Raw genomic sequence first — 72,089 nt, 5'->3', positions numbered from 1 at the left:
TCATCCCATTGTCAACTTCACTGCTGAGACAGAGTTCTCAGGTAAGAAGGAGGAGTTCCTGTCAAGAGATCTGAATAAACAGAAACTGATCCACATGATAAGTGATGAACTGAAAGAACGGGATTGCACTGTGGTCAATTCACTTGGAGATGCTGATGTAGACATAGTAAGGACCGCAGTGGGATCATCTCTTCTTCACACCACGACGCTGATTGGAGAAGATACTGATCTCCTCGTCTTACTTCTTTACTATGCACAGAGAGATGAATGAATGAATGAATAAAAACTTTATTTAACAGATTGCAGAATGGGTACAATACAGTACGGCTCAATACATACAATTGTTAAGGGGATGCAGACCTGAGAAAGACGTTTGTCTTGTTTCCATCAGGGTCCCCCATTTTCAATTCATATAGACATTTATGACATACACAACATACATGACATTTATGGCATAGGGACATATAGGTATTTAGTACTGATACATTTGTGACATAACGGTATTCAAATATACAGTACTGTTACCCTTAGATCCTGACAGAGTATATACATATGATGGGGAGGGGACTGTACATTAGGAGGGGGTGGGTGGGTGGGAGGGAAATATACATACGGCGGGGAGGGAATATATACATGCGGTGGTGAGGAGACTGTCTATTAGGAGGTGGTGGGGGTTTTGGGCATTTACGGTGGCCAGTTTCGAATTGCAGCCTCCCGTAGGTGCTCTTTAAGAGCGGTTTTGAATGTGGGCAGGGATTCACATTCCTTTACAGCTTTGGGTAGGGCGTTCCACATTGTTGTGGCATAATTGCGAAACGTGTTTAGTCCCTTGTTTGAGCCGAATCTGGGTTTAACATGATTTGTTGAGCTTCCTCTGGTGTAGTGGTTGTGGTATTCACTGACCTTTGGGAAGTATTTTGACATGTACATGGGCACCCCGGTCGTATAGTGTATCTTGTAGACCAGGCCCATTGCAAGTTGCTGTACTCTGTCGTCTACTCTAAGCCATCCTAGGTTGGCAAAGTGGGCAGGGGTGAGGTGGGTTCTGGGGTTCAGGTCAAGTAGTAGTCTGACCAGTTTGTTTTGTGATGTTTGTAATTTTGTTTTAAGCGCCTTTGAGGTGCTTTGGTACCATGAGGTGCACGCATAGTCATAGTACCCTTGAATGAGTGCTCCTGCCAGAGTCTTCAGGGTATTCTTGTTTACCAGAGAGGAGATCCGGTACAAGAATCTAGTTCGTTGGTTGACTTTTTTTATTACATTGGATGCCATTTTGTCACAGGAAAGATTTGCCTCTAGGATGGAACCCAGGTAGGTAATTTCGTCTTTCCTTGTGACAATATTGTCACCCACTGTAACTGAGAATCCGTCGGTCTTGCTGAGTTTGTTATTTGAACCGAAGAGAATGGACGCTGTTTTGCCCATGTGTAATGATAGTTTGTTATCAGCAAGCCATATGCAGATTTTGCCTAGTTCCGTGCTGAGGGTTTTTTCAACCTGCAATTTGTTCTTGTCAGAGACCAGCAGGGCTGAGTCGTCCGCAAACAGGAACAAGTTGCAGTCACAGGCTGACGACATGTCATTTGCATAAATTAGGAAGAGTAGCGGTCCTAGTATGCTTCCTTGTGGAACACCACAGCTCACTGTGAGGGGGGGGGATAGAGTACCGTTTACCTCTACCATCTGTTCTCTCCCCTCCAGGTAGGATTGCATCCAGCTCACTGATAAGCTATCAAAACCAATTGCTTTTAGCTTGTCCATTAGAATGGAGTGATTGACAGTGTCGAAGGCCTTTTGTAGGTCCAGCATGACCATGCCGCAGTATTTGCCTGCGTCCACCTCTTGTTTGATGTGGTCGTTCAAATAGAGGAGGCATGTGTCAGTGGAGTGGGACGTTCTGAAGCCAGATTGGAATTCGTAGATTAGATTTTTTTCCGCCAAGTACTTTTCGACCTGTTCATAGACTATTTTCTCCATGACTTTCGAGATGGAGGTAAGAATAGAAACAGGGCAGTAGTTGCCTGGGTCTAATTTGCTGCCCTTTTTGTGTAGAGGGGTCACTCTCGCAATTTTGAAGTCCTTGGGGACGTGCCCCTGTTTTATAGAGAGGTTTATTATGTGTGTGATGACTGGGGTGATGGCGGCTGCTGCGTCTCTGAGGAATTTGGAGGGGATGTTGTCATGGCCAGTGGCCTTGTTAGGTTGGAGGGCGCTCAATTTTTTGAGTACCTCATCGGTTGTTACCATTTCAAGTTTGAAGTCGTCTTTGTGGACCCCTAGGTTTTTGTAGTATGCTACTATGTGTTCTACCCCATAATGCCCTGAGTGGGAGGGTAGTTTGTTTACCAGTGTTGTGGCTATGTTTGTGAAGAAGATGTTTAAGTAATTGGCTACATCCAGCTTGTCTGTGATGAGCGTGTTGTCCGTCTTTATGTTTATGTTTGAGAATCTGGTTTCAAGTTTTTTACTGCAGCCTAGTTGATTATTGAGTAATTTTCAAAGTTCGCGATAGCAAGGGCCTTTATTTCAGATCAGACAAGTCGAAAGCTGATGGCAGTTTTAAAGTGTACGCCATAAACCATTTGAAAGAAGTACTCGGACAGGATGTGTGTTCTCAGTTGCTGTTCATCCATGCTGTGACTGGCTGTGACACAACTTCCCGGATCTTCGGAGTTGGCAAAAAGACAGCATTCCAAAAACTTGTAAAAGGGGATCCTGTCCTTCAGGCTTGTGCCAATGCATTCACTGTACCAAACCAGACAACAGATGTGATCGATGACCTTGGGTGCCAAGCAATGGCTGTCTTTTTTGGTGGAAAGTGCACAGATTTGCTTGCAAAAATGAGATATAGCATTTTCAGCAAGAAGGTTGTCTCAGCTTCATCAACGGTAACGCCTGAACGTCTACCACCAACTGAATCTGCTACCAAATTCCACTGTCGTAGAGCATACTACCAGGTCATGGTCTGGATGGGAACAGATGATGGTATAGATGCTCTAGACTGGGGCTGGAAACTGCAGGACAATAGATTTGTCCCACTCATGTCAACAATGAATGCTGCTCCAGACAGTCTCTTGAAGGTCATTCATTGTAACTGTACCACTGCCTGCAAGACACTTCGCTGCTCATGCAGAAAATATGGACTACCTTGTACTACTGTCTGTGGACCATGTCAACTTCATGAATGTGACAATCCACATAACAAGTTTCTCCCAGAGGATCCTGAAGATGATGATGAGTAGGCCTAAAGACCACAATAAGTGGGTCATTTATTTTGTGTTCAACACCAAAGCCAGCTTTCTAGGTTGAATATAATAACCAATTTTAATTTTAGCCAAAATAAGCTACAGGCAGCCATTTTGATGATGCAAATGATGCATTCCTAGCAGATATATTTAGCTAGATATTTTGCTCGTTATTAATGTATTGAGGTGCCAGAATCAGTTTATAAATCCTTTAGAAATGTTTTCCCATTTGAGATACAGGCATTCTAAGCTCCCAGTCGTCATTTTGGACACCATTTTGAAAATTAAGCCTCTTCGGAAGGTGTATTTCCCTAAAACTTTACTATGTTCCTAAGTATGTCTAGCCCTTGTGCTGTCCTAAGAAAGAGGGAGCTCACTGGGCTTAAGAGAGGAAAAGATACATCATGTTCAAAGCCAAATAACTTTAACTGTTTACTATTTTTAAAACATTTTTTTACCCATGTTTAACATTCATAGCCTATTCTCAAGATATCTGTAAAAAATTACACATATTTTCGAATTTTAACCACTTAAATTAGTGTTTGTTTGATACCACGTCAGTTTTTATTTATAAACCGCCATATTCACCATATATCTATTATTTTTTTCCAATACTTTACAGCATATCAAAACGGGACAAAATACCTGTGAATAAGAAGCTGCCATTATAAAAAAGAAAGGTAGACTATTTCGGTCAGAAATAGCAGTCAGAAATAGCCGAGAGTCTAACGTTAGAGAGGACCGGTTATAACTAATATGTCTAGCGGGGGTACAGTAGACTTATTTGCCGCTATATTTCTCAACACAGAGCCCCTCCCATGGTAGAGCGAGCCCTCTCTCGTCTCACCAGTGAGCAGCTGGGAGTGGGGGGGGCGTGACCAATCACAGTGATCTAGCTGGCTGGTGACACAACTCACCAGCTCTGTGAGCAAAGTATATTCGACCTGCATACAAATATTAATTTCTACATTTTATACATAATATCCCAGCGTTTCAACCAGCTGCACATTATACTCACATTATGTGCTCATTAGAAAAAAGAATTTACGCATATTGGTCTGGACATGGCGAAACGCACGTTTATGAACATACTGAAGAAAAAAGACAAATAGATTTCTTTATAATTCATTTTATTTTACATGTGTTACACACTGAATCACTGTGTTCTTTGCACACAGATTTTGTGCACAGGTGACAGTGCCTCTCCATTCTGGATTTCTTCCCACGGCAGAGATAGCACTGCCGCTTGGGTGGTGGTGGTGGTATCGCGGCTGCTGCGGCCGCTGCTGGTGCTGCTTGTTGCCGGGCGGCGGTGTGCCTGGCATCCTGTACAATGCCAGCAGCGCTTAGCGCGCGGGGCAACCTCTCTCGGATTGCCACCAGCGGCATGACGAGCTTGGTTGCCATTTCGTCTATGAAGAGCCTCCTCCGGTACTTGACCCCGACGTTCCAGCCTGGCTCTATGGCCAGCCACAACACCAAGGCGTTGTAGAGGGACACGTCCAGCATGTTCGCAAAGAACTTCATCGGCCAGCGACGCGTCCCCCTACGGCAGCTGTAGGTCCCCACAAGCTGAAATAAAAAATAGAAACCAAATAAGATACAAACGCAATAAAAACGCAAGTCTAAAAAAAAAAAAAAAAAGATCTCCTCCCTAATTTTCACATCATATATCGATAAATAAAGAGAATAATAAGAACAAGCTGAAATAAAAAATAGAAACCAAATAAGATACAAACGCAATAAAAACGCAAGTCTAAAAAAAAAAAAAAAAAAAAGATCTCCCTAATTTTCACATCATATATCGATAAATAAAGAGAATAATAATAACAAAATACCTGTGAATAAGAAGCTGCCATTATAAAAAAGAAAGGTAGACTATTTCGGTCAGAAATAGCAGTCAGAAATAGCCGAGAGTCTAACGTTAGAGAGGACCGGTTATAACTATTATGTCTAGCGGGGGTACAGTAGACTTATTTGCCGCTATATTTCTCAACACAGAGCCCCTCCCATGGTAGAGCGGTAGAAAAAATAGAAACCAAATAAGATACAAACGCAATAGAAACGCAAGTCTAAAAAAAAAAAAAAAAAATATCTCCTCCCTAATTTTCACATCATATATCGATAAATAAAGAGAATAATAAGAACAAGCTGAAATAAAAAATAGAAACCAAATAAGATACAAACGCAATAAAAACGCAAGTCTAAAAAAAAAAAAAAAAAAGATCTCCTCCCTAATTTTCACATCATATATCGATAAATAAAGAGAATAATTACACCAGGCATGCACTATAAAACAATACATACCTTGTCCAGGTTGTCCACCGCCCCCTTGCAGTGGTTATAATCTAGTATGACCTGGGGCTTCTTGTGCTCCTCCTGCGACACCTGTTTAGAAAGGACTTATTAGTTTTTATGCATCATGTTGTTCTGCTGTGTTCTTTTTTTATATACATCTATTTATATTGTATTATTCTGTGGCACTCTGAGATTATCAGGAATGTAGGGTGCGTTACAAATTCAATATATTATTACCTCCTCCTCCCGGTGCTTTGTGCTCAACATGAGCACATTCCTCCCCTTCTTCGCCACATAGCTCACGGCCGTGGTGTTGGCCGTAAAACAGAAGCGGGAGTCCAGCACTGGCCTGTTCTTGATCGTGCGCAGCTTGGGTGGCATCTCGGTCCTGTTACTTTTTACGGTGCCCACCAATGCCATCTTGCGCTTTAGGAGCTCCATGGCCAGCTCATGAGTGGTAAAAAAGTTGTCTGTGGTGATGGTGTGGCCTGGACCCAGGCCAACCGTGAGGTCATTGACCACACGTTTCCCCTGCTTCTTTTCTGGTGGAGCATCAGGGCGCGGTTTCCCCAGGTATGGCTGCATGCACCAGGCATATGTGGTGTCAACATCACATAGCACCCAGAACTGGGGAAGGTGCAGAAAGACATTTCATTAGCGACTCAGTGTGTGTGTGTGTGTGTGTGTGTGTGTGTGTGTGTGTGTGTGCGTGCGTGCGTGCGTGGCCATCTCGCGTGTGTGCATGCATGACAAATAAAATACTTCTAGTCAAACCAATTATTATTATTACCTTCAGCCCATACTTGGCCGGCTTGTTGGGCATGAACTGCCTGAATGGGCAGCGTCCCTTGAAGGCAACCAGCTGCTCGTCCACACAGACGTCCTGCCCCGGGTTGTAAGCCAGGGGGAGCCGTTCCACCCACTTATCCCACACCTCGCGAATAGGTGCCATCTATATAGTCAAACAAGATAAAAATTAGATGAGGCCAATACAATTGTCTCACATCATATATCATACATAAATAAATAAATAAAATAAATAAATAAATAAATGCACAGATTAGCAACACGAGGCATGAAATAATAAATACCTTATCGGGATCACCCGTAGGTCCTTGACGACGCACCGATTCCCTGGTCGTCCGGTCGTCGTAACGGATGGCACGAGTGAGTTGGCCGAACCTCTTCTCGGACATGGTGGCCCGGAATATGGGCCGGCCGATGCGCTCGCTCCACAGACTCCGTGTGGCTTCGCCCCGGGAGCGGAACACACCGGCCAGCAACAGTAGTCCAATGAAGGCCTTGACCTCCACCAGATCAGTGTCCCTCCACTGGCCATACGCACGGCGCCCTACAAAATATATGCAAGAGATTTATTTATTTATTATCACATATACAGGTGACATGATTATTTACAATAAAAGTAATTACAAATTACTAAAATGAAATAACTAACCGTGGAGGTTGGTCGCTTCCACGACCATCAGACATATTTCATCAGTGATGAAAAAGGTGAACGAGTCCAACATCTCATGGATACGAGCGATGGCGTACCTAAAATGAAAATAAAATAAAAATAGAATTACTTACTTGTCCTATTTACCTATTATCATATACACTGTATAGCACTCAACACTTTCGTACAGCTAAATGACCAAATTTATACCTCGTAATCCCGGGCCGAACTACGGCTGTCGGCAGGTAGCGGAGTGTCAGGTCACTGACAGGCGACCACACCAAGCCGCTGCGGGCAATCCAGCCCGGATCACCGGCACCAACCACGGCGGCATCACCGCTGTCCTCGGCCTCCTCGTCCTCCTCCTCCTCCTCCTCGACCTCGTCCAAACCAGGGACCCAGTCGGCATCATCCACTTCCGAATCACAGTCACTGCTAGAAGCGGGACCTTCCTCTCCGAGTCCGAGCGAATCGAACAAAGCGAGGGCTTGGGTCGCGTTCATAGTCAATAACTGGTCAGGGAGTACACTACTGACTATGTGAATGAATTACGTGAATGAACGAATGTGTGAAATATGAATGAATGAATGAATGAATGAATGTGTGAATGTGAATGTGAATGCGCTAAATCAATGCTAAATGCTACAGGTAAATGGCTAAAGGTAATCTAAGGTAATCTATGACTTGTCTGGACTTGGATGAATGAGTAGTGACCCCGTTATTCTGACAGAGTAGACCTTTTTACGTGATTATTCCCTTCATCAGGCCGATCAGGTGCACCTGCGGTAAACAACGGGCACCCTCCCCGAACAATTGCTTTCAACAGTCGCACCTGCGTAAACAACCACTGCCTCCCGCGAATATTGTTTTGGCCCACTTTGTCGTACATGATTGAAGCTTCTGTGCATGACCTGGAGCTCACACACACGACCCCCCCCCCCCCCCAATATTGTTTTGGCCCACTTCAGGGGAACGTGTTTGAAAGTGACCCCTCTCTGTCCCCATGCTGCTCTTTCATCTGCACACACACACACACACACACACACACACACACACACACACACACACACACACACACACACACACACACACACACCGGAGCAGTAGACTGTGGCTCAGCAGCCACTTTCCCCGGCCTCTTGCATGGTTAGTGGCCGGTAGTCTGCAGTGTTATTACGCCACCAGCTCACACACACGACCCAATATTTACCCAATTTCATGAAATAATAATAAACACAGACACCGCTGTGCTCACACACACACTCAAAATATTTCAAAAAAGTAGAAAAAGCGACTAGGGGTGCACAAGGGCTAGGGGTACTTGGGGTACCAGAATCAAATGACAAAATCATTTATATAATTTTTATATTGACATATATATAGCCATTTTAAGCTTGGCCAGCCGCAATTTTGGACGCCATCTTGAAAATGAAGCGTTTCTGGAAGGTGTATTTTCCTAGATTTTTAGTATGTTAGTGAGCATGCCCAGAGGTACCAGAATCAGTTGAGAAATCCTTTGCACCATTTTCTTAATTTGAGATATAGCCATTTTAATCGCCCCGGCGCCATCTGGGACGCCATCTTGGAAATGACGGCTTTCGGAGGGGTCGATTTTGGTCGACTTTTAGTATGTTATTTAGCACGCCCAATACTACCAGAATCCATTGAAAAACCTTTTGTATCAATTATTTTGGGGTTAAACCATATATTGACTCGCCTATACTGCTAGATACCCTCCGTGTATTGGCTTACTCTAACCCGTTTCTCTCCTGTGCCCCAAAGGACCGCCTTCCCTGTCTGGACGTCACCTGTTCCCAAAGAGGAACATCTATTCTCCCGCTGCCACCCAGCAGCTCCAGCGTCCCTGTCTGGACGTCACCTGTTCCCGAAGAGGAACATCTATTCTCCCGCTGCCACCCAGCAGCTCCAGCGTCCCTGTCTGGACGTCACCTGTTCCCGAAGAGGAACACCTGTTCACCCGCTGCCACCCAGCAGCTCCCCCGACAAGCACCAGGACCGCTTGCTCGCTCACTGCCGCCGTGGCAGCCACAGGACAGAACACTAACCCCGTTCTATTTCCCCCCAATTCCTGTGTTGCTCAATTTCCATTAAACACCCTTGAAACCGCTCCTTTCTCTTCTCATGTATTCAGCAATTGGGCTGTGCTCCAGACTCCAGTTCTCACAAGATCAGATGGTATCCAAATGGATTATTCCAATTCCTGATCGCCATTCCAAAAATCGATCCTTTTATTGATCCCACGCAATACTGTAAAACACATATTACACGCTGTGCTGAGGGTCCAGAATGAATCTGATCGGCTCCGGTTACATGCGTGAGAAGTAAAATGTTGATTCCGGAGTTTTTTTTTCTCATCCATTTTCATTGAGTCCAATCCAAAATGGTGCATTACCATCTGGGAGACGATAGGGGGCGCTTTTTTCCACATCTGAGCGCCTGGCGGGGCAGGTTTCCCAACGGTAGACTCGGTTGATGAAATATGAATTCAGATCGCTAATAAATAAAAATTCACGATCATTCTCGTGATGGGCATTCAACCCGCGGGCTGATAACCCGAGATATCTCGTGATGGGCATTCAAAGTGTTAAGGCGTCTCTCATTGACCTGAATCCCAGTCTATAATCTATATATATATAGCCCTAATATATATATGCTGTCAGTTTATCGCATTAATTAGATTAATTAATTACGCAACAAATTATCGCGTTATGAAAATAAGCAAAAATAAAATTTAAACGTTTACATTTTTTTTAAATATTTTTTTATCTCATTCATTCAATAAGAACGTAGAATACACATTTACAGAATTTTTTTAATATGGTCTATTTGCTTGTTCTTGGTTCTTGTTTATAGGCTTGAGTAAATTGTAATGAACCAAATGATAATATCAATACATTTTTTGTATCTTTGACTGTGAATAACACCATGCTAAAATTGACCAGACCTGACAAATCTAATCAAATGAATAAATGGAAGATGATTAAACAGAAGGTTTTGTAGATACAGTACTGAATTCTGCCATCCGGTCAAATGCCATTTGAAATATGATTATAGAATATAGAATAGCAGGCCTAAAATGGTTATGCTATTAAAATGCGATTAATTAGATTAATTAATTACAAATCCTGTAATTAATTAGATGAATTGTTTTAATCGCCTGACAGCACTAATATATATATCAAAAGCATAGCAGACACTCACACCTCAAAATGAATGGAAAACCCTGTGAATTCCTGTCAACCACTGTAATAAAAATGTCCAACAGTCTGCCTTTGGAGGCCTGTGGCAGTATGTTTCCAGATACATGCCAGGTGACAGCTGAATAAATACTCTTTTCATTTTCTGACACACACACACACACACACACACACACACACACACACACACACACACACACACACACACACACACACACACACACACACACACACACACACACACACACACACACACACACACACACACACACACACACACACACACACACACACACACACACACACACACACACACACACAAGCACACCACCCACTCTGATTCGAGCCTGTGAGAGTAACTGGGGCCCACAGCTGCCTAAAGAGCAAATATAAAATGGTGGGTGCCTTGATAAAGGCCTGATAGCAGCAGAAGGTAATGAGAGTTTCATTAAATCAGAAACCATTTTCCACCCGAATGGGAAAACCAGGAGCTCAGTTCTTATCGTCGAACGACATCAAAAGAGGGAGATTTATTTTGCCCGCGATTCTGCTGCTGTGGGCCTTTCCTCCGCCGCCCTAACCACCGCTGACACGTCGGTGCTCCTTAGTCAACAAGCCTGACAGACCGTTTACTCACCAGCCATGTCTCTATTCCAACTACTTTTCTGCAAATTGTTAAGGATCGAAGTGGACAAACTGGACGGAATCTGCAGAATTCAATAAAAACATACTCAATATGAAAAATAAAAAAAGCACACATGACCTTATCAGCTGTTTTTTCCAATTTCATTCAAAAAAAAAGACCACACTACAGAAGGTTAACCTTTCACTACCACACTACAGAAGGTTAACCCTTTCACTACCACACTACAGAAGGTTAACCGTTCACTACCACACTATAGAAGGTTAACCTTTCACTACCACACTACAGAAGGTTAACCTTTCACTATCACACTACATAATGTTAACCTTTCACTACCACACTACAGAAGGTTAACCTTTCACTACCACACTATAGAAGGTTAACCTTTCACTACCACACTACAGAAGGTTAACCTTTCACTATCACACTACAGAATGTTAACCTTTCACTACCACACTACAGAAGGTTAACCTTTCACTACCACACTACAGAAGGTTAACCTTTCACTGCCACACTACAGAAGGTTAACCTTTCACTACCACACTACAGAAGGTTAACCTTTCACTACCACACTACAGACGGTTAACCTTTCACTACCACACTACAGAAGGTTAACCGTTCACAACCACACTACAGAAGGTTAACCTTTCACTACCACACTACAGAAGGTTAACCTTTCACTACCACACTACAGAAGGTTAACCGTTCACTACCACCCTACAGAAGGTTAACCGTTCACTACCACACTACAGAAGGTTAACCCTTCACTACCACACTACAGAAGGTTAACCCGTTCACTACCACACTACACAGTGTTAACCCTTTCACTACCACACTCCAACCATTTTTCTCTTACAAATATTGACGTGATTTTTGTGATTATATCTCACGGGTCAAACAAACCTCAATGTTATTGCCATAAAATACAACGTATATTGTTTCTTTACCTTTCTGTGAACGCCTTGAGAAAAGACGCATCACAATGCGGTACAAAATGCCAGAGATATGGACATTATAAAAAAGTAACTGTACTTACAGTAGATTTCATTTACGGTTTTTGCTGCCCTGTAACGGCCATCTGGTGGTACTAAATCCAGATGTTGCCCAATCCATAGATGTATGACTTGGCCATAATATATATTTATTTATAGGCCTGCTATTCTAGATTCATAATTGAAATAGCATGTGTCCGGATGGCAAAATTCTGTACTGTATCAACAAATGTGAGGCTCCTTAACACTTTCCCCGCCAATCACGTTGTACGACGCGTTTCAAGTTCATGCGAATTCTGCCAATCCACGGCGTACGACGTTATTGAGATCATATTTCATATTTTCGCCATGTTATTCATATTTCTCTCACGGAGCCTTGTCTGATGCAGTGGGACTCGGCACAACTCTGCAATGCTTCAATACTGCCCCCTGGTGGATGATCGGCGAGTTGCCAATCCGGAAATGGCCGGTTGGGTCTTGGTGCGTCTCCTAAATGCGTCCGGCCACTCGCATATCGTCGCGGGACTCTAGCCACACACCGTGGATATGGATTGCTGCCATAACTCAATAATCAACATGATTTGGGCGTGTATTAGTATTATACAAACCGGAAATGGATCGACTCGATCCCCATCAAATAACTGGGATCTGTTTGCTCCAGTATCATCGCCCAACGGTAAGAGGAGGCTGCCGTGACTTTCAGCCTGTTTGTTTATTATTATCCATGCAAACTGCTCTGATCTATATATCACCCATACTACATAAAGCATTTAACGACGATCACGGAATTATAAACGACTTGTAATGAACCAAAGGAGAATATCAAAAAAAGTATTGGATTGTGAATAACACCAGGCTAAAATTGTCCAGACCTGAACAATCTAAGCAAATTAATAAAGGGAAGATGATTAAAAAGAAGGTTTTGTAGATACAGACACATGCAATTTGAAATATGATTATAGAATATAGAATATCAGGCCTATAAATGACCTTATTATGGCCAAGTCGCACATCTATGGATCAGGCCAAATCTCCCCTTTCCAATGGCAGAGTTCAATCTGGATTTAGTACCAGCAGGCGTGATTCACAAACCGTGAATGAAATCTACTATAAGTGCAGTTACTTTTTTATAATGTAAATTTCTCTGCCATTTTTCACCAGATTGCAACGCCGTTTTTTGCTAGACGTTCACAGAAAGGTTGAGAAACTAACTGTGTTCTGTTTTATGGCAATAACGTTTAGGTATGTGGGAGATAATCCCGAAAAATAAGAGAAATAAAAAAGTTAATCCAGAAGTCAGATGATTGACAGGGCCTGGCGTAAGCTGGGTAGTGTAGTTTTTTTTTATTTGAAAGCCCATCGAAAGCCCTGGGTCTCTTCCTTCAAAAGACTAGACTCACTTTTGGCTGTGCCACTTCCTCCCGTCAATATGCGCCGGTTTCCGACTCAATGCCCTGAGATTTCTATAATCTTATATTTCACTAATAACAGTAAAAATCATTGGTAAACAAACGTAATCCTGAAAATATACACTTTGACTGCTGTTTTGACTGAATTGATTGATTGATTGATTGATTGATTGATTGATTGAAAACTTTATTAACAGATTGCAGAATGGGTACAGTACAGTACAGCTCAATACATACAATTGTTAAGGGGATGCAGACCAGAGAAAGACTTTTGTCTTGTTTACATCAGGGTCCCCCATTTTCAATTCATCGTAACATATATGACATACATGACATACAGATAGACAGTAGGCCTACTGCTACATCTATACATTTATGACATACCAGATTTGCAAATACAAAAAGAGTCCAGAAAAAAGAGTATATACATTTGACGTAGAAACTGTACATTGGATTGGGTAGGTGGGGGGGTGGGGGTGGGGGGGACTGTACATTGGAGGTGGTTGGGTGGGTGGGGGGGGGGGGGTTGGGTAGGAGTGGGGGGGAGGTTGGGTAGGAGGGGTGGGTGGGGGACACTGTACAACTGTACAAACAAAACTGTACATTGGAATATTGACAAGACCATTCTTGGTAATTTACTGTACATTGGAGGGGGTTGTGTTCGGACATTTACAGGGGCCAGTTTCGAGTTGCAGTCTCCCTTAGGTGTTTTTTGAGAGTGTTTTTGAAAGTGGGTAGTGATTCACATTCCTTTACAGCTTTGGGTAGGGTGTTCCACATTGATGTGGCATAATTGCGAAACGTGTTTAGTCCCTTGTTTGAGCCGAATCTGGGTTTAACATGATTTGTGGAGCTCCCTCTGGTGTTGTGATCGTGGTATTCACTGACCCTTGGGAAGTATTTTGACATGTACATTGGTACCTTGGTCGTGTAGTGTATCTTGTAGACCAGGCCCATTGCAAGTTGCTGTACTCTGTCGTCTACTCTAAGCCATCCTAGGTTGTCAAAGTGGGCAGGGGTGAGGTGGGTTCTAGGAGTAAGGTCAAGCAGTAGTCTGACCAGTTTGTTTTGAGATGTTTGTAATTTTGTTTTTAGCGCCTTTGAGGTGCTTTGGTACCATGAGGTGCAAGCATAGTCATAGTACCCTTGAATGAGTGCTCCTGCCAGAGTCTTCAGGGTATTCTTGTTTACCAGTGAGGAGATCCGGTACAAGAATCGAGTTCGTTGGTTGACTTTTTTTTATTACATTGGATGCCATTTTGTCACAGGAAAGATTTGCCTCTAGGATGGAACCCAGGTAGGTAATATCTTCTTTCCTTGTGACAATATTGTCACCCACTGTAACTGAGAAGCCGTCGGTCTTGCTGAGTTTGTTATTTGAACCGAAGAGAATGGACTCTGTTTTGCCCATGTGTAATGATAGTTTGTTATCAGCGAGCCATATGCAGATTTTGCCTAGTTCTGAGCTGAGGGTTTTTTCAACCTGTAACTTGTTCTTGTCAGAGACCAGCAGGGCTGAGTCGTCCGCAAACAGGAACAAGTTGCAGTCACAAGCTGACGCCATGTAATTTGCATAAATTAGGAACAGTAGCGGACCTAGTATGCTTCCTTTTGGAACACCACAGCTTACTGTGAGGGGGGGGGGATAGGGTACCGTTTACCTCCACCATCTGCTCTCTCCCCTCCAGGTAGGATTGCATCCAGCTCACTGATAGACTATCAAAACCAATTGCTTTTAGCTTGTCAATCAGAATGGTGTGATTGACAGTGTCGAAGGCCTTTTGTAGGTCCAGCATGACCATGCCGCAGTATTTGCCCGCGTCCACCTCTTGTTTGATGTGGTCGTTTAAATAGAGAAGGCATGTGTCAGTGGAGTGGGATGTTCTGAAGCCAGATTGGAATTCGTAGATTAGATTTTTTTCCGCAAGGTATTTTTCGACCTGTTCGTATACAATTTTTTCCATGACTTTCGAGATGGAGGTAAGGATAGAAACAGGGCGGTAGTTGCCTGGGTCTAATTTACTGCCTTTTTTGTGCAGAGGGGTCACTCTCGCAATTTTGAAGTCCTTGGGGACGTGTCCCTGTTTTATGGAGAGGTTTATTATGTGTGTGATGACTGGGGTGATGGCGGCTGCTGAGTCTCTGAGGAATTTGGAGGGGATGTTGTCATGGCCAGTGGCAGAGTTACAGTCTTTACTATTGGCTACATTTGAAAAGAAAACGCAACGCAACATTAATTCATACATTCTGTAGAGATAGATTTATGGCGTGATGTCATTTGCGGTTCAGTACCGGACCACTCGGGCTTAAGAGGTTAACCCTGTGAGGCCCAAATAAAAAAGACATTAGCAACTACAGAGGCCAGAGGGTGGGACCTATAAACACATGAAGGGTGCAGTGACTGACATTTTTTTTGAGAAACACTGGTATGGTGTGGCTCTTTGTGGTACCACAGTAATTTTTGTGGCTCTTAATCACTGACTGGTTGGCCACCCCTGGTCTAGTGCCTCCGGTCAAAATAACTGTGAGAAGGTGGTTGGAGGAGGCCCAAGAGGCACTACAGGGCTGTGTAGAGGTCACAGACTGGCAGGTACTCTGTGAGCCCCATGGAGAGGACATTGATGGGCTCACAGAGTGCATCACAGAATACATACATTTTTGTGTGGACTCCAATGTCCCGTCAAGGACTGTTACCTGCTACCCTAACAACAAACCATGGGTCACTAAGGACATCAAAGCCCTACTGCAGACCAGGTGAATAAACAGCTGAGCATGTTACATGCAGGCAAGGCGGCGGGCCCCCACAGCGTTAGCCCAAGAGTACTCAAATAGTAGTCTTGTGTACATCAGGGTCCCCCATTTTCAATTCATAATGAATTGTAAGTAAGGATGCAATTAGCACCATGCAATCCATTTTTTTGTGGATCCCGCCCTAAGACTCCCGAGATGTAGCACTGAACGGGACAGGAAGTCCTTCATTCCGACAGCCATCATACTTTACAACGCATCACTGTGCCTCACTGCATCACTGAGCACAGGGTGACAGTACTATCTTCCTGGACTTTTACTTTTAAAACGAACATAGCACAATTTTACACTTCTGTATATTTTTACTGTATATTTTTACTGTATATTTTATATTAGAATGTAACATAGAAAATGTATATCCCGGACCGTATTTTATTCTTAGGCTTATTTGAACTCTTATTCTTGATTTTTGGTTTTGTCTACCTAAATGTTTACTGTTTACTGTGAGCGATTTGTAGTGCCAGTATTTCTATTCTAATCTATTACAATTTACTAAAGCATAGTAACAGCCACAATATTTCTGACACTGGAAATGTATTCCACGACGTCCATAGATGTCCCTAGATACCAAGAACATGCAAATGGACCTTGTAGAAGTGGAGCAATCCTCCATTTACTTGGGTATGTATTTTTAGGTTAATTTTTGGAAAATATGGCTAGGGCTTAAGAGGTTAACCTTTTCACTGCCACAGTACAGAATGTTAACCCTTTCACTACCACACTACAGAAGGTTAACCTTTGCACAACCACTGTAGTGAAACCGTCTGTAGTGTGGTAGTAAAGGTTAACCTGAGTAGGCGAAAAATACGGCTTACAGCTTATCAGGTTAAGAGGGGTTGTAAACGGGGCCTCCTTAGAGTAATGCTTTCTGATGCTTTATTGGTATTCTAAAGCAGCAGTAGCCGCGCTAACCTGACCTGGGGTCTGGTCTCAGCGACAGGTCTGCCAGTGCCCATGTCCTCTGACTGGGTGTCTGATAGAGAGACACACAGTCAGTGAGAGGGATAGGGGGGGGGGGGGGGAGAAAGATGGAGTGTGTGCTTGATCGTTTCTAAGAGGGAGAGAAAGGGGGGATAGAGGTGGGGAGGGAGGGAGAGAGAGGGATAGAGGGGGTGGAGAGAGAGTGGAAGAGAGAGAGAGAGATGGATTGTGTGCTTGATAGTTTCTAATGGTGGCTGTCAAAGACAACTGGTGGTGAACCAGTGTGTAGTTTAATAGTGTAGTTTAATAGTCTTAGCTACGGGAGACAGAGTGTATTTTTCTTCCCTGAACAGTGAAGTCAGGCATCGCTGCAATATCAAAAAGGATGGGAGCACTTTGTCCCTCTGCGATGACCAATTAAAACAAGATCTACAGTATGTGTGTGTGTGAGGTCAGTGTGCACTGTTGTACACTTCTAGCCGTTTGCAAGGACATTCTGTGTGGTCCCCACTAGGAAATAGGCCATTTTAGTGAAGGGTTAGAATTAGGGTTAGGTTAACGTTAGGCTTAGGGTTTATTACATTACATTTACAATTTAGTTATTGTACGAGGAGCTAGCCAGAATGAAGAGCATGTTCAGCCTAAGACTCATCCCCCCCCCACGACACACCACAAACCGCCTCGGCCGGTCCTTTATACCGGCAGCCATCAGGCTCTACAACAAAGGGCTCGGACGGCCGGATCTGCTGCCAGAACTATCACTGTCGGAACTCGGGACTTGAGAACTAAAGACTTGTATCTTGTATTTTGCACTAGAGACTAATATCACTGGACTCTCATCACTGGACTATCTTGTGTTTGTACTTTTTTTGATATTATATTGTATTTGTATCTATACTTTAAGTGTACCTATAGTGGGGGCGGCTGAGTGGCGCAGTGGGCAAGGCGCTCACCACTAACGCAAGATATACTGGTATCGAGCCCAGCTCTCTGCATTGCTACCGGCTTGGCCGGTCGTTCATACTAACACAATTGGCAGTGTTAGAGGGTGGGAAAGCCGGTGGGTGGGGATTGGACGTTGTGGACAGCGACTCCTACAGGTCGGTTGGGTGACGCCTGTACAGCAGAAACAGGAAGTATCGGGGGCAGCGTGAGCCTCCCACGCGTTACTCCTCGCAACTGAGAGTTCGAACTGCTGCTGTGAAAAGATGCGACAGGCTGCCTCCTCGTGTACCGGAGGGGACACGTGATGTAAGGCTTCTATCCTCACTACAGCCGACCAGTGGGAGGCATAGTCTAGCACCGTACAAGACAGGGGAGGGAAGAATTGGATAATACGAAATTGGGATGGGAGAAAAACAGAAAAAAAGAAGGAGAGAAAGTGAAAAAATAAAAATGTGTACCTATAGTGTACAGTATATAGGCCTGTGAAGCTATGCATCCCCCACCCTGTACCCCCCCCGCCCCATGCTGCTTTGACACCCGAATTTCCCCAAGGGGATCAATAAAGGATCATCTTATCTTATCTTATTTAACTGACGCTTTTATCCAAAGGGACCTACAGATTGTAAACATGTCACCAGGAGGGGTACATCTCTGGCAGCTAAGGCCTAAGGGTCAGTGGTGTTGTTAGTAGTATTAGTTAGTAGTAGTAGTATACATAGTAGTATAAGAATAGTAGCGTAGTATTAGGGTACATATTCTTCAGATAGTATTTCAGATATTGTTTGAAGAGGTGTGTTTTTAGTCGACAACGTAAAATTGGCCAGGTTTCTGCTGTCCTGTCTGTGGTAGGGAGTTAAGGTTAGACATGTAGTATAGAGGATTATGGTTAGGGTCAGCAGGGGCTAGGAATATAGTCAATAGTCCTCGCAAGTATAGTAATACAAGAATGTGTGTTTTGGCATTCATTGCATTATGTGAGTATGAGAGCAGTGAAGGCTGGTCCACACCCTGCCTATGAAATCATCATAATGTTTGATCAGACGAGCAGTTTGCAACCACTTCCTCAATTGAACATATGAAGAGTAGTGCTATGAGCTTCCCATTTTGGAAAAGGGACATGTGTTGTGGTTTCTGAAGTACGTTTGCCTCCTCTTTGAATTGTATTGGAGCCTGGTGAGAAGTTCCTCAATACTTAAGGCCATCAGTGAAATGTCATGGTCTCTGCTAGCATAGCAGCAACACGTGGACCAGTACACCATGTACACACATGCATACTAGTACATGCACACGCACATGCACGCACCCACACATACAAACACACTCATACAAGCTCATACAGCTCATACAATGAAAGATATACATGTATAAGAATCAAATGTTTTTAATTAAAGGTTCCATATTATGGAAAATGGGCTTCACTACATCCTTGCCAGGTATGTTACCTTTTTAATAATGATTTTTTTTAGATTTCACCTTTATTTGAACAGGATAGTCTCTTAAGATCTAAATAAATTTACCATTTTATGGTGGTGTTTTATAAATTATATATTTTGTTAATAACTCATGATAGAGACAATATAAAAATGAAAACTTAGTGGTGATGTAGCCTAGATCCGTATACAACACACACACCTGTCCCAACAGTGTGTGTTCACACAGGGGTTCAACACATTCACATTCCACACCTGAAACATGACTTTTCTTTTTTGGTGGGAATTGGCAGCATGTTCTCAAGACAGTGCTGTTGTTATCAGTGATGTTTGACATAACGGTAAAAGGACAGACTGTACATTGAGAGTATAAAAGGGTCTCCCTGTCCGCATACAGTTACACAGTTCTTCGAACCTGTCCGCCTACACTTTGTTGACATGGCCGCCTTGAAGTTCGCCGTGGGTCTGCTGGCCCTGCTCATCGTCTCTGCCTGGGCTGAGGAGGACCAGGTGAGTCGTGTCATTTGGGGTTTGATTATGCAGTGACTATACTACATGTGTTTTTAGACCTTATAGCAGAGGCCTAACTCTGTCCATGTCTCTTCCCTTGTCCCCTCCTTCCATTTTGGCTGCATGACTTCCGACACATTGCGTGAGTACAAACACATTTTGTTGGCATCACACATGAATAAAAATGAACATGGCGAACATGCTCGCCTCCTGCTCCTGCAGTACTTTGTCAAACCCATATTACTGTCTGAATGAAGCAGTATTATTATTATTGTGATTCTAGACTAATATTTGGCTGCCTGCTAGGTTGGTGCTATACTGTTAAGACTACTGTCAGGGGCGGGGCTAGGGGGTGGCTACTTGGGCTCAAGCCCTGAATGTTTTCTGAAAAGCCCAGAATCTATTTCCAAAAAAATTTAAAATAATTTTTTTTTTTTTTTGACAATTAATCATTGTTACGTGAAAATATGTTTGCACCAGATTTAGCAGAAGCTAATTTCCATCTGTAGTCTATCCAGCTGCTACAAAAACATAATTCTTCCACCTTATAAACATAGCTAAAGTACGGCCATTTATAAATCAAAAGGACGCTGAAAACCAGATCCATGCCTTTATCTCAAGCCGACTCGACTACTGTAATGCACTCCTTACCGGCCTCCCGAAAAAATACGATGATAACTATTTTATTGCAATGCACTATTGCATTATTTTATTCTATTTTACTAACTATTTTATCGATCATATTAGATCCTAATATGAAAAACGATGTGATTTAATGTTCTATGTCTTACCTTGACTTTGTTTATTTCACTGCTATCTATTTTATGCTTTATGTCTGCACTTTATGCATTGCTCTTGATCTGCCAATGTTGTGCTCATTTTATCCCTGTCTTTTTGTACTGCTGTGAAGCACTTTGAGCTGCAATTCTTGTATGAAAGGTGCTATACAAACACAGTGTATTATTATTCTTATTATTATAAATTATTATAGTTTGCTTCATTAATTAAAGGGTGTGAATTTAAGTGTTCTCTAGTGCCTGTTGTCCGCTTTAAAGTGGTGGTATAAATTAAAGGTTGTGGTGTCGAAGAAAAAAAAATCCCGGCCCGCTCACGCGGGCACCTATCTGGGCTAAGCCCCGGATCTCCTACAATCCTAAATCCGCCCCTGACTACTGTTGCTCTGGATAAATAACAGCATTTACTAAATGGAAATGAATGATCTGATTTCCTCCCCACAGGCCACCTGACCAGGACCTGTCCGTCTCTGAACTGCTGTGGAAGGCCAACAAGGACGTCGGTAAGAGACGGCACTTTCTCCTTGATTAGTGGGGAAAAGCTCAAATCGTGGGGGTCGGTGTGTGAATGTGTGAGTGAACGGCTGACCGTGAGGCACAAGTTGTAAAGCGCCTTGGATGCAGAGTCCATTTACCATTTTCTGATGCATTTCTGAGAGGATGTTACCGGATATTCACATTCTCATCCTACTCCTCCCCCCCTGACACAGTGCACACCGCAGACGAGCCCTACATCGAGGACGACATCGCTTACGACAGCGAGAGCGAGAGGAACGCCGACCCCTGCACATCCCGCGGCTGCATGTGGGGCAAGTCCAGTGACGGAAAGGTCTACGTGCCCTACACCATCTCCAACCAGTACTGTAAGTGTCCTCTACACCATCTCCAACCAGTACTGTAAGTGTCTTCTACACCATCTCCAACCAGTACTGTAAGTGTCTTCTACACCATCTCCAACCAGTACTGTAAGTGTCTTCTACATCTACACCATCTATAACCAGTACTGTAAGTGTCTTCTACACCATCTCCAACCAGTACTGTAAGTGTCTTCTACACCATCTATAACCAGTACTGTAAGTGTCTTCTACACCATCTATAACCAGTACTGTAAGTGTCCTCTACACCATCTATAACCAATACTGTAAGTGTCTTCTACACCATCTATAACCAGTACTGTAAGTGTCTTATACATTATCTCCAACCAGTACAATCAAGTATTACACGGTTGCAAGTTCCAGTTGTAATATGTTGTTTATCATTTACAGCTGCTTAATTAAATATGTATCTTTACTTAAAAGGGCAGTTCAGCCAAAACACACAAAGAAAACATAGTTTTATGGGTTGCTATCTATTCATCCAGATAGTTTGGGTGTGATTTGCCCAGGTTTGGAGATATCAGCCGTGCGGATGTCTGTCCGTCAGTCCCACTATAATGGAGCTCCATGAGTCTTTCTTTTGTGGCCCAGATAATTATCATGACACAGTTACAATATATCAAAATATCAAAATAATCCAGAGACCTCGTTGTAAACAGTCGCGTTGACAATTACGCACCTCGATAGAAAGCACAGGGTCTGTGGATTACAGTCCGTCATGACTTCTGGTAATGTGATTATTTTGGGGTGCTTTGAGCGCCACAAAATAAGGCCCACTGAGCCCCATCACATTGTGAATCTTTTACGGGCGATTCTCCTCTTGCGGTTTCTGATCTGAGCTGTGGACACTTTAGCAAAGGTGGGAGACAAGAATCAAACAAAACAAAACAAGAAAAGTACAAATACAATAAGGTTTAAGCAGCTTCTTTTTCTGGATGAGACCGTTTTTTTGTTTTGTTTTTGCTTCATGAATCAGAAACACTTTCATCAAATACAATTAAATACCTTTGCCTTGGTGATATCAGTGCAGAGACATGACAATAACTTCACAGTATACACTCAGGTGGGCACATGTACAGTAGCCTATATTATTATTATTATTATTATTATTATTATTATTATTATTATTATTATTATTATTATTATTATTATTATTATTATTATTATTATTATTATTATTATTATTATTATTATTATTATTATTATTATTATTATTATTATTATTATTATTATTATTATTATTATTATTATTATAGCTTTTTCTGTTTTTCTGTCTATTCTATTATTCTATTATTAGCTCCGCACACAGTAAATTCCAATGGTATGTATTTTAGGCGGTTAGGAGGTTAAGAGGTTAACCAAATGTTCTCTGTGTGCTTCCAGCTTCCAGAGAGCGCAGCATCATCGAGCGCGGTCTGGAGTCCTTCTCCTCCTTCTCCTGCATCCGTCTGGTGAGACGCTCCAACCAGAGAGACTACATCAATATCCAGTCCCTCAAGGGGTAAGAACTGGAGTGTGTGTGTGTGTGTGTGTGTGTGTGTGTGTGTGTGTGTGTGTGTGCGTGCGTGTGTGTGTGTGTGTGTGTGTGTGTGTGTGTGTGTGTGTGTGTGTGTGTGTGTGTGTGTGTGTGTGTGTGTGTGTGTGTGTGTGTGTGTGTGTTGAAGTCGACACGTCTATAAAGTCACTAGTCCTAGTTACACATACAGTACACACAGTCCTCATATCCCTCCTAGTGACACATACACACAGTCCTCATATCCCTCATAGCTACACATACACACAGTCCTCATATCCCTCCTAGTTACACACACAGTCCTCATATCCCTCCTAGTTACACATACACAGTCCTCATATCCCTCCTAGTTACACATACACAGTCCTCATATCCCTCCTAGTTACACATACACAGTCCTCATATCCCTCCTAGTTACACATACACAGTCCTCATATCCCTCCTAGTTACACATACACAGTCCTCATATCCCTCTTAGTTACACATACACAGTCCTCATATCCCTCCTAGTTACACATACACACAGTCCTCATATCCCTCTTAGTTACACATACACAGTCCTCATATCCCTCCTAGTTACACATACACACAGTCCTCATATCCCTCCTAGTGACACATACACACAGTCCTCATATCCCTCCTAGTGACACATACACACAGTCCTCAAAAACATTATAACGTATCTGGTCGTGAGAAAGGCCTGTATCGTGGTTCTGTTGGACCTTGTTGGCTACTCTGCGTTGCTCTCAGCCTATATACAGATAGGCTATCTGGTCGCCTGCTGCAGAGGTGCGGTGCCGCAGAGAGTTGAAATGAAATCCAGTCGACAAGTTGCTCAGGGTATAATACCTCAAAGGCGTTTTATTGACTCAAAACGCACACTATACTAGAGTTGGAACCTACTGGAGTTCACTATGACACGATACTCCGTAGGATTCCGCTAGATCAACAAGTTTTAGAATTATTTCTAGAGTAATTCAGTTCAGTAATTCTTGGAAGCAGGAAACAGGGCATCCTCTGATGACGGTGAATGTGTGGTCTCGTCTCGATGTCCGTTTTTTCGTGTTCTCCTGGCCTGTAGAGAGGGATTATAACACTCACAGGACACACCTCTTACCGACGTCACTTCCGCGGGGTAGTCAAATTCATTTCTTTAATACACTTTGTGATAGATCAGTTTTAACCAATTCTAAACCTCTAGACTCTGTTATTTTAACTTAACGTTTAGATATTCTTTTGTATCTGTTATAGACACACAACCTGGTTATTTTCTTAATATCTGTAGTATAAATATAACTGAGATAACACAATTTGTGCATTTAGCAATCATTGTCTTACTGTGTATCATTCCAAAATGTGATCTAATTAATCAGACACTTGCCTGTTCCATTTTAAGCACAATACCAGAGTTAGCTTTAACTTAAAAGTAGGGTTTTCACAGAATTCCGTGTTACCAAGGTACTAGAAAACTGCAGTTTGATATCCCTTGGTTCGTCTATTAAATTACTAAACAGTGATATGGCTTTCACTGTCTTTTCTTGGCTGGTTATCACTTTTTACTTTACTTTGGGTATTTTGTATTTTCTAACAAAGGAGGCGGTCTTGGGACGAATCAATTGATCTATTTGCAACTAGGGCGCTGCCCCTTGACCATTTGGGGGGTTGTGTATACGTAAATTTCCTACTGTATTTAAATTGCGACAGCTGCAAGAGGAGGGTTGTCCTTGCTTTAGCAAGTGAATGATACCTCCTGACTCCCTGTGGTTATCCCGCACCTCTGTGACTGACTTGGCCATCTGGCCAAACCACTATGTCTGGCTTCCCAGCACACAAATATTTACACATCTCCAAAGGCTAATTCCCTTTGGCTTTAAGATTAATTTAGTAAGATTTACGACAATTACATTTCAAACATCACCGCAATAATCACCTTTTCCCCGTCATCATCGCCAGATGCTACTCCTACGTGGGTCGCCGTGGCAACTCCCAGACCGTGTCCCTGAGTAGCAGGGGCTGCCTGTACCACAAGACCATACAGCACGAGCTGCTCCACGCCCTGGGCTTCAACCACGAGCAGACCCGCTCCGACCGGGACCAGCACATCCGGGTCCTGCTGCAGAACGTCCAGAGCGGTCAGTCCCCCTCGTCTTCTTCACACTTCGTGCACAAGACGACCTCGTCTTCACGCTTCATGCTAAACAGTGGGGTGGCTTAGCTGAAGAATTGTGCACTTTGTGATAAAAGCGTCAAACTTGGTACACATGTAGCTTCATATGTTTAGAATAAATCTGGATATTGGGCAACTCCAAATCCGCCCCCCTACTGGCCATGGCAGGCATCAACGTTATTAGATCACTTTTCATATCAGCCATTACGGACAGAGGAGAATGTTACCTTTCCAGATATACCAATCTTATTATTCTAGTCCAAATAGAACCAGAGATATGCCATTTTACATATTGAATGTCACCATGTTGAAAAAACGAAGACTATTTTAAGAGATACAATATGTAAAATGGCATATCTCATACAATAACAATAACATTGGTATCACTGGAAAGGTAACATTCTCCTCTGTCTTCGTTCATAATGGTTGATATGAGATTTAGGGGTGCTACAGCCCCACTAAAAGACAACCGCGATCACAACAATCAGGTGACGCAATATACCTGGGTTTGAAAACCATATAAACGATCCATAATCAATTGGCGATCGTATCGGCCCTGCACATAAGCATTTTACATATCTGTAGATACTATATCTATATATGGTCATATCCCTTACCTACTCTACTAGTTCTGCTGCTGACCAGTGTGATTACTACCATACTGTCTTTATACCTGTATCTGTATCACTGTGCATATTATACTACAACTCTGTACATATCTCTGATCAGCACTATTTAATCACCTGTACTTTGTATATTTCTATTGCACTTTACTGCTACATTTGCACTCTCTTTTAGTTGTACTGTACTGTGCTGTATAATAACAATACATTTTAATCAACTCTAATCTAAACCCTAGGTGTGATATGAAACAGCACACCTTTCAGTTGACATGCTCAAACATGTCAGTAATAATTATGTGGAAATTACTTAACCCATTCTCTGCCACCACTTTGATCATCCTAAACCATTCCCTGCCAGCGCTATTTGTCTATGGAGATGTTCACTTTCTTTGCAGGGCTATAACTTTTTTAATTGTATTGCTAAATTGACATTACTATGGCCCATTCAACATCAATTATCTATCGTTCAGGATGTAGGAACGTTTTACTTTTTCATTCACACATTCATACGAAAATACCGTCTAGAGTATAAATATGTTTTTATCGTTTTCTGCAGTATTTCATAGAACGTGAGATATAGGCATAAATGCATATATTAGATTATCAAATACAGTTTGATACCGATCCATGCTATATAAAAAATTTCAACTGTACATGGTCGTAAACGTTATGACTTATCATCTGCGGGTGAACGGAGGGGGTGGGGGGTCGTTTATAATTCCGTGACCGACGTTAAATGATTTATGTAGTATGGGTGATATATTGATCAGAGCAGTTTGTATCGAAAATACTAAAGAAAAACGCTGAAACTCACGTCAGTCTCCTTGTACCGTTGGGCGATGAGAGTGGAACAAACAGATCCCAGTTATGTGGTGGGGATCGAGGCGATCCAGTTCCAGTTTGTATAATACTAATATACGCCCAAATCATGTTGTTTATTGAGTTATGGCAACGATCCATGTCCACGGTGTGTGGATTGAGTCCCGGGACGATAAACGAGTGGCCGGACGGAATTAGGGGACGGACCGAGCTGAAACGGGCATTTCCGGTTTGGCAACTCGCCGATCGGCCACCAGGTGGCGGTATTGAAGCGTTGCAGAGTTGTGATGGCTCCCGCAGCATAGGACAAGGCTCCATGGGTGAAATATGAATTCCATGACGAAAATATGAAATATGAACTTGAAACACGCTGTACAGCGATATTGTCAGACAACGCATGGCGGGCAATAACGCTGAACAGCGATTTTGGCGGGCAATGGGTTAATATTAGCTTTTTCCTGTATGTTTTTGTCTAATAATCTTTCCTCATGCAGGCATGCAGCACAACTTCAATAAGATCAACACCCTGAACCAGGGAACCCCCTACGACTACAACTCAGTCATGCAGTACCACAGGTAACCACACGCCTGTAACCCACTACACTACAACTCAGTCATGCAGTACCACAGGTAACCACACGTCTGTAACCCCCTCCTCACCTCTCTCTCCACTGAGCAGCCAATTCATAATTAAGTTGATTATAAATTAATGGTGAATAAATTGATATTACATCCCCCCAAATGAATGGCATCCGGTGAATAAAGAGTTTTTGATTCTGACGGACACAACGTCGAATCAAAACCGTAAATAATTCTATAATGGAATATACCCATAATATTATGATACAATAGTATAATACTCCATGATTGTTTACTGTTACTTCAACGTCACAAACAGAAACACTTCATTCACAAATTAAATGAATGTAATGTAATTGGTCCTGCTGACCGTGAGCCCAGAGACATCCTGTATAGACAGAGTGACAGGGTTCTACGGTCGGCTACGACAGACACACTCGGTGCACGACACAACAGGACGTCCCATAGAGTCCCCCGGGACATTAACACAGACCAGAGACAGGAATGCGTTTAGTTCCATGTGCGTCACTATTAGCCGCGTGGCATAATCCCCCTGGCCGCTTCTCCTGCTGATGACAAAGCGTTCCACAGCGCCCCTAATAGCTCGTCTGAATAAACACACATATCTTGCCTCCATTCATTCCAATTCAATCAGGAGAGACTGGGTTACTAATTTGAAATTGATTGAACGCTTTATTTAATTTAGTCTCAAATGGTTCTACCGCTCATTCGCAATAGCTTCGAGATTATGAAGTAAATTCAAACAGTTCAGAAGATAATTAATTAATAAACCGCACTAATTGGAGCAGAGATTATTTTTTTTATGAAAAAATGTATCTAAGTTATCCTTCCCAGTTGAACTCCTGGTATCAATGGCTTGCAATGCTTCTAATACAACACAGGGGGGGGGGGGGGGGGTGATTAAAGGGACATTTGGGGGCATGATCCACTGAACAAATACTATTATAGTTCTAATCTTAGAACAAAAACAAGACAATTTAACCTTTGCACTGAAGAACCATATAAGTCCCCTTTGAATTCTTTGGACAGCCTTTGTATCTGCAGTTGTGAAGTTAATCCAAATCACTTGGAATGTGAATGTGTTATATCACAAGGTACTATTCAACCTCTACTGTCTTTAACTATAAATTAACACAACATTCTAACTTACCATCTTTAGATAATAAAGTACTCAAGCTCTACTGTCCTTAACTATGAATGAACACAACACTCTCACTCTTACACTTACCGTCTTTGGATAATATAGTTTGAAAACATTGTTCCTCTGAAAACTTAAAATGGACTTATAAGGTTTTTAGTCTGAGGTGCTCAATTCATATCGGCACAAATAAATATAAAGACAGCAGCTATCTGCGATGAGTGAGTGACATTGTGTCAACCAGTGGCGGTTGGAATGCCCCACGGGCCCCGAGGCGAGATTGACAGCTCGGGCCCCCCCCCCCCCCCCGATATTTATTGTATTATTAAAAAAAAAAAAAAAAAAAATTCCAACATGAAACAAAACATATCACAATACAATAATAATACGTCAAATGTATATACTCTCTTTTCTGGACTCTTTTCGTATCACAAACAGTACTGTATTTGCAAATCTGGTATGTCATGTATAGATGTAGCACTACTGTCTATCTGTATGTCATTATGTTATAATGAATTGAAAATGGGGGACCCTGATATAAACAAGACGAAAGTGTTTCTCTGGTCTGCATCCCCTTAACAATTGTATGTATTGAGCTGTACTGTATTGTACCCATTCTGCAATCTGTTAAATAAAGTTTTCATTCATTCACCATGACATGTTTAGGTATTTGGCCAGATCCAGCTTGTCTGTGATGAGAGTGTTTTCTGTCTTTATGATTGACTATCATCATTAGATATTTCAGTTTCGTTATTACAGTAGCTGGCTAACAGTACTAACTGGCTAACAGTACTAACTGGCTAACAGTACGTTAGTTGACTAATACCAGAGTCAGAATTGGGTAATAGGCAGACTACTGGCAGTGATGCGACCTATGTTACCACATAACTTTTGTCATCTCTGGTACTATGCAGTGCACTATGCAAAACGGCAAAGAGATAGGTAATGTTCGTTAAGTGCCAAATTACCATCATCATGATACACCCTCACATAATTCACAAAGTGTTCACGTGCGCCACCCATGTGGTAACCTAGAAATACCATAGATTGTGGCTAGGTGGTAACGTATATGTTTTCTATGATCACTATGAATTGAAAATGGGGGACCCTGATGTAAACAAGACAAACGTCTTTCTCTGGTCTGCATCCGCTTAACAATTGTGTGTATTGAGCCGTACTGTATTGTACCCATTCTGCAATCTGTTAAATAAAGTTTTCATTCATTCATTCATTCACATTACGTTAGTTAGCATCCAAGCTGGCGTGATAACGTTAGTAGTTAGCTTACCTGCAATAATGTTGTCATCGTCCCGGACAGATAAGACTTGTTAAATCATAATATATCCACACTTTGTGCTGGTCCTCGGTAAATGTCCCCTTTAGCTGCTCGGCGTCGTCGGATTTTAATACACCATGGTAGCGGTGGTGATGTTTCAGGTGACTTATTATGTTGGACATAGCTTGTTGCCCCTATAGCAACATTAGCAAGCGATATTTTTCTCTGATGTCGCGTTCACGTTACGTGGGAAGAAGCGGAAGAACCAGAGGTAATCTCGTTGCTACAACTAGGAAGCCTTCACGCATTGACTCGATCAAAACGCCCACATCCATACTTCCGCAATTCGTGACGCGAAGTGGGAGATATCGGGGTCTATAAAAAATCCCATATGTCCTAGTAGGAATTACAACTAGGAGGCTGACGTGAATGGTTTTTCCCAGTCGGAAGCTGGTTCTTCCGATTCTTCCCACGTAACGTGAACGTGGCACCTCCGCGCTGCTTGTGAGACTTACGTGGCTACGTCACAGCCAAGGAAAGGGAGCGCTGGATTTGTGCAAAACGCCCTGTTCCTAAACCACACGCTATCAGTCGTACTCGTACCACAGTACTGGCAAAACGGGAGGAGCCTAGAATCAAAACAAACGCACCAGTCCCAGTTGCCGTTACCAGTTGCCGTTCGATCCAGTCCCACACGCGAACGGCAACTCCATTCAGTCCCGGGCCTGGGCCCGGGCCCCCCTCCCGCCAGACGGTGGGCGGGCCCTAAGGCAGCTGCCTCTGCAGCCTCGCCTATAGCTCCGCCCCTGGTGTCAACGCTTCGGCTAAACTGAACCTCCCCGAAGTTTAAACTGACTGGATGATTGTTGTGAGCAAAGTCTTCCAGATTGAACTGATTGTTGGTCCGTGTGATATCCAGGATGGCCTTCTCCAAGAACAACCAGCCCACCATGGTGCCCATCCCCAACCAGAACGTGGAGATCGGCAAGGCCACACAGATGAGTCAGAATGACATCAGCAGACTCAACAGACTGTACAAGTGCTAAACGCTCAAGTAAGTTCAGCGGCTAGTGGTCCTTCAATTTAAACACTACAATCTGGAACTTTTCATCTCTAATGGTCTTACCCCTCATTTGCAATGCCGTCGAGATTATGAAGTAAGTTCAAACAGTTCAGAATTACATATACAAGGGAAAATATATTAGCATAAATGGGACAAAACAAAGAGAAGGGTGAAATATTTCTAATTGAGTTAGTTGTCAATTGCTGATTGACTTGATTGTTAAACACTACAATCTGGAACTGTTCACCCTCTAAAACATGAATTTGGAAGCAATAACCGAGCACACTGGTATTTTGGCTACTTCACTTTATGAAGGAATACTTTTAACCAACGTTTGGGTCGACAGACCAGCAGTGGTGTTTGGCATCCTATGTATAGCTCTCAGTCCCAGGACTTCATACAGTTGTGCACCGTTGTGCTAATGGGGAGGCTACTCCCTTTCACTTGTCAACGTCCATCACAGTAGATAACATTAACATCTAAAATGTGGACATTCACATGTGTATCTCGAATGGTTTGAACAGGATATAGGCTTTTTAGAACTTCCATAGCCAGTTATAACTGAAAACAGGTGTTTTACTACCATGTTAACTAAATGTGCTCATTGGCCTCTACTATCCTGTACATCCAGTTTTCAGAAGACCGTTTAAAATGCGTCACAGAGACACACGTATATCTTGCTCAGTATAAACCGTCAATCCATCATGAACAATAATTATGTGTATTTATTTTGGGGGAAATGTATTTTGAAAAGATTGTTTCCAGTCTAGTTCCAGATTAGGGTGTTCCACTGTCACCTGTAAATAATAACATACAGTAAAAAGTGAAAATAGTCCTTATTAAACACAATATTTTCTTCCCACAATAAAGTCATTATCGCTTTGTCTCCCAGTTTCAAAAAACTCCTATAACACTGAGCCAGTCTGAACTGCATTGGATGGTTTGATAAAGAATAAACAAGTTACACCAGAGTTGTCCTTTCAAACAACTTTGAAAGAGTTTCACTCAAGTTTAAAAACAACACTGCGTTGGCTTCCATACCTTACAAGTACTCTAAAGGAAACCATTTGAGCACGGCAAGCCAAATATGTAATTTATAATGTGTTCTTTAGCCTGAGAGGTTTTAGCTGTAACCATTTCTATCTCTGTCTCCAAACAGGTGGCCAACACAGCAGCTTGGAATACGGAGCTCATTCAGAATGAATAACAGCCCTATTGGTGAAGATTCCCACTACCTCACTTTTCATTTAGTTTAAGAACTTGTCATCAATAAACTCATCTCTATGCATTCAAGTCGTGTTCCTTGCTTGTTCACACTCACGCGCACACATTTACATTGGGTTTACCTGTTTAGGTCCATCAGCTCATACAATGAAAACGGATATACCTGTATAAGGATGTGATTATATATTTGTATTATTAATTATTATTATAATTATTGTTATTATTATTTTTATAATTATTTCTTTTAATATTATGGGCATTATTATACAATGGGCTCCATGAGCTAAACCGGTATGATACAACAGTCCGAGTTGGCTCTGGCCAGGTTGTAAAGACAATGGAGACGTTCACTATGTGCCAGACAGGCCACAGCACGGCTAAACGCTGGCAGGGCATTCTTAGTCAGGTGCATTATTAGTCAGGTGCATTCTTAGTCAGGTGCATTATCAGTAATGTGCTTGGTGGGGGTGTGGGGGGGGGGGGGGGGGGCATAGATACCCCATGCCATTTGGCCAGGGATGTTACCTGAAAATCATCTTCAGATTAAACAAGCCAATCACAAGTATTACCCTTTGTGATGTCATACCAAGAAAATGTATTATAAAAATACTAACCCTCTAGCCTTTTTACTAGTACCCTACAACTAGTGCTACTATTATTATACTACTACCTATCTTGCTAATATGTCTATACTACTATGCACTCAATATTATTTGACATGCAACGCCACTGACCCTTAGCTGCCGGAGATGTACCCCTCCTGGTGACATGTTGTTCACAATCTGTAAGTCACTTTGGATAAAAGCCTCAGATAAATAACTAAATTGTAATTGTAATACCAACGACACACACAAAGGCCTGTGTGAATACGCAATTGTGATTGGTGTGCATTATTAATGTTCTCCAAATCAGGGGTCGGCAACCTGTGGCTCCGGAGCCACATGCAGCTCTTTAGCCAATCAGCTGCGGCTCCCTGGAAAAAAATAATAACAATCTTTTTAAACTTTTTTTTGTATCTCTTATTTTGGAGATCGATGTCATACTGTGACACTGAAATGAACAAATATTTCATCAACTAAAATATTTCATCAACTAAAATATACAGTAGGTCACACCCCGCGCCTCTCCCTGACGTCTGCAAATGGCTAATATTGAGTTTCCGACCCCCCAGTAAGCTCACCATGGATACATCCAAAAGAAGGAAAATTTGAGGAAAATAGAGGGTTTAATTCAGCGTCGACAGATTAATTTGCTTTCACGACTAACGATGCAGGCTTACCTGTAGGCATATGCCTGATATGTGGTGAGAAATTTGCGAACAACCAAAAATTACTTGTATGCTTTACCCCTTGGTATGGCTTTCCATTGTCAAATCATAACATTAGTGAATTCAATAGAGTAGTAAGGCTAGGATATTAGTTTGGTCTAGAGTAGACAAGTGACGTTAGATTTTAGTGCAGGCACTATCAAATGTAGTGGTTGCTAGGTCGTTACTAGGGACTTGACTACTTGCTGGAGTAGACTCCCCTCATTTATCAATAATGCATAGAAAGTGTTCTATTTTTGTTCCTAAGTACAGAATTTAGAATGTCTCTATGCACAGAAAAATCTGGATTTATCACAGGTGCGTACACGGGTCCTACGCACACTCTGTGTTGATAAATAAAAAAATGTCTTACCGTCTATGCTCGTGCATGATTATCCATATGGTAATGAAACACCCCCATGGGATGTGAAATAATGGACTAAGCCGAGCGAACACTGAGAAACTTCACAAGCGAGATTGCTCACGGAGGTCTACACGGTGATGTTGGATATCAGCGACTCGCTAAAGACCATTGCTGCCGGGGCAGCGCAAAATACTAATAAAGACTGTTAACCTGTTTGGCGTTGGTGTGGAATATGAATTCCTTTGGAATATGAATGCCTTTTTTCGTTTTGTTCTTTTAAAGTTCGATTGGCTACCTGGTATAATATGATTTGTAGAGGCATACAATCTATTTTGATGTCGGTATTAGGTAGCCTATATAAATTATATAATAGCATATACATTATGCAACAGACATTATGGCACAGACACAGAGCCCTGCGAAGCCTGCATACAGTAAACTAACTTGATCGTTAATCTAAGTAACTGTTGTCCTTGTATCTTTACGCTTATAAAAACATTAAATAATATGTATAGGCTATGCCAGGGGTGGCCAACCAGTCAGAGACTAAGAGCCACAAAAATTACTGTGGTACCACAAAGAGCCACACCATATACCAGCGTTTCTCAACTTTTTTTTCAGTCACGGCACCCTTCATGTGTTTATAGGTCTAACCCTCTGGTCTCTGAAGTTGCTAATGTCTTTTTTATTTGGGCCTCACAGGGTTAAAAGTACCTGTGAGACCCACGGTTGCAAAATTACAAAATCACTTTTAGCCATTTAAAAAAAGAATGTTTATTTAAAAAAACTTAAGCACATGTATAGTCAATTGGTCCTGTTGTTCAGCCTCACAATGCTATTTGATAGTAAATGTGTTTATATGTCCCACCCTCTGGCCTCTGAAGTTGCTAATGTCTTTTTAATTTGGGCCTCACATGGTTAACCTCTTAAGCCCGAGATATACAGTAAAAGTGTATATTTTCAGCATTACGTTTGTTCACCAATTATTTTAACTGTTATTAGTGAAATATAAGATTATAGAAATCTCAGGGCATTGAGTCGGAAACCGGCGCATATTGACAGGAGGAAGTGGAGCAGCCAAAAGTGAGTGTAGTCTTTTGAAGGAAGAGACTCAGGGCTTTCGAATTTCGAAAAACTACCCTACCCAGCTCACACCAGCCCCTGTCAATCATCTGACTTCTGCATTTACTTTTTTATTTCTCTTATTTTTTGGGATTATCTCCCACAAACCTGCACGTTATTGCCATAAAACAGAACGCAGTTAGTTCCTCTACCTTTCTGTGAACGTCTTGCAAAAAAATTTGTTGCAATACGATGAAAAATGGTGGAGAAATTTACATTATAAAAAAGATGGCAGAATTCAGTACTGTATCTACAAAACCTTCGGTTTAATCATCTTCCCTTTATTCATTTGCTTAGATTTTTCAGGTCTGGTCAATTTTAGCATGGTGTTATTCACAGTCAAAGATTTTTTTTTTTTTAAATAGAATTGATATTCTCCTTTGGTTCATTACAATTTACTCAAGTCTAGTAACAGACACACTATTTCTGACACTGATCCATATATGTCCCTAGATTCAGATACCAAGAACATGCAAATGGACCATTTAAAAAAAAGTTGTAAATGTTTATTATACGTCCTTATGGAAGAAAAGTAAAAAAACAAAAAAAAACAAAAAACAATAAATAAAAAAATATATATATATATTTTTATGGATGGAAGAGCCGCACATTGACGGGCAAAGAGCCGCATGCGGCTCGCGAGCCGCGGGTTGGCCACCCCTGGGCTATGCCCTCGTTTGGCCATAATAATAGCCTATTCTCAAATGGCTATCCGCTGTGGGCTATCTCCTCGCTGACGGACCAGTATACCTATGCATATCATATTCCTATGTCTCAGAGGAATCGTGATCACTAACTAACCTGCTGGTCCCTTGACCTTGGTGCAAGAAAACATATGATAAATGTTGCCGGATTTAGCAGCATCCTCTGTAAGGGCCATTCTTTTTCTTTGTTTTATCCCTCTCTCCTCCACCCTTTCTCTTTCTTCCACTGTCCATCTTGACATCAACGTTAATTGACGTTCGCTCTATCTCTCCCGAGTCCCTCACTACACCGGCTGTTATTCTGCAGAGTGCCATTTGCCATTCCATTCGCCGCCTCCGCTGTCAATCAGTTGTATCGCCTGGTCCCGCCTCAACCAATCACAAGCGGCAGCACGGCTCCATTTGTGTGTGATCCGCGAGAGGGAGAGAGTCAGAGAGATAGTTCTCCAACTCTGTCGCAGACAGTGAAATCCTGGTTGTTCCCCACCCACCTAGGTTATCTAACTATCACGCCGCCACAACTAGAAACAATGGCCTGGCGAAAACATTTATAATTATAATAATATATATATATATTTTTTTTTATATAATAAAAAAAAAAAAAAATTATTTTAATCTGTGCAGGCCAAGCCACAAGAAAACTCCCGGTGCTCCCGATGGCCAGTCCGGGCCTGATCGTGGGGCTCTGGGGAAGAACGGTTGGGAACCCCTGCTATAGCCTATATCCTTTATAATGTTTTTTCTTTTTTAATCCTCTTTTTCTCCGCCTGATTTTCTATTTTTTCTCCCCATCCCAATTTAGCCAATTCCCCCCTTCCCCTACCTGGTTGTTGTGCGCATGTTCCTCCTACTGGTCGGTACAAGGGAACCCTGAAGTCCACCACACGCTTCCTCCGACACACGTGGAGACAGCCAGTGGCTATTTTTTTCACCTGGCCTGGAAGCGTCGCTGTCCACAATGCCAGATTACCACCCACGACTTCCCTCCCGCTAACTCAGCCAAACGAGTTAGTATGACGACCGGCCCAAGCCGCAGGGCAATGCTGACTCCAGGAGCCTCTTGCATTGGTGACAAGCACAATATCCGCTACGCCACCCGACCGCCCCAATCCTTAATAATGTTATAGGCTATTTTATTTACAGTAGTCTATTTATGATTTGTTTCCATAGCCGGTCTCAGCCAGTTATGCATGTGGCTGAGACGGATTGGGATTAGAAGCTGCTAGGAAACTGCTTCTCGACTACGAATTAAAGCCACGATTGAAAATAATGTACTTCCTTTCTTGACAATAGCCTATACTATAACAATAATACGAGATCATACAAGAACAATGAATCTCACTGCCATGTAGCCTACGCCATGTGTAGCCTGCATATGTGATCAATAAAAACTCGAACTTGAATTCCATCACGTCTGTGCGGGAGCGCACAAATAGACTGTGTTGTCACAATGTAAATAAAAACGTGCACTGAAAAGTTAAGGTATGTAGATCATATGGTTGATTGTTTGTATTGACAGTCAGTAATTTAAACCCTTGCAAAAAGTATCAGTTTTATTTAATGAATTGAAAACAGCATTGATATTACGTAAAAGCAAACTGGCAATAGAAAAGATGTTCAAAATAATCTAGTTCCCTTAAAACACTAACGCTATTAAATAAAAAATATACAGTGGAGGTTTTTTGCTTTAATCCCTGAATATCTTGCATGGGTAGATTTACATAAACTGCTCTATGAGCTCTTGCTCTGTATTGCTGTGGCGTTTTGGAGGTGGCTGTTCCACGTCTGACATGCGTCAGGTCTTGGGGGTTCCAACTTCCAGCAGCGGGATGCCATTTCTGATGGGCAGATTATGGAGCACACTGCAAGCCATGACGATGTGGCAAACCTTTTCAGTCCGGTACTGCAGCGTGCCCCCTGTGCCAGACATGGGCAGAGCCATCAACCTTTCAGCAGGCAAATTGCACGCTCCACAGTGACTCTTGTGCGTGAGTGTGCTCGGTTGTAGATGCGCTCCTGTTGGGGTTGATCAGAGGAGTCATCAGCCATGGCTTCAGTAGATAGCCCCGATCCCCTGCATTTAAGTGATATTTTAATTACAGATACCCCAGTAATAACATTACAATTTAATGCGTTCCTCCCGGCCACCGGCAATGACTTATCAGCCAAATGCAACGATAAATAAATAAGATGCATTCATTTGGAAAGACCCATTCCAAATGCTATTTATAGGGTTTGACAATAATTACACATGTCGCTATTTTACAATTAACTATAATGAATTAATGCACGAAAGGTTATTTCCGTGATGTAGTCTTCATATTCTACCGCTGGGCGCCAGGTATGCACGGTCTGAGCTGTGCATAGATATATGCACAATGTCAAGCACACGTTCAAATTGATCCCAAAGTCCCACAATTTGCTTAGAAATTATCGTACGCACGGTTTACGCACATATCTGTGCGTACGCACCATTGATAAATGAGGGCCAAGCTATTTGCATTCCCTTTGAATCTTTGTTTTCCCGGGTATTAGTCTCACCACATGTTGTAGTGTAAACATTGCAACTCTTACTATAAATAAATAGATGTGTTTTCTTTTGAGATTTATATTTTCTGTTGAAAAGCCACTCATCGGTCATTTAAACTGTGCGACGCCCTCCCTCATGCATTATCCCTTACCTTAATAAATGAGCTGTCCTTTCTGGTGCCAGGAACACTGCATGTACTTAATCCACTGCCCGGTTTTTAAAAGTCTGTTTTTCTTACTTTTGGCTTTGGGGTACAGTAGCCAGACAGGGAAGGAAGAGACCTGCTACCCACCGATGGCCTGCTAGATACAAGGGAAGAACGATGAATAATTCAAATTAAGCATTACATCACACGCAGGAGTGGGTTGTGACAATTAGACGATGCCTAGGGGTGGTCGTTAGACCCTCCTAGGCATGGTCTAATTGTCACAACCCACGACTACGCGTGGTGTAATGGCTTTTATACAACTGGCACATTCATCTAACCTTATTGCTATACAATAAACACACATTAAGTGAAGATTTATTGAAAAAACCATCCGCCAGAAAAAGTAGTTCCCAAAAAAAAAAAAGAGAAGTTGCCTCCATGTGGAAGCAGCTCGGAAGTGCATCCAACTGTTCTCAGTAGGACATCCAACAAACTAACACATCCAACTGTCTTTTAACTAGGCATCCAACAAACTAAAACATCCAACTGTCTTTCACCTAGACATCCAACAAACTAAGACATCCAACTGTCTTTCAACTAGACATCCAGCAAACTAACACATCCAACTTTTCTTTAGTTTTTAACCTACTTTCTATAGAACTTCATTCTTAGATGCTTCTATAGAAAGTAGGTAAAACAAATTAAAAAAAGTTTTCTTTGCCCTAGGAAAATAATAAAAGTGTTGTTTGCCCTATAAGAGTTTTTTAATTTTTTTAAATTTTTAAACCTACTTTCTATAGAAGCAGCTGGGAGGTGCGCTGTTTTAAGTGATTGATTGCTAATTTTATTACTGACAACTGGTTAAGTTTAGACCCTCTTTCGAAGTTGGTTAAGGTTAGAGTTTGGAATCAGGGCTGGTGGTCTATCGCCCTGCTCTAAAGACAAACTCTAACCTTAACCAACTTCAAAAGAGGGCCTAAACTTAACAAGTTGTAAACAAGGCGGACAGTAATAAAATTAGCTGTTTCCAACTGGTTAAGTTTAGGCCCTCTTTCGAAGTTGGTTAAGGTTAGAGTTTGTCTTTAGAGTAGGGCGATAGACCACCAGCCCTGATTCCAAACTCTAACCGTAACCAACTTCGAAAGAGGGCCTAAACTTAACCAGTTGGAAACAAGGCTGCTTCTATAGAAAGTAGGTACAAATTTTGCAATCAATCAATCAATCAATCAATCAATTTGCGCGATTTTTATTTTGTTCCACAATGACTAATGACCCATCAATTACATCATCCAACATTGTTTAAGCAACTAAGACATTCGCCGTGACAGAATCGTTTTTCATTTAGTCTTTATGACCCTATCACCATTATCCTTTCATAAACCGGCTTGTCCGCCATCTTGCTTTCATCCCTAAAACCACGAACGGGGCATTGATAGTAAAGCGGTTGTGGGCAGGTCCTGGGACCAAGAGCGTTGGGTTATGAAAAATACCCACGTGTAAGTTGACTGTTTCAGCCAATCAGAATCGAGAAATGTGCATGCCGTTGTATAATTAGAATTAGACTATTTTATAAATTACTAGAAATTCTGAAATTACCCAGTGATCACATATTATTTGATGTGTATAGAATTTAATCAAGGTGTCACTTTTCCCATGCAGCATGTCACCAAAACATTATTACAATGTTGTTATTTGGAACAAATGGAGCATCAGATGAAACATGATGTTACCGTCATCTAACCCTACTAACCATTTTAAAATATAGAACAATTATTTTAACGTGCACCTTTTGACCCCATGTGGATTATAGATATCATATTCCTGGGCCCTCATTTATCAATGCAGCCTTTACTACTAAAGGGCAGCCCATACAGTATCTGCGATCTCCTAATAAAACAAGTAATTAGAATAATATAAGCCTACTGTTCATTCATAGTCAGAGACTAAGAGCCACAAAAATTACTGTGGTACCACAAAGAGCCACACCACAGCGTTTCTCAACCTTTTTTTTCAGTCACGGCACCCTTCATGTGTTTATAGGTCCCACCCTCTGGCCTCTGAAGTTGCTAATGTCTTTTTTATTTGGGCCTCACAGGGTTAACCTCTTAAGCCCAAGATATACAGTAAACGTGTATATTTTCAGCATTACGTTTGTTTACCAATTATTTTAACTGTTATTAGTGAAATATATAAGATTATAGAAATCTCAGGGCATTGAGTCGGAAACCGGCGCATATTGACAGGAGGAAGTGGAGCAGCCAAAAGTGAGTGTAGTTGTAGTATTTTTCTGGGCTAATTGTTCTGATTTAATCAGAACCTAATCTTCTGCGTTGTGTTCAAAACATTTAAAGCCCTAGAAAGTACTTTTAACAAAGACCGGGAGGTCTTTGTTTGACGACCAGCGGAGCAGCAGGAGAAATGGAGAGGAGAAGGTGGTAAACAGCATCTGTTTTAATTAAAAGTTAAGAGTGTAATTACAATGAAAAATGGATTCTGCAATGATATAAGGGTATTCAAGTACTAAGCCACAGATCCCTTATATCAGACTAATATTGAAGTAGAGTTGATACGTTGTTGATGGGCTTTGTTCGCTGGCTGATGAACAAAGGTAAAGGTCTGTTCTCCCTCCAAAATGTTCTTTGTGTTCTGCTCCTCTGCTTCCGCGTCGTCTCCTCCCGTGTGAAGAGGTGGGTGTGGTTCCTTGGTGGTTTCGTTTCAGAGTCCCTGGCACCGTCCCACACCCCCTCTTATATCAAAAGCCTGGAGTCTCTGCGTGACGTCACCAAAGTGACATCATCAGATGTTTTCCTCCAATCCCAGGCCTCCTACGTTTGAATTTGAAAGGGGAGGTTGGTCTCACAGCCAACTCTATATTTCCTTTGTTTTCCAGTCAAACAACAAACACCATCTAATAGCCTAATACTTGGGTTATTAATCTCACAATATATATATTCGAATTGCAATTGATTACATAAACACAGAGATATCATAATTGAACACAGTCTGGTACCATTAAGCCTAGTTTCACCCTAGGTGAAACTAGTTTTACATTGCAGGGGATTTAAGTCTGTAACACAGTCTGCTGACTTTCAGCGAATAGCTAACAGGCCTAATCATTCTTTTAACTTACATCAATATCTCTTTTATACAGTTTATACTTTAGCGTTCATTAATAATATTTTCCTCCATGATTTACCAAGCTCCAGCCTAACAGTCTCACATTGATGGTAAACATTCTACCTCAGTAAACACACATAAGTTATTTAACTATAATTCCTATTTGAGACTTTTCATACTACTCAGAACAGTTGACTGTCCTTGTGTCCCTAGGCCGCGAAGCAGCTGATAACAACTTCATGTGACCTCATCATCTCATTGTGTTGGCTAGGGCTTATCTGAAATCCATCCTGTCCCACCCTAAAGGAGCCAGGTGGCTCCTTTGTTCTAGCACTCCCGAAGGGGAAGAAGGAAAGAGTTTCTTTATCTTTTACAGCCGGCACACAACCTGTTGTGAGGGTTCTTGCGTTGACTAACTAAGGCAGCTGTTTTCTGATCAAAGCTTAATCTTATGACCTTTTCTATTGGGAATAAAATATTCAATTGGTTTAGGATTTATGTTCTATCAAAAACTACTACATAGTCTTTTGAAGGAAGAGACTCAGGGCTTTCGAATTTCGAAAAACTACCCTACCCAGCTCACACCAGCCCTTGTCAATTATCTGACTTCTGGATTTCTTTTTTTATTTCTCTTATTTTTGGGGATTATTATTGCCATAAAACAGAACGCAGTTAGTTTCTCTACCTTTCTGTGAACGTCTTGCAAAAAACTGTGTTGCAATACGATGAAAAATGGTGGAGAAATTTACATTATAAAAAAGATGGCAGAATTCAGTACTGTATCTACAAAACCTTCTGTTTAATCATCTTCCCTTTATTCATTTGCTTAGATTTTTCAAGTCTGGTAAATTTTAGCATGGTGTTATTCACAGTCAAAGAGATTATTTTTTTTTAAATAGAATTGATATTCTCCTTTGGTTCATTACAATTTACTCAAGCCTAGTAACAGACACACTATATCTGACACTGATCGATATATGTCCCTAGATTCAGATACCAAGAACATGCAAATGGACCATTTAAAAAAAAGTTGTAAATGTTTATTCTATGTCCTATGACATAAAAAAATAAAAAATAAAAAATAATAATAATAATATAAAAAAATAAATATATATATATATATATTTTTTTTTATGGATGGAAGAGCCGCACATTGACGGGCAAAGAGCTGCATGCCCTGACATAGGCTATACAGTACACATGTGTGTACATGTGTGTACACTGAGGCAGGTGGCCAGGAATGTGCAACAAGATAGTATAAATATGGAATATTAACACAGTCTATTCCACTATAGCTATATCCACGCGATTGGGTTTAGTTCTTATTTATTTATCCACTGTCATTTGCAGTGTTGGTGTGGTGCTTTTATTTATTTTCGGACATCACGATGCGTCGTTGAGGCATAACTGTAAATGTAAAACGTTTTGTATCATACAAATATTGTCATATTTATTATTATTATTATGAGTATTTAATTCCAAGGATGTCTGTAGAATCAACGTGAACGCAATCACCAAGATTCCTCCCAAATAAAGCCCTTAAGCTCTTAAGCCCTAGCCATAATTCTCTGAAATCCGCCTAAAAATACATACCTAACAAAACCCATATGACTCCATCCAATCTTGGGACCCCATGACCCCCCTCCACCCCCTATCTACCTTCATGACACTGCTAGCCCATGCATGGCTAGGGAGATGGCATTGTGGTGGTCTGCTAAGGGTGTTAAATTTACTCTCCATTTTATTTGTTTTACCATCTGGAAATTACGCTACTAAAATGGAGAGTAACACTTATATTATATATTATTATTACGGTATGTATATATAAAAATATCTCTGTTTTATCTTTGTTTTATTTTAATTTGACTTCATTTTTCTTTTGCGTAGCTTTGTCTGCCACATCTGTACTTTTGTTTAATTATTTAAATGTCTATTTTTTATTTATATCTCTTTTTTTCTTTTTTTCTTTTTCATGTATGTTTGTCGTCGCCCTCACTGGGTGGGATGGGTGGGATTAGGGGATAGGAATGAGGAAGGAAATGGAAGTTGTATAATTTTGATAACTGAAATGTATAAATATGTACTAATTCTTCCAATAAAAAAAGATAAATCTAAAAAAAAAAAAATACATACCTAAGTAAATAAGTAAATGCAAGATTGTTCCACTTCTACAAGGCCTATTTGCATATTCTTGGTATCTAGGGACATCTATGGATCTCAGGGAATGTATTCCCAGTGTCAGAAATGTTGTGTCTGTTACTAGACTTGAGTAAATTGTAATGAACCAAAGGAGAATATAATAAATCTTTTTTTTTAATCTTTGACGTGCATGCTAAAAATGAGCAGACATGAACAATTCTGAGGTCATTCAGCACCTTCTTGAGATCACGTGTACAGAAAATCGAAGCAAATTAATAAAGGCCAGATCATTAACACATTGGACGCCAGACCCGAGATGATAAGTCGGGTTAACTCGCCGAACGTTGGGTGCCAAACCCGAGAGAAGTCGGGTTTTCATCGTTATTTCTTTTATTCAATATTTCCATTCATAATCCATCCATCCAGCCTGATGTTATCATTGGGAATGGGTCTGAGATCGCAAACGTGGCAATACCGCCGCCTAACGCCTTGTGGCCGGTATTGCACATCCTTGGATTCTCTCTGGCTCAGCCTGTACGTTGATCTAACAAGACCACTCAGGGTGTTCCTACTCGGGCAGTAGTAAAGTTTATAACACATGAATTGGGGAGAATCAAGCACTGTGGATTCAAGTACTTTGGTGGATTATCTTGGCAACACGATCGACATCAATACTTGGAATAGTGATCAGATAATTGGAATATTCTTATTGTAGTACATCCTAGTCAAGGTAAGTGCTATATGGTATCAATCTTGTGTTGGTCCGAGCATGCCTTCGTTGTGATCTGTGTATGTCCTGTAACGTTACTCCACAACGTATGCCGTTGGTGACGATCAAAGCATAGAACCCCGCCCCACCCTTTCATGCATGCATGATGAAACATAATACCGATAATCTAGTTGATTGATTGTTGATCCAAGCGACAAATTGCGCGGTTCCAAGTGAACTACACAAAAACGCTGTTTAGCGGCGTTTCCTGGGATTACACAGAATTTCTTTAAAACTATACTCATATTCACCACGGTATAAAACGGGAATGTATGGATGAAAAAACGACTGTTTTTTGCATCTTGACCGGAATAAACTCAATGACAATCGACTATATTATTAGATCCATAGCTATAATATGTAATATAGTTTTAGCACTGCAAACACCGGCATGTATCCCCATTCATTACAGCGCTGGCACACACAGCCATACGCCCACAGCAACCTCTGGCGCCCAATGTGTTAACAGGAGGATTTGTAGATACAGTACTGAATTCTGCCATCCGGACACATGCAATTTGAAATATGATTATAGAATATAGAATATAAGGGCCCTAATTTATCAACGTTGCGTAGAAAGTGTTCTATTTCTGTTCCTACGCACGGAATTTAGAATGTGTGTACGCACAGAAATATCGGGATTTATCAACCGTGCGTACACGGGTCCTATGCACACTCCGTATTGATAAATACCATTTGTTCTTACCGTCAATGCTAGTGCATGATTATCCATATATGGTAATGAAACACCCCCCATGGGATGTGCAATAATGGACTAACCCGAGCAAACTCTGAGAAACCTCACTGAGAGGGAGATTGTTCACGGAGGCGCTGTCGAACCAAGAAGTTATGGGATAAATAAAAGGCGGACTTGTACACGGTGATGTCAGATATCAACGGCTCCCTAAGACCATTGCTGCAATTCTGCCTGGACAGCTCAAAATACTAATAAAGACCGTTAACCACTGTTTGGCGTTGGTGTGTCATTTTATAATCATGCTGGAATATGAATGCCTTTATCAGTTTTGTTCGATTGGCTACCGGGTCTGGCTATAATATGATTTGTAGAGGCATACAATCTATTTTATTGTCGGTATTAGGTAGCCTATATGAATTACATATAATAGCAGCCATAGCCTACATTATGCAACAGTAACTTGTGCATATATAATAACACATGGCACAGCCCTGCGAAGCCTGCACAGTAAACTAACTTGATCGCTCATCTAGCTGTATCTTTACGCTTATTAAAACATTAAATAATATGTATAGGCTATAGGCCGTCGTTTTGCATTAATAGCCTATATTCGCAAATGGCATTTAATGGCTATCCGCTGTGGGCTAAATGTCCTCGCGGACGGACAAGTATACCTTATATCATATCATATTCCTATATGTCACGATTAGTACGCTTCTTTGGCATGATGAACTCAGATGGCAGAGTATTGATGAGACCGGAGACAGAACGTGACGATGAACAGTTTACTACACAACAAGGTACATACACGACTAACACACACAGGTAACATTTAACAATGATCGCGCCCAGCAGGGCAGGACAGACAAGACTATATACACAAACTAATTGACAAGACACTGATAGACACAGAGGGTAATTTACAAACAAGACACAGGTGTGGTAGACAGAAACAATAGAACACAGAGTACACTGGGAAAACAATAACAAATAACCAACCAGACTAAAACATAATTACAAACCACAGACAGGGGAACACAAGACTAACAAAGTGGAGACAACAGACAATAAACACAACAAACACAACTGACAATAAATAACAATGAGTTGGTGTGTGAGCTGATGCCAGATCTGCATCAGCCCACCGGGTGGCAATGCTGATTGAGGGTTATTGTTGATGGGAGGTTGTGAATATGAATGTCTGAGTCCTGGTCCCACAGGACCAGGACTGGAGGAAGTGTTACAGTACCCCGCCCTCGAAGGTCGACTCCCAGGCGACCCAACAGGCCCCCCGGGAACGGGGAGGGTGGGGGGGACGGAAGCCGCATCGGCGAAAAGAGGAGGGGGGAGGATGGGGGTTCGAGGGACGGGGCCTGCGGGAACAGGAACGGGGGGAGGGGGCTGACGAGGAGGGCTGGAGCAGGGAAGGATGGGGGGAAGAGGCGACGGCTCCGGAGCGCGACCTGGGGCTGGGGTCTCCATGGTGGCGAGACCCCCCGCCGAACCCCGAACCGGAGGCTCCCTGGCGACAGGACGCGGTGCAGGACCCCCAACCGGGGTCCCTCCGGCAGCGGAATCCGACGTCGTCCTCCAGGTCTGCCATGGTGGTGGCTCGTCTTCTGGAACCTCCCAGGGCGGAGGAGACCTCGACCAGGCCGGCGAGGAAGACCTGCGGTCCTGGGAACCCCTTCCCCTGGGGCTGTGGCGTCGGAATCCGCGCCCCGTCCCCGACGCTCCCCTGCGGACCAGGCGACTCCCCACCCAGGGATCCAGCACCGGGGTGGCCGCAGCGCAAGCACCCGATGTCATCGGCGCCGCTGGCCCAGCCACTGCGTCCCATGGTGCCAGACCCAGAGCGGTCGCCTGGTCGGCACGCAGGACGGAAGCGCCCAGGATCCCGAGCGCGAAGCTGGCTCCGTCTCTCCTCTCTGCCGGGTTCAAGTTCGGCGCGATCATTCTGTTACGATTAGTACGCTTCTTTGGCATGATGAACCCAGATGGCAGAGTATTGATGAGACCGGAGACAGAACGTGACGATGAACAGTTTACTACACAACAAGGTACATACACGACTAACACACACAGGTAACATTTAACAATGATTGCGCCCAGCAGGGCAGGACAGACAAGACTATATACACAAACTAATTGACAAGACACTGATATACACAGAGGGTAATTTACAAACAAGACACAGGTGTGGTAGACAGAAACAATAGAACACAGAGTACACTGGGAAAACAATAGCAAATAACCAACCAGACTAAAACATAATTACAAACCACATACAGGGGAACACAAGACTAACAAAGTGGAGACAACAGACAATAAACACAACAAACACAACTGACAATAAATAACAATGAGTTGGTGTGTGAGCTGATGCCAGATCTGCATCAGCCCACCGGGTGGCAATGCTGATTGAGGGTTATTGTTGATGGGAGGTTGTGAATATGAATGTCTGAGTCCTGGTCCCACAGGACCAGGACCGGAGGAAGTGTTACACCTATATGTCTCCCAGGAATCGTGGGGCTCTGGGGAATAAAGGTTGGGAAGACCCTGCTAATAGCCTATCCTTTATAATGTTATAGGCTATTTCATTTACAGTTTACTCTATCAGCCTACCCAGCATGTAATACGTTCTTTGTTAGAACTCAACTCGTTATTATTTTGTCCATAGATTGCAGAAATACGGGAACGTTTTGATTTATATTTAAAAGGCTTTGACATTGTAAAACGAAATAAGTGGAATTTCGAAGTTATGTAAGCAGAATACAAGTCATATCACCCACACAATATAATGCTACCTGTATATCCAGAGCATGTATGTGTTTCATTCATTTAAGACACATTTATTGCAAGGATTTTGTAATACACATAAACTCAACAAATAACCTCTGTTCTCATTGCAATGCGTTTTTAATTCTTTCTTATACAGTAGGAAGGGGGAAGAACACTATATTGTGCGTGTTCATATGACTTGTATTCTGCTTACAGCTTCGAAATTCCACTTATTTCGTTTAACAATGGCAAAGCCTTTTAAATATAATCAAAACGTTCCCGTATTTCTGCAATCCATGCGCAAAATAATAACAAGTTGAGTTACGCGGAGCGCAGTCAGTACACCCCGTATATTCCGATAACGCTATATATAAACCATGCTGCATTCATTCAGAAGGAAAGACCCATTATTCCAAATGCTATTTATAGGGTTTTGACCATAATTACACTACTGTTGCTATTTTACAATTAACTATAATGAATTACGGGGGTCATACCGAACACGTCAGTCAAACTAATGAACGAACGTTTATTTCCGCGTTGAAACTAATGCATGAAACTGATGAAAGCATATGCCGTCCGTATGCAGTATCCATATTCTACCGCCGGGCGCCAGCCAGGCACGCACGGTCAGAGCTGAGCGTAGATATATGCACAAAGTCAAGCACACGTTCAAATTGATAAGTCCCACACTTTGCTTAGAAATGATTGTACGCACGGGTTACGCACATATCTGTGCGTACGCAACATTGATAAATGAGGGCCCTGGCTAATAAATTACCTTATTATGGCCAAGTCACACATCTATGCCAAATCTCCCCTTTCCAATGTCAGAGTTAAATCTGGATTTAGTATCACCAGGTGTGATTCACAAACTTTCAATGAAATCTACTGTAAGTACAGTTACTTTTTTATAATTTGTTTGCTAGACGTTAGAGGTAGAGAAACTAACTGTGTTCTGTTTTATGGCAATAACGTTCAGGTTTGTGGGATATGATCCCGAAAAATAAGATAAATAAAAAAGTCACGCTAGAAGTCAGATGATTGATAGGGACTGGCGTGAGCTGGGAAGTGTAGTTTTTTTTATTCGAAAGCCCTGGGTCTCTTCTCTCAAAAGACTAAACTCAAGTTAGGTTGTGCCAAATCCTCATGTCTATAAGCGCCTTTTTCCAACTCGATGCCCTGAGATTTCTATAAACTCATATTTCACTAATAACATTTAAAATCATTGGTAAACAAACTGAAAATATACACTTTGAATATTGTTTTGATTGGGTTAGGGTCTTTACTCTTGGCTACATTTGAAAAAAATGCAACATTAATTGTTACATTCTGTAGAGAAGCATTTAAGGCGTGATATCAATCTCGTACCAGTCCCGGACCGCTCAGGTTTAAGAGGTTAAGAACACACACACACCAGTCTGTCCGACTTACGACTGCTCTTCAGTGCTCCTAAATCCTGCTCTTAGCTACAAGCAAATCCCTGAGAAGGGACTGTTTGTGAATCCCCGAATCGGACCCGAAAAGGTCTTAAGTGGAGCTACAATGAAATTTGGTCTTAACTTTTGTCTTAAAGGAACACGCCAACTTTCGGAAATTTGCTTATTTGCCATCTACCCTGTAGTTAGACAAGCAGATAAATACCCATATTTACCACATTCTCCATGTGGTAAATACACAGGTCAAACATGTTTACAGGAAAGTTTTGGAGTTGTATTTGGAGTGTATTTCGTGACTGTTGGGAACTAGGCTACACTGGCACACCTACTTCCAGTGAATGACGCTAAGCTAGGCTAACGGTGCGGCTGTTCCCTAAGCCTAATGCATGCACAGAGAAGAAAAGGGTATGTATCCGCCAGGGTAGATTGCAAATAAGCTCATTTCCCAAAATGTTGGTGTGTTCCTTTAAGTCCGTTGATGAATGAGACCCACTGTGTTTTACACAGGTTAAGGTACTAAGCCTGGTGAGAAGTTCCTCAATACTTAAGGCCATCAGTGAAATGTCATGGTCTCTGCTAGCATAGCAGCAACACGTGGACCAGTACACCATGTACACACATGCATACTAGTACATGCACATGCACACACACATGCACGCACCCACACATACAAACACACTCATACAAGCTCATACAGCTCATACAATGAAAGATATACATGTATAATAATCAAATGTTTTTAATTAAAGGTTCCATATTATGGAAAATGGGCTTCACCACATCCTTGACAGGGATGTTACCTTTTTAATAATTTTTTTTTTAGATTTTACCTTTATTTTAACAGGATATTCTCTTAAACTCTTCCACCCGTGATGACATCACGTCATAAATCAAGACTGTATGACATAATGTTGCGTTTTTTCCCCCAAATGTATCCAAGAGTAAACATCCTAACCATGTCACAACACCAGTCATAGTGTATATTTTCAGAACTATGTTTACCAATAGGTTAAAGTGTTATTAGTGAGATTTTAGTTTTTGAAATGTAATAATATTTTTGCGGAGATCCACCATTTTGAATTAGTGGCCGTCGCCGAATGATGATGATGTGTAGTCATATGAGCACAGGGCATCCAGAGCTCTCAATGAGTGTTGACATTTAGAAAAACTACAGTACCCAGGGAATTCTAGCCTCCTTAAAACAAATTACTTGTGTATGAATTTCTTTTATTTCTCTTATTTCTCGGTATACAATATCACAGAACTGAACGTTATTGGCATAAATTGGAGCGCAGTTAGTGTGTCTACCTTCTGTGAACATTTAGCAAGAATAAAAAGCTGACTGTACATACAGTAGATTTCATTCTTCATTCTCGATGCACACCTGGTGATACTAAATCCAAATTGAACTCTGCCATTTGAAAGAGGAGATTTGGCCCGATCCATAGGTGTGAGAGTTCGGCTATAATAAGGTCATTTATAGGCTTCATATTCTAGATTATATAATACTATTTCAAATTGCATGGGTCCGGATGGCAGAATTCAGTACTGTATCTACAAAACATTCTGTTTAATCATCTTGCCTTTATTCATTTCCTTTTTTTTCTTTTAACTTTTTCTCCTCCTATTTTTCTGTATTTTCCTCCCATCCCAATTTAGTCGTTATGCCAAATCCCCCCTCCCCTTCCTGGTTGTTGCTTGCACGACGTGCCCCCCACTGGTCGGTCTAGGGAGTCAAGTCAAGTCAAGTCAAGTCAAGAGTTTTAATTGTCACGGCATACAAGTATACAATGAAATGCGGGTGGTCTTGCCCGCAACGATGTGCAATACAGTGGTACAACATATAATAGAATCCAATAAAAAAAAAACATTGTGCAATAAACAGGTAACAGGTAACATGGTGTGACATCTCGGTATCTGTACATAGTTATTTACAGAGCATATAGGACATGCTAGGTAGCTTTGGTAGTGCAATACACTGTTCCTGTTATTCTAATTTAAAGTGGCCTTTCCTTTTGGCCATAAGTGTGCGTGTGCGGCATGAGTGTGTGCCCGCTCATGTTAAAGTGTTAAGTGGCTGCTAGTGTGTGAGCGTGCACAGCGTGTGTGTCGTGTGTGTGTTCATGTGTGCTTGTGTGTGGATAGTTCAGTGTTCTGTGGCACTCAATGTTCATTGTTCAGGGCTCTGATGGCATGGGGGAAGAAGCTGAGCCTAAGCCGCTCTGTCCTAGTAGCTGGGATTCGCAGGCGTCTGCCTGACCTCAGCAGCTGGAACAGGCTGTTATTGGGGTGATGAGGGTCTTTCATTATCCTGCAGGCTCTGGATTTGCACCTCTTGTTGTATAGAACCTGCAGGGGAGGTAGTGCAATACCCGTGGTACGCTCGGCTGAGCGCACCACTCTCTGTAGGGCCTTCTTGTCCTGTGCCGTGCTGTTTCCATACCAGGCAGTGATGTTTCCGGTCAAGATGCTCTCTACAGCTCCTGAGTAGAAGGACTGGAGTATCTTCCCCGATACTCTGAACTTCCTTAACTGTCTCAGGTGGTAGAGGCGCTGTTTCGCCTTCTTTACTACTGTGTCTATGTGTGTTGACCATGTCAGATCCTCTGAGATGTGGACCCCCAGGTACTTAAAGCTGCTCACCCTGTCCACGGTAGCCCCGTTTATCCTCAGTGGTGTGTGTGTCTCCTGCTGTCCTCTTCTATAATCCACGATCAGCTCCTTGGTTTTACCAATGTTCAGGAGCAGGCTGTTGTCCTGGCACCAGCGTTCCAGTACCTCAACCTCCTCCCGGTAGGCCTTCTCGTCGTTGTCCGAGATCAGCCCCACCACCACCGTGTCGTCTGCGAACTTCACTATGGAGTTGGAGCTGAACTTGGCCACACAATCGTGTGTGTAGAGTGAGTACAGCAGGGGGCTTAGAACACAGCCCTGGGGGGACCCGATGCTCAGGGTGATGATGTTGAAGCCCTGAAGTCTATCAGATGCTTCCTCCGATACATAGGAGACAGCCAGCAGCCTCTTTTCACCTGACAGCGAGGACTCTCACCGGGGAAGTGTAACGCGTGGGAAGATCACACTACCTTACCCAGTTCCTTCCCTCGCTGTGCAGGCGCCCTGACCGACCTGTAGGAGTAGCTGTTTACAACGACCAGAATACCACCCACCGGCTTCCCACCCGCTGCCAATTGTGTCAGTATGACGACCGCCCAAGCCGGAGGGACCGCTGACAGCCGGTGTCTCTGCGGTGGTAGACAGACGCTTAGTCCACTGCGCTACACGGACCCCCTGCCTTTATTCATTTCCTTAGATTTTTTGTACACGTGATGTCTGGTAATTTTTTTTGCATGGTGTTATTCACTGTCAAAGATGCAAAGAAAAATCATAATTCATATTCTCCTTTGTTTAATCACAATTTAAGCAAGCCTTGTAATAGACACAATATTTCTGACAGTGGGAATACATTCACAGAGGTCCATAGATGTCCCTAGATACCAAGAACATGTAAATGGACCTTGTGGAGCAATCTTGCATTTATTATGATTATTTACTAGGTATGTATTTTTAGGCGGATTTCAGAGAATTATGGCTAGGGCTTAAGAGGTTAAGGGCTTTATTTGGGAGGAATCTTGGTGATTGCGTTCACGTTGATTCTACAGACATCCTTGGAATTAAATACTCATAATAATAATAATAAATATGGCAATATTTGTATGATACAAAACGTTTTACATTTACAGTTATGCCTCAACGACGCATCGTGATGTCCGAAAATAAATAAAAGCACCACACCAACACTGCAAATGACAGTGGATAAATAAATAAGAACTAAACCCAATCGCGTGGATATAGCTATAGTGGAATAGACTGTATTAATATTCCATATTTATACCATCTTGTTGCACACTCCTGGCCACCTGCCTCAGTGCACACACACATGCACACATGTGTACTGTATAGCCTATGTGCATAATGAATGAACAGTAGGCTTATATTATTCTAATGACTTGTTTTATTAGGAGATCACAGATACTGTATGTGCTGCCCTTTAGTAGTAAAGGCTGCATTGATAAATGAGGGCCCAGGAATATATCCATGATATCTATAATCCACATGGGGTCAAAGGGTGCACATTAAAATAATTGTTAAATATTTTTAAATGGTTAGTAGGGTTAGATGACGGTAACATCATGTTTCATCTGATGCTCCATTTGTTCCAAATAACAACATTGTAATAATGTGTTGGTGACATGCTGCATGGGAAAAGTGACACCTTGATTAAATTCTATACACATCAAACATGCAAATGGGACTTGTAGAAGTGGAGCAATCTTCCATTTACATGTAGGTATTTTAGGCGGATTTTCTGAAAATAGGGCTCCGGGCTTAAGAGGTTAAGATCTAAATCAATTTACCATTTTATGGTGGTGTTTTGTAAATTATATATTTTGTTAATAACTCACAATAGAGACAATATAAAAATGAAAACTCAGGGGTGAAGTAGCCTAGATCCGTATACAACAGACACACCTGTCCCAACAGTGTGTGTTCACACAGGGGTTCAACACATTCACATTCCACACCTGAAACATGACTTAATTTTTTTGGTGGGAATTGGCAGCATGTTCTCAAGGCAGTGCTGTTGTTATCAGTGATGTTTGACATAACGGTAAAAGGACAGACTGTACATTGAGAGTATAAAAGGGTCTCCGTTCCGCATACAGTTACACAGTTCTTCGAACCTGTCCGCTATACACTTTGTTGACATGGCCGCCTTGAAGTTCGCCGTGGGTCTGCTGGCCCTGCTCATCGTCTCTGCCTGGGCCGAGGAGGACCAGGTGAGTCGTGTCATTTGGGGTTTGATTATGCAGTGACTATTCTACATGTGTTTTTAGACCTTATAGCAGAGGCCTAACTCTGTCCATGTCTCTTCCCTTGTCCCCTCCTTCCATTCTGGCTGCGTGACTTCCGACACATTGCGTGAGTACAAACACATTTCGTTGGCATCACACATTAATCCAAATGAACAGTAGGCGAACATGCTCGCCTCCTGCTCCTGCAGTACTTTGTCAAACCCATATTACTGTCTGAATGAAGCAGTATTATTATTATTATTGTGATTCTAGACTAATATTTGGCTGCCTGCTAGGTTGGTGCTATACTGTTAATCTGGATAAATAACAGCATTTACTAAATGGAAATGAATAATCTGATTTCCTCCGCACAGGCCACCTGACCAGGACCTGTCCGTCTCTGAACTGCTGTGGAAGGCCAACAAGGACGTCGGTAAGAGACGGCACTTTCTCCCTGATTAGTGGGGAAAAGCTCAAATCGTGGGGGTCGGTGTGTGAATGTGTGAGTGAACGGCTGACCGTGAGGCACAAGTTGTAAAGCGCCTTGGATGCAGAGTCCATTTACCATTTTCTGATGCATTTCTGAGAGGATGTTACCGGATATTCACGTTCTCATCCTACTCCTCCCCCCCTGACACAGTGCACACCGCAGACGAGCCCTACATCGTGGACGACATCGCTTACGACAGCGAGAGCGAGAGGAACGCCGACCCCTGCACATCCCGCGGCTGCATGTGGGGCAAGTCCAGTGACGGAAAGGTCTACGTGCCCTACACCATCTCCAACCAGTACTGTAAGTGTCTTCTACATCTACACCATCTCCAACCAGTACTGTAAGTGTCTTCTACACCATCTATAACCAGTACTGTAAGTGTCTTCTACACCATCTATAACCAGTACTGTAAGTGTCTTCTACACCATCTCCAACCAGTACTGTAAGTGTCTTCTACACCATCTATAACCAGTACTGTACGTGTCTTCTACACCATCTATAACCAGTACTGTAAGTGTCCTCTACACCATCTATAACCAGTACTGTAAGTGTCTTATACACCATCTATAACCAGTACTGTAAGTGTCTTCTACACCATCTATAACCAGTACTGTAAGTGTCCTCTACACCATCTATAACCAATACTGTAAGTGTCTTATACATTATCTATAACCAGTACTGTAAGTGTCTTATACACCATCTATAACCAGTACTGTAAGTGTCCTCTACACCATCTATAACCAGTACTGTAAGTGTCTTCTACACCATCTCCAACCAGTACTGTAAGTGTCCTCTACACCATCTATAACCAGTACTGTAAGTGTCCTCTACACCATCTATAACCAGTACTGTAAGTGTCTTCTACACCATCTCCAACCAGTACTGTAAGTGTCTTCTACACCATCTATAACCAGTACTGTAAGTGTCTTCTACACTATCTATAACCAGTACTGTAAGTGTCTTCTACACCATCTATAACCAGTACTGTAAGTGTCTTCTACACCATCTCCAACCAGTACTGTAAGTGTCTTCTACACCATCTCCAACCAGTACTGTAAGTGTCTTCTACATTATCTCCAACCAGTACAATCAAGTATTACACGGTTGCAAGTTCCAGTTGTAATATGTTGTTTATCATTTACAGCTGCTTAATTAAATATGTATCTTTACTTAAAAGGGCAGTTCAGCCAAAACACACAAAGAAAACATAGTTTGTCCCCTTATATGGGTTGCTATCTATTCATCCAGATAGTTTGGGTGTGATTTGCCCAGGTTTGGAGATATCAGCCGTGCGGATGTCAGTCCGTCAGTCCCACTATAATGGAGCTCCATGGGTCTTTCTTTTGTGGCCCAGATAATTATCATGACACAGTTACAATATATCAAAATATCTAAATAAACCAGGGACCTCGTTGTAAACAGTCGCATTGACTATTCGAAACTGGCCCCTGTAAATTTCCTAACGCAACCCCCTCCAATGTACAATAAATGTCCTATTAAACCCAATAATACACGAGACCCTCTTCTTGGAACCAAGTAAGGTTTCGTCGATAATCCAATGTACACTTACCCCCCCCCCCCCCCCCCCCCCCCCCCACCTACCAACCTCCTACCTACCAACCTCCTCCAATGTACAGTTTCTTCGTCAAATGTATATACTCTCCTTTTTTACTCTTCTTGTATCAAAAACAGTACTGTATTTGTAAATCTGGTATGTCATAAATGTATAGATGTAGCAGTACTGTCTATCTGTATGTCATGTATGTCATATATTATGTTATGATGAATTGAAAATGGGGGACCCTGATGTAAACAAGACGAAAGTCTTTCTCTGGTCTGCATCCCCTTAACAATTGTGTGTATTGAGCTGTACTGTATTGTACCCATTCTGAAATCTGTTAATAAAATGTTCAATCAACAATTACGCACCTCGATAGAAAGCACGGGGTCTGTGGATTACAGTCCGTCATGACTTCTGGAAATGCGATTATTTTGGGGTGCTTTGAGCGCCACAAAATAAGGCCCACTGAGCCCCATCACATCGTGAATCTTTTACGGGCGAGATTCTCCTCTTGCGGTTTCTGAGCTGTGGACACTTTAGCAAAGGTGGGAGACAAGAATCAAACAAAACAAAAAAAGAAAAGTACAAATACAATAAGGTTTAAGCAGCTTCTTTTTATGGTTAAGCCAGTTTTTTTGTTTTTGGCTTCATGAATCAGAAACACTGCATTCATCAAGTACAATAAAATACCTTTGCCTTGGTGATATAAGTGTAGAGACATGACAATAACTTTGAGTTTGACAGTGCGTGATGTTTTGTTTTCCCCCTAGAGCTGTGTGCTTAACAGGACGGCACACTGATTATTATAATAATAATGATTATAACAGGCTACTCCATGTACTAGCAATTTATTATATCCTTTCCACATAGCTGCAACACAGTATACACTCAGGTGGGCACATGTACAGTAGCCTATATTATCATTATTATAGCTTTTTCTGTTTTTTTCTGTCTATTCTATTATCTCTGAGCTCAGCACACAGTAAATTCCAATGGTATGTATTTTAGGCGGTTAGGAGGTTAAGAGGTTAACCAAATGTTCTCTGTGTGCTTCCAGCTTCCAGAGAGCGCAGCATCATCGAGCGCGGTCTGCAGTCCTTCTCCTCCTTCTCCTGCATCCGTCTGGTGAGACGCTCCAACCAGAGAGACTACATTAATATCCAGAACCTCGGGGGGTAAGAACTGGAGTGTGTGTGTGTGTGTGTGTGTGTGTGTGTGTGTGTGTGTGTGTGTGTGTGTGTGTGTGTGTGTGTGTGTGTGTGTGTGTGTGTGTGTGTGTGTGTGTGTGTGTGTGTGTGTGTGTGTGTGTGTGTGTGTGTGTGTTTGAAGTCTATAAAGTCACTAGTCCTAGTTACACATACAGTACACAGAGGGCTAGATCCACAAAGAATGGATTGCACGGTGCTTATTGCACCCTTACTTACAATTCATTATGAATTGAAAATGGGGGACCCTGATGTAAACAAGACGAAAGTCTTTCTCTGGTCTGCATTCCCTTAACAATTGTGTGTATTGAGCCGTTCTGTATTGTACGCATTCTGCAATCTGTTAATACAATTTTCATTCAATCAATCACCTGCACAGTGATTGGTGACCAAATATTTTCACCCATAAAACATCACCAGGGCGGCTGGGTGGCGCAGCGGAAAAGGCGCTTGTCACCTACGCAAGAGACACTGGTATCGAATCCAGCTGTCAGCGTTGCTTCCGGCTTGGCCGGCCGTCATACTGGCTTGATTGGCAGAGTCAGCGAGAGGGAAGCCGGTGGGTGGGTCTGGGTCGTTGTGGACAGCGACTCCTACAGTTCGGTCGGGGGGCCTGCACAGCAAGGGAAGGATCTAAGAGAGGTAGTGTGACCTTCCACACGTTACACTCTCTCAGTGAGAGCCCGCGCTGCCAGGTGAAAAGAAGTGGTGGGCTGGGTACACATGTGTCGGAGGAAGGATGTGATAGTCTCCGCCCTCCCAGACCGACGGTAGGGGGTAGAGTGCACAACGACCAGGATGGGGATTGGGAATTGGCATAACGACTAACATGGGGGGGGGGGGGAAAACGAAAAAAAGGAGAAAAAAAAGATAAAAAAAATTATAATAATAGAACATCACTACAACTATAATAATAACTTTAATAATAATAATAATAATAATAATAATAATAATAATAATAATAATAATAATAATAATAATAATAATAATAATAATAATAATAATAATAATAATAATAATAATAATAATAATATAATATATATATTTATAATATATAATATAATAATAATAATTAATAATAATAATAATAATAATAATAATAATAATAATAATAATAATAATAATAATAATAATAATAATAATAATAATAATAATAATAATAATAATAATAATAATAATAATAATAATAACTTTAACTTTAATACATAGATTCCAACACGTTATATCTCTCGTTTTGGAACAAAGGGGGAAAACATTACATTTCAAACATCACCGCAATCACCTTCTTCCCTTCATCATCGCCAGATGCTACTCCTACATTGGTCGCCTTGGCAACGCCCAGACCGTGTCCCTGAGTCGCCAGGGCTGCCTGTACCACAACACCGTTCAGCACGAGCTGCTCCACGCCCTGGGCTTCAACCACGAGCAGACCCGCTCTGACCGGGACCAGCACATCCGGGTCCTGCTGCAGAACGTCGAGACCAGTCAGTCCCCCTCGTCTTCTTCACACTTCGTGCACAAGACGACCTCGTCTTCACGCTTTATGCTAAACAGTGGGGCGGCTTAGCTGAAGAATTGTGCACTTTGTGATAAAAGTGTCAAACTTGGTACACATGTAGCTTCATATGTTTAGAAGAAATGTGGATATTGGGCCACTGCAAATCCGCCCCCCCCTACTGGCCATGGCAGGCCTCAACGTTAATAGATCACTTTTAGGGCCCCCCCCCCCCCCCCTAAATTTCATATCAGCCATTACGGACAGAGGATAATGTTACCTTTCCAGATATACCAATATTATTATTCTAGTCCAAATAGAACCAGAGATATGCCATTTTACATATTGAATGTCACCAATGCATGTTGAAAAAACTAAAAACTAAGAGATTCAATATGTAAAATGGCATATCTCATACAATAACAATAACATTGGTATCACTGGAAAGGTAACATTCTCCTCTGTCTTGGTTCATAATGGCTGATAACGATCCATAATCAATTAGCGATCATATCGGCCCTGCACATAAGCATTTTACATATCTGTAGATACTATATTTATATATGTACATATCCCTTACCTACTCTACTAGTTCTGTTGCTGACCAGTGTGATTACTACCATACTGTCTTTATACCTGTATCTGTATCACTGTACATATTATACTACAACTCAGTACATATCTCTGATCAGCACTATTTAATCCCCTGTACTTTGTATATTTCTATTGCACTTTACTGCTACATTTGCACTCTCTTTTAGTTGTACTGTACTGTGCTGTATAATAACAATACATTTTAATCAACTCTAATCTAAACCCTAGGTGTGATATGAAACAGCACACCTTTCAGTTGACATGCTCAAACATTTCAGTAATAATTATGTGGAAATTACTTAATATTAGCTTTTTCCACTTACTGTATGTTTTTGTCTAATAATGTTTCCTCATGCAGGCATGCAGCACAACTTCAATAAGAAAAACACCCTGAACCAGGGAACCCCCTATGACTACAACTCAGTCATGCAGTACCACAGGTAACCACACGTCTGTAACCCCCTACGACTACAGCTCAGTCATGCAGTACCACAGGTAACCATAGGTCTGTAACCCCCTACGACTACAACTCAGTCATGCAGTACCACAAGTAACCACACAAACCAGAGACAGGAATGCGTTTAGTTCCATGTGCGTCACTATTAGCCGTGTGGCATAATCCCCCTGGCCGCTTCTCCTGCTGATGACAAAGCGTTCCACAGCGCCCCTAATAGCTCGTCTGAATAAACACACATATCTTGCCTCCATTCATTCCAATTCAATCAGGAGAGACTGGGTTACTCATTTAAAATCCAAGAAGTAAATTCAAACAGTTCAGAAGAGAGTTAATTAATAAACCGCACTAATTGGAGCAGAGATTATTTTTTTTTATGAAAAAATAAATCTAAGTTATCCTTCCCAGTTGAACTCCTGGCATCAATGGCTTGCAATGCTTCTAATACAACACAGGGGGGGTGATTAAAGGGACATTTGGGGGCATGATACACTGAGGACATACTATTATCGTTCTAATCTTAGAACAAAAACAAGACAATTTAACCATTGCACTGAAGAACCATATAAGTCCCTTTTGAATTCTTTGGACAGCCTTTGTATCTGCAGTTGTGAAGTTAATCGACATCACTTGGAATGTGAATGTGTTATATCACATTCAACCTCTACTGTCTTTAACTATAAATTAACACAACATTCTAACTTACCATCTTTAGATAATAAAGTACTCAAGCTCTACTTTCCTTAACTATAAATGAACACAACACTCTCACGTACCGTCTTTGGATAATATAGTTTGAAAACATTGTTCCTCTGAAAACTTAAAAGGGACTTATAAGGTTTTTAGTCTGAGGTGCTCAATTCATATCGGCACAAAGAAATATAAAGACAGCAGCTATCTGCGATGAGTGAGAGACATTGTGTCAACGCTTCGGCTAAACTTAACCTCCCCGAAGTTTAAACTGACTGGATGATTGTTGTGAGCAAAGGTATAGTCTTCCAGATTGAACTGATTGTTGGTCCGTGTGATAATATCCAGGTACGCCTTCTCCAAGAACAACCAGCCCACCATGGTGCCCATCCCCAACCAGAACGTGGAGATCGGCAAGGCCACACAGATGAGTCAGAATGACATCAGCAGACTCAACAGACTGTACAAGTGCTAAACGCTCAAGTAAGTTCAGCGGCTAGTGGTCCTTCAACTTAAACACTACAATCTGGAACTTTTCATCTCTAATGGTCTTACCCCTCATTTGCAATGCCGAGATTATGAAGTAAATTCAAACAGTTCAGAATAACATATACAAGGGAAAAATACATTAGCATAAATGGGACAAAACAAAGAGAAGGGTGAAATATTTCTATTACCGCTCATTACCTCTCAGTCCCAGGACTTCATACAGTTGTGCACCGTTGTGCTAATGGGGAGGCTACTCCCTTTCACTTGTCAACGTCCATCACAGTAAATAACTGTAACATCTCAAATGTGGACATTCACATGTGTATCTCGAATGGTTTGTACAGGATATAGGCTTTTTAGAACTTCCTTAGCCAGTTATAACTGAAAACAGGTGTTTTATTACCATGTTAACAAAATGTGCTCATTAGCCTCTACTATCCTGTACATCCAGTTTTCAGAAGACCGTTTAAAATGCGTCACAGAGACACACGTATATCTTGATCAGTATAAACCGTCAATCCATCATGAACAATATGTGTATTTATTTTGGGGGAAATGTATTTTGAAAAGATTGTTTCCAGTCTAGTTCCAGATTAGGGTGTTCCACTGTCACCTGTAAATAATAACATACAGTAAAAAGTGAAAATAGTCATTATTAAACACAATATTTTGTCTCCACATTAAAGTCATTATCGCTTTGTCTCTCAGTTTCAAAACACTCCTATAACACTGAGCCAGTCTGAGCTGCATTGGATGGTTTGATAAAGAATAAACAAGTTACACCAGAGTTGTCCTTTCAAACAACTTTGAAAGAGTTTCACTCAAGTTTAAAAACAACACTGCATTGGTTTCCTTACCTTGAAAGTGCTCTAAAGGAAACCATTTTAGCACTGCAAGCCAAATATGTAATTTATAATATGTTCTTTAGCCTGAGAGGTTTAGCTGTAACCATTTTTATCTCTGTCTCCAAACAGGTGGCCAACACAGCAGCTTGGAATACGGAGCTAATTCAGAATGAATAACAGCCCTATTGGTGAAGATTCCCACGACCTCACTTTTCATTTAGTTTAAGAACTTGTCATCAATAAACTCATCTCTATGTATAACCAATGCGTTGTGTACTTTTTTAATTGAATGACAGACACTTGCTCCACGGTCTTGGATGATTTATTCTGGTAACACACAAAAGATCCTGGTTAGACAGGTTATGTGGTCGGCTCGTCAGACCCCTCGAACACCGTTCACATGGGCTGCTTCCTCATGCAATGGTCAATATAATAACATGAAATAATAAACAATGTACAATCAAATGACAATATTTTGTACCTGGTAACACACAAAATATCCTGGTTAGACAGGTTATGTGGTCGGCTCATCAGACCCCTCGAACACCGTTCACTACAGAAGAATTGGGAATAATTAGCCTACTAACATGTGGGCTAGTTATATACATTTTCGACACAATCTCACTTAATTATTATTTTAACACATTTACCATACGGTCGCTACCTTCTACAATGTATTGTCAATATGCCTACATTAATACTTCCAACTAATAGTGAGAGTTAAACATTTAGGAACATTATGTTCATTCTGGTGTACTGTCTGTGAACCTACCATGGGCTGCTTCCTCATGTAATGGTGCCACGCTAACATGAACACTTGGGTTGAAGCCCACAAGGAAACGCCCACCAACCAATAAGAATCCCTAGAACAATTAAGTGCCATGCTATTGGGTCTTAGTTACCTTGACAAGTGGAATCACAATAAACTCTGTTACATTCCCCCCTGCTGAATTCCACTTGCCCACACACTCCCAACAGAAAAGGAAAGAAAACAAAAAAATGTATCCAAACCAGGCACAAAACACTACAGCATAATACAAATTACATTAAAAGAAAATCACATCTTATATAAAAAAAAATAAAAAAATTCCAAGTCTAATTTGAGGATGCAGACCCTGCAATAAAACAGTCACACATAGTCCAGTCAAAAGACTATTCTTCACAAGAATTAGAAAAGCAATTGGTCAACCAAACCCCTTACTCCTCATAGGCGAAACATGCCTGTTACATCTTAAATATACATTATGACTGTTAACAGCTCAAATTAAACCCAAAACGTCCAGAGACCGGATCCCTCCCCAGAACCCAGTCTCCCATCAACACCATGTGAGACTCTCTCACAAAAGGCACGGTCAAAAAATAATTTGCATCTCTTTCCTCTGACTAGAATAAAGATGATAACAAATAAAACAGAAATACCCTGAACCCCAACTGGGTGAAAAATTCAAACTATCTCATATCTATGATCCATCATCTCAATTAATCGTGACACAGGCTTAAATAACCTGCCTGCTCTCGACCTAACATGACTCAATGACCTTCCAACTACAACTGAAATGGCAGTATTGTGTTGTGTGGTGATAGGTGCATCTTTGTCATTCATGTCAGACATGGAAGTACATGTGCGGTCAGTATGAGACCTGTTATCATCAGACAGTCCCTCATTTACATGTGCACTCTCATTTACATTTACATTTACATTTAGTCATTTAGCTGACGCTTTTATCCAAAGCGACTTACAAGTTCTGTACGACAAGACAGCAAGAAGGGTACAACTCTATCAGCTGAGTAACAATGTTCATCAAGTGTTGCGTGTTACAGTGTAGGTTAGTTTATTAGGACAAGTGCATGACAGTAAGGTTAGTCAGGGTTAGATTTTTTTTTAATTTTTTTTTTAATATAAATCATTTCAGATAATGGTTGAAGCGGATACGTGCAGCAATGGGGAGCCAGTGCAGGTCCCTAAGAAGTGGGGTGACATGGGCGGACTTCGGTAGGTTTGAGATCAGGCGGGCCGCTGCGTTTTGAATGAGTTGAAGAGGCTTGGTGGCAGTGGCCGGGAGGCCAGCTAGCAGTGCGTTGCAGTAGTCGAGGCGGGAGATGACTGTTGATTGGACGAGGAGTTGAGTGGCTTCTTTTGTCAGGAAGGGGCGTATCCTTCTGACGTTGCTCAGGAGGAATCTGCAGGTTCTGGTTGTCGCTGCGATGTGAGCAGAGAAGTTCAACTGGTCGTCGAGGACAACACCAAGGTTCTTGGCGGTTGGGCTCAATTGAATCTTGAGGTACCAGTGCCCCAAGGATATTGCCAAGTAGAGCAGGGTAGTCAGGCTGTGATGATCCCAGAGCTGGATCAAGTAGAGCAGGGTAGTCAGGCTGTGATGACCCCAGAGCTGGATCAAGTAGAGCAGGGTAGTCAGACTGTGATGACCCCAGAGCTGGATCAAGACTTGGAGGGTCCTGGGCACCATCATTCTCCTGGCCCATGACACTAGTCCCCTCTGCAGGCAATTCTGACACCCAGACACTGGTTCTGTACTCAGCAGAAACCGATGAAGCTCCATCCTCATCTTCATGGTTACGCCGCTCACTGAGATCTTCAGACTCAGACATGTCAGACATGTCCATCTCCTCCTCAGAGGCAGCATCCGAGATCGGGAGGAAGTTGACTGGTGTTATCAGATTCCTATGCACTGTTTTCACTTGGCCAGTGGAGCCATGCTGAATCTTGAAAGTGTGACTGTCAACATTCATCCCAACAACATGGTAGATGGTGTTCTCCCACCGATCAGCAAGCTTTCGTTTACCACGCTCTCCCTTGTTGGCCAACAATACCCGGTCACCAACTTCGACAGATGCTCCCCGAACTTTTCGGTTGTATATGTCACCATGCCTCCTCAACTGCTTGACTGCTGTGGCTTGTGCTATTCCCATAGCTTCCTTCAGATCCTTCCGCAAGAGCTGGATGTACTTATCATAGTTCACAACCTCAGGGTTGTCCAGAACCCAGGCAGTCTCGGTATTCTGCCAAACATTAGCAAGAATGGTGCATATCCGGTGGTCTCATGGATAGTGCAATTGTAGGCGAATGTGAGAGACTTGACTGCCTGCGGCCATCTGTGCTTTGCCTTTGGAGGCAGAGCCCTTATCATGTTTCCCAGAGTCCTATTCATCCTCTCACATGATCCATTGCCCATTGGATGATAAGGTGTGGTGTGGGACTTTTGAACACCAGCAACATTCAAGAGCTCAGCGATCAAAGCACTCTCAAAATTGGCTCCCCTATCGGAGTGAATGCGTCTCGGAAAACCATACACGCAGAAATAGTTATGCCACAACTGATGAGCCACAGCCTTAGCAGTTTGATTTGGGCACAAAAAGGCGTGTGCCATCTTGGTGAAGTGGTCCGTAGCGACAAGCACATCCAAGGACTTGTTTGCAGAATCCTCAGCACACCAGAAGTCTATGCTCACAAGTTCAAGGGGCTCAGTCGTTATGATGTTCTCCAATGGTGCTCTGGCTTCAGGCTCAGGAGTCTTGCTCATCACGCATCGCCGACAGCACCTCACATACTCCCTCACATCTTTCTCCAGGCCTTGCCAGTAGAACCGCTGTCTGGTAAGGTACAAAGTCCGCTGTTGGCCCTGGTGACCAGCCTCGTCATGGACACCTTTCAACACCATGGCTTGCAGCGAAGCGGGGACCACATACAGGTACATCTTCTTCTTTGTAACTGTGTTCCTTGACAGGTGATATAGCACACCCCTCCTCATTGTTAGCTTATCCCAGCCCCTCAGTGACCGAAGGACATCAACAGACTCCTGAGCACGCTCTCTTCTTGAAGGTCTTCGTCCTCTCTCAACAAAGGAAATCACTTTGTTTAAACATGGTCATCTTTTTGCTTATTCATGAGTTGATCATGTGACAGCACCTCTCCACCAATCTCTTCTGATGGCATAACTATCTGAGGAAGCTGTGGCAGCAGCATTACATGGGGCCCAATATCACTGTTTAGCAGCTTGTGTGACTCAAAAACAGCTGCTACTTCCTGTCTCGAAAGGGCACCAGGTTGGGAAACAGTCACACACTGGCATGCCACCGCAGGCTCAACATCGGAGGTCACGTCGAATGGGTGATTAGACCAACGGAACACATCCTGAACCTGTTCTGTGCGCACAGCGTCAGCTTCACCCAGCAATGCCTCGTACGCAACCCTCGTCAGACGATGAAGTGCACTAGGCCGGATGAAAGGCTCTCTGCTCAGGGCATCTGCAACAATATTTTTGGGACCAGGGATGTATTTGATGTCAAACTGGTATGGGGCTAGCTTAGCAACCCATCTCTGTTCACACGCATCCAGTTTTGCCTTGGACAAGATGTACGTTAACGGGTTGTTGTCAGTCCATACTGTGAACTGGTGTCCCCTCAACCAATGGTGGAACTTGTCACAGACTGCCCATTTCATAGCAAAAAATTCCAGTCTATGCGCAGGATACTTCGACTGTGCATAGGTGAGTGACTTGCTTGCGAAAGCAATTGGTCTTGCTGTTGTCCCACCCGCAGGCACCTGTGACAAAACTGCACCAAGGTCATTACTGGAGGCATCCACTGAGAGCAGGAAAGATTCACTGAAATCAGGATGGGCCAAAACGACCCGGTCCAGTAAGGCCTGCTTCAGCTGATGGAAAGCATCCCGGCACTCATCTGTCCAATCTGCCGCAGTCATTGTCCGTCAAGGAGGCCGGCGTTTCTTCCCTTTCCAACGAGGAGCCTTGTTCCCAGTCGTAAGTCCAAACAGCGGTTTGGCTATGGCGGAACAGCCCTCAATGAATTGCTGGTAGTATACCACCATTCCCAGGAATGACCAGATCTTCCGCTGTGATGGAATCTCTGTACCTTCTTCCATGAGGTCAGCTTCTGTCAGCGCAGTGATGGATTTTACCTTGTCAGAGTCCGTAGCGATGCCATCAGAACTAACGACATGTCCCAGGAACCTCACAGAGCTCTGCAAGAAATGACATTTCTTCTGAGCCAATTTAAGGTTGTGAGCCTTAAGTCGTTCGAAGACCATTTCCAGGCGCTCCAAGGCCAGGTCTTCTGTAGGCGCGAACACCAGGACATCATCCAGATAGCACAGTAGACTGAGGAAGTTCTGATCCCCAAAGATGTTAAGCATCATCCGCATGAAGGTGGCAGGGCTGTTGCACAGACCCTGTGGCATGCGGTTGTATTCGTATAGTCCGAATGGCGATGTAAAGGCTGTATACTTCCGGTCATCCTCGTGCATCTCAACATTGTAGTAGCCGGAGGTGAGGTCCATGGTGGAGAAGTAGGCGTTGCCACCCAATGCTGCTAGAGCATCAGCCTGGTGTGGAAGAGGATGGGCGTCTTTGATGGTGCGTGCGTTAATCCATCGGAAGTCATTACAGAGTCTCAGGTCTCCCGACTTCTTCCAAACAATGACCAAAGGTGAAGCAAACTCACTATTTGACTTCCTTATGATCTCTTGTTCTTCCATCTCACTCAATGCCAGCCTGAGCTTCTCATACTGATTAGGTGGAACTCGTCTGTATGGCAATCGAAAGGGTTTCTCATCACTGAGTCGAATCCGGTGAAGACAGCCTGTAGCCCTTCCACAGTCTAACTTATGCCTGGAAAATATAGACTGGTACTGAGCTATCAGATGCACAAGTTTTTCTTTACCCGAAGAGGACACATCACAGGAATCAAGATCTATGTCAGACAACCCTAAACCATGTAAGACTGAATCAGAACTACCATCACATCCACCAGGTTCATCTTCTCTGTCACATCTGTCTAATAAGGTGGATGTATCATCAGTCAGACTCTATTCATCACGGTGGTTATCATCTGCCCTCTGCACCTGTTGCTGCAAAAGGGGTGGTGAATCATCATCCACCTCAGAGCAGTCAAAATCCTCCAAGGCCATGCATGGATAAACGTCAGCAAGCTTGGCATTTCGTCTGAGGGTCACTGATCTACCAGAGGGATTTATCACCTTCATTGGCAGCCATCCATCATTCCTCAGCAGGGCCACTGTCTTCCCAATCAGGACTGATCCCGGTCTTGACTTCACACAGCTGGGCTCCAGAATGACAGCACTACCAGCTGAGATGTTGTTCACACTCTGTAACCTGCCCCATACCAAATGTTCACTGAAGGGCTCTAGAGTCATGGCTCTTTTTATTTTCACGGTCCCCACTTTGTCAGGGATGTCATTTCCTGTCCACATCTCCACATTGGCCATCAAACTCAATAACTTGTGGGGTTCCGCTTCACCGTGTTCAGATGTGGGCCTCTTGTTCAACAAGTCCCCTGATATCTTTAGCTGACGAATCAAGTACTTTAGGAGGTTACTGCTAGCGATGAGGTCATCTCCCTGATTTTCAACCACGAATGTTGGGACAGTCACACGACAGCCAAACACCTCCATCTCCAGCTCACACACTCCTAAGGGTGTAGTCTTTGATCCACCGCATCCCACAAGAATCGCGTCTGTTGGGCTCAATGCAGGGCTTTTCAACACTCCTTCCTGTAAGAGTTGTGGCAAAATCTTTGCACTCAACGAACAAGCCATCGACCCACTGTCGAGCATGGCCCTCACCTCAACTTTGCCGCCAAGCAATACTTTTGCATGAAACAGATCGTCATAAGGGGAAAGCTTCTGTGTATTCTGCATTACAACTTCAGTCACTGTTCTCATTTCACTACACACACTCTTGTAAATGGACTCTAAATCATCATCTCTCATTACTGGGGTATCGATAGAAGGCCCAACACCCACCCCCCCCAAATGCTGGCCCTCTAGTTTCCCTGTTGCCAAGAGGTGGGTTCTGAAGACACCACACCAGATAGTTGCCACGCTGTAGACTTGGGGCATTCCGCACGGGCATGGCCAGATGCATAGCAGAGAAAGCAGAGGTGATTGGCCACACAATGGGAACGTGTGGTATGCCCAACATCCCTGCACACCTCACAGGCCACCGGGGGCCTGCCTCTGTTATTTTGGCCTCTTGGATACTGACTGTCTGTCCTACCCTGAAACTGGCGCTGCTGACGCCTTTGCTCAAGAACACGCTCCAGCATACCGATGATACGCTCCAATTGGTCCGTGGGCCCCTGGGAAGCCTGAGTTGTAGGCATTGGAGCAGGCTCAATAGTAGGCTTAGCAACAGGTGATGTGGGATGACCTGACTACTGACTCCCATTCATACACTGTGCATGTATCAGAGACATCACCACTAAAGCACACTGGCTCCCTAATCTCAGACTTCACCACCATGTTTACCAGGGAAGGGACATTCCCTCCTGAGTTGAATGTGTTTGCTGCAACATTGTACCCCATCCCACTGCTCCTCTTTGACTCTAGGCATGCGGCAATACTCTCCCCTATGGATATCCCAATCTGCTTCGCTATGCCTGCTACCATCTCCACTGAAGGATCTCCAATATTTGTGTCAGGTACTTCCGATTTAACTGCACTCAGTTGTGGCGGACCAGAGTAACTGTCATTGACATCTGATAACTCTCCAAGATTAGGCATAGGTGTAGATGTGAGAGGTGAATGCTGAAAACTGGTGCTAGGCCTCCCAACTAATGGAATCGGAGTGTACCTCATTGCCCCCCTCCCAACTCCAGAGTATTCACCACCCTCCATCTGCAGAAGTATCCAGTATACTATAAAAAATAAAAATAAAAATCCTAATAATCAGACTTTACCAGTACTCTTGTCCACCAAATAGTCAACCTATCTTGAACGACCATACTAGTATCAATGAAAGAAAATAAAAATAAAATCAGCAAGCTGATCACACTATCAGTAAAATAAAACACAGAATGTTATGTAAAATCACCTATAATACCAAAAAGAGAACCTCTTATATTTTAGAAACCTGTGTGAAAGTGTATTAGGAATCACCAAAAACCAAAGTAGGCTACAGATAACTATAGTAGTTGAATAAAAATGTCTTAAATCCCTGCTCCACTCAAATCAGAACACAATGTGTTCGTTCTGATAAATAGATCAACATTGCCACCTTGTGGCGTATGTGCAATACTGCGCTCTGCTTCCTGAGGGAAAACTCTAACTCGTTTTCAATCTGATAAATGATCCGATGCTGCCACCTTGTGGCAAATGTGCAACACTGCACTTTTGTTTGACCAGCCTCTTGTTCATATAGAGCGAGTCACACGGACTCACTCTGCTGCAACACTGCGCTCGGACTGTTCATATAGAGCGAGTCAGGCGGACTCACTCAGCTGCAACACCAGTTCTTCTTCTGGAACGTGGCGAATCCCTCGATGACGATTCCAGAAGCACGGTCGCGGCACCATTATAACCAATGCGTTGTGTACTTTTTTAATTGAATGACAGACACTTGCTCCACGGTCTTGGGTGATTTATTCTGGTAACACACAAAAGATCCTGGTTAGACAGGTTATGTGGTCGGCTCATCAGACCCCTCGAACACCGTTCACATGGGCTGCTTCCTCATGTAATGGTCAATATAATAACATGAAATAATAAACAATGTACAATCAAATGACAATATTTTGTACCTGGTAACCAGTGTTGGGACTAACGCGTTACAAAGTAACGCGTTACAGTAACAAAGTTACTTTTTGCCGTAAATAGTACTCTAACGCATTACTTTTTAAATTCAGTAACGCTACTTACGTTACTGAATGGTTTGTTAGTTCGTTACTGCGTTCTTTGTATGTAGATTCATAGCGAGCGTCCTTATTTCGCCTGCGTTTGTTTCGGTTACTGTAGAGAGCGTCTATTTCTTTCCGTAGCCTCATTTCTGGTTTGCTCATTTCTGATTGGCCACTGACTGACGTTCTCTGACGTTATCTGACCAGACAGCGTCAGTCAGTGGCCACTGGCCAATCAGAAATGCGCAAACCAGAAATGAGGCTACGGAAAGAAATAGACGCTCTCTATAGTAAACAACAAGAGGACGCTCGCTATGAATCTACATAATAAGAACGCAGTAATAATAACGAACTAACAAACCATTTAGCAACTACTTGGAGAGATAATTAATATACAACATGGAAACGAGATAAAGAACATGTTTGAAGGGCTGCTGGAGTCAACCGGACTAACGTTACATCTCGACCACCGCAGACTGGTGAGTGCAATGTGTTCACTGAAACTCAAGATCAACGGATTTTGACTGTACGAAATCTGCCAGGGAATCTCATAATACTAATCAAACAATATAAATATAGTCCTTTCATGCACAATTGATATCCTAACTATTCGAACGTTGCAATGCTTTGATTGATATCTTAAACAACGCTGCAAGATGGTTATGAATGAATGAATGAATGAATGAATGAATGAATGAATGAATAATGAATGAATGAATGATGAATGAATGAATGAATGAATGAATGAATGAATGAATGAATGAATGAATGAATGAATGAATGAATGAATGAATGAATGAATGAATGAATGAATGAAAACTTTATTTAACAGATTGCAGAATGGGTACAATACAGTACGGCTCAATACATACAATTGTTAAGGGGATGCAGACCTGAGAAAGACGTTTGTCTTGTTTCCATCAGGGTCCCCCATTTTCAATTCATATAGACATTTATGACATACACAACATACATGACATTTATGGCATAGGGACATATAGGTATTTAGTACTGATACATTTGTGACATAAGCGGTATTCAAATATACAGTACTGTTACCCCTAGATCCTGACAGAGTATATACATATGATGGGGAGGGGACTGTACATTAGGAGTGGGTGGGTGGGTGGGAGAGAAATATACATACGGCGGGGAGGGAATATATAATGAAACGCTCTAGACCACATTGCTTAGCAGAGTTCGGTGATGTGAATGGAAACTGTCAAGTTGATCAACCGATTTTGAGTATATGGGGCATGGGACTTGAGCAATTTTTTTTTTTTTTAAATAACTAAATAGTTACTTTTCACAGTAACTCATTACTTTTGGGTGTAAGTAACTAGTACAGTAACGAAGTTACTTTGAAATGAAGTAACTAGTAAAGTAACTGAGTTACTATTTTTCAGTAACTAGCACAACACTGCTGGTAACACACAAAAGAGCCTGGTTAGACAGGTTATGTGGTCGGCTCATCAGACCCCTTGAACACCATTCACTACAGAATAATTGGCCTACTAACATGTGGGCTAGTTATATACATTTTCGACACAATCTCACTTAATTATTATTTTAACACATTTAGCATACAGTCGCTACCTTCTACAATGTATTGTCAACATGCCTACATTAATACTTCCAACGAATAGTGAGAGTT

General features: G+C 42.3%; 1 protein-coding gene across 1 annotated transcript; it reads left to right on the top strand.

Annotated features, from left to right (window-relative positions):
• Positions 1–19,803: 19,803 nt before the first annotated feature.
• LOC311234689 (uncharacterized protein) lies at positions 19,804–60,903 on the top strand (the record flags this gene model as incomplete). The annotated part of the gene is made up of 17 exons (XM_084321933.1): positions 19,804–19,875; positions 20,931–20,935; positions 21,114–21,172; positions 21,380–21,532; positions 22,928–23,045; positions 25,011–25,189; positions 27,161–27,242; positions 30,600–30,713; positions 31,903–31,961; positions 40,861–40,928; positions 53,808–53,921; positions 54,324–54,369; positions 54,577–54,729; positions 57,048–57,165; positions 58,501–58,679; positions 59,643–59,724; positions 60,777–60,903. 17 exons carry the CDS (start codon positions 19,804–19,806, stop codon positions 60,901–60,903), a joined length of 1,728 nt encoding a protein of 575 aa, XP_084178059.1.
• Positions 60,904–72,089: the final 11,186 nt, after the last annotated feature.

The sequence above is a fragment of the Notolepis coatsorum genome, assembly GCF_963971535.1.
Source record: "Notolepis coatsorum genome assembly, chromosome: 9".
NCBI lineage: Eukaryota > Metazoa > Chordata > Actinopteri > Aulopiformes > Paralepididae > Notolepis > Notolepis coatsorum.
This window is presented reverse-complemented; position numbering and strand designations above follow the sequence as displayed.